We start from the raw sequence: 72,089 nt of genomic DNA, 5'->3' as shown, positions 1-72,089 counted from the left end.
GTTTATGCCTCATGCACGCCGGTGAGCGCCTAAACCTTCAACCCACTCTCTACAAATTTATTGTTCTGGGTTCGTTGGGCCTGGGGGAACCCATATCTTTTGGGCTACAACAAAAACCGACCCTACATAAATTAAATAAAATAAACACACAAATTGAGTAGATGAAAATAATTAATTAAACAAAATGCACATACATATTACTAAAATACTTGTATTATATATATTTTATTAGCAAAAGCAAAATCTATGTGTGTGTGTGTGTGTGTGTGTGTATATATTAATAGGTAAAGCTAAGAGTAAAACTAATTAGATTCTACAATTGAAGTCTAATTTTGCGTCATGTGTCCTAAAGTATTTATTTTTGGAGAGAATTTTATTTTTTAATTTTGGAGTAAAATGTGGGACTATATCATAAATATCCATCTAAGTGAGTTGTTACATACAAAAACTAATGAGTCTAGAATTAATGAACATAAAATATTTTAAAAATATTTTAAAAAAAAAAAAAATTTGACAACTTACATTTTCTACCTAAATATTCTTACAAGACTTTTTAAAGAGTTAAAAAAAAAATATAAACTATGCTTTAAGAACTCAAACAAAAAGCGGAAGGCCTTACGCAATTGCCTAGCAATTTACGAAGGACCTTTCCATACATGGTGGGATACTAACAAGATAGCTCACGTGTAGAAAACAAGTAAACAGAAAAGAATGCCAGCCAGTCAAACATGGCCCAAGTGATCAGACACAGCCTGGCACAACCTTCCAAAACTAGTGTGGAGAATCGAATCGTCCTGAGCATGAGTGCGAAGTAATCTAGTTGCATCAAAGCCCAAGTCTCTAGCAATCTCTCTAAGTCTATCATGGGAATGTCGAAGACAGACCAGCTCCCTCTCCATCGTGGAATCAGAAGTAGAGCCCTGCCCATAGAGCAATGAGCTCACTCTCCTGTGCATTGCTTATCTCCTTAGTATCCTCCATGATTGTATCAGCTAGCTCCCTGCTGTAGTCTCTATCCTTGACAGCCTCCCTCAGGCACTCCCTTAGATTCGTAAGGGCCCTCTCAACCCTAATCTCGAACTCCAGAGTATAATCTCTCAAAATATCAGCCGAAAATGGAAAATCGGCTAAAACTGGTAATGATAAGTCAAGCACAAAGACGGGATCCCTCATGTTTCGCCACACTTTAAACTCAGCAGAAAACCACTCCTGGTCATCCCTAGAACAGAGGGGGAAGTCAATGCTCAATTTACGCGCTTCCCAGAACTCAGAGGCACGCCATATCATTGCTACATCGATGTCCACGAACCCGTACTTACAGGTAACAGTAGAAAGATCACTAAGTCGGGGAATATGCTAGATAACCCCAAACTACCGCATGGCCATGCCTGGGAAATACCCAGTGCACTCCTAGATGCCCACCAAGGGAATGCCGAGTAAACTGACACAATGGGTCTGCCCCTGCCCTCTAGTGATACCCCACTTGACTCTCCAAGTCCAGTTAGTAGGACTCAGGCTGCACAAGTATCTTAGCCAACCATCAGTATCCCCGGAAAAAGGAAAAGCGAGGGATACAGTAGCCCAGACTCTATTCCTACTCACAAAGCCCATGGGCTGACCCCTGGCAATGACACTCAAGTGGATACAAAACCACAACTGTAACATGTGAATGCAGCAACCTAGCCTACCCCTACTCACCTCTCGACACGAGGACAAGGATCTAATGGTCTCAGAAAGTAAAGCATGAATGAAAGAGGTACTATGAGCTATGGCACTCACCAAAGGGGGAACGGCAAAACTGACAACTCTTGAGGGTGAAGGGAACCACTCCAAAAAAGGCCACCAAGAAGGCATGACGCCGATAAGATGCTTACCACTCCTCTAAATCCACAAAATCATCTTGGTAGCCAACAAGGCACTCTAGTAAATGGAACCAATCATGCAAGAACTTAAAGGACATGCTCCCTCCTATCCCGCTGCCATACCAAGTCAAGGCCTCCATAATGAGCCTCTTGAAGCCCATTAAATCAGTAAGCCTTTTGCGCAGGGACAGACCTAGGATTTCAAACTGGGGGGGGGGGGAGATGAGCAAAAAAAAAATTCAAATATGCATCCATATAATTTTAATAAACTGTCAACCAAGACAAATACCCAAAAATCATTGTTTCTTAACATATCAAGATCAACTTTTTGAAATTGTGTTTAAGATATATGGTTATTTTCCAGAATTGGGATATCGGCATTTTCGAATGAATATTTCTTGGGATTGGAACATCAACAATTTCCAAAATTGGGGAATGAATATTTTCTAGAATTGGAACATCCACATTTTCTAGAATTGGAATAGCAACATTAGTTGTTGGCAATCCCATGTTGACTTCGAAAGTGTAGGGTCAGTTTTTGTTGCCCAAGCCTAAAGGATATGCGTTAAAGGCCTAACGAACCCAGAACAATGAATTTGTAGAGAGTGGATCGAAGGTTTAGGCGCTCGCCGGCGTGCATGAGGCATGAACTACTTTCCTTTTATTTGAAAAATACTAAGAACAGTTTACAACTGGGGGATGCTCCTCGGCCATGGGCCGAAGAGGTCTTTTCTCCCCCTTTTACTTTTTCTTTCCTTTTTCCCCTCTACACTTTGTTGCCCTTTCTTATATATCCCTCTCTTCCTCTTCCTGTTGATCATCTATTGGCCTCCCTCCTGACCGTCCGTCCCATCAGAGGCCATATCCATGCTCCAGTGGTTCGCCCTGATCGATGTTGCTCTGTCAAGGGGTTACATCCCCATTAATGCGGCCAGAAGGGTTAGGTAAGCATATTCAATGCCGAGGTGACAGTTCGCCCAGAGCTTGCCCTTCTCCGTACGGAGTTCTTGGACGACCGAGGATAGGGTCATCCTCGGACCCATCATGCGTCCTTGGCGTGAGCCATTTGGGCCTGGGTTGAAGTGGGCCAAGGCTACCCGATTTTCTGGCCCCACAAAAAAAATTTGAATATTTTCTTTTGAAAATATCAAACATTGTAGTTGATTTTTTCATGATCTACAAATAAAATAAGAATCATATATATTATCTCACAAACGGTTGTTGTTACTAACTAAAGACAAATACTAGAATCTATGTAATTTGCATGATGCATTTAATCTATGAAGCACGGGTGCGTTTTCGAATTCGGGTGCGAGACTCAGCAATTTTTGAAAAAGTAGGGTGTGGGTGCGACGATTAAAAAATTATTAAAAATATATTTTTTTTTTCTATATTTTTACTATTAAAATATTCTTTAAAAAAATTAGATTCACAAAAAAAAAGAAAAAAAGAAAAAGAAAAAAAAAGAAGGCAAGAAACACAAAACAAAAAAGAAATGTCCTACACTCTCACCTTATCATACCAGATCATGCACTGAGAATCTGCCACGTGTACCCATCTAACCACAACATGTCACATCAAGGTAAATGACCAAAACAACCACATGACTTTGGGTGCAACTATGGGGTCCAATAGAATAAGAAGCAAAGGGCACTTTTGGGTAATCAAAGTCTTTTTATATTGTGTGTTCAGCTGGATGTTTATGGCATATCTATTGAGTTCACTTGAAGGAAGACTTAATTAATCTCAAGGAATGTCAGTCCACTCCCAAGCTAACAGAAATTCATCAATGCTTTTTTCTCTCAAATCTTCTCTTCAGCAGTCTCTAACTTTCTCTGTCTCGCTCTCGCCTCTCCCTTTCTTTTCTTTTCTTTTTTTCTTTTTACCTTCTTTTCTGGCTTTTCTATTTGGTTTTGGAGTTTTACTGACTGTTGTGTTGGGTTTTCTTCTTCTTCTTCTTCTTCTTCTTTTTTCCTTTTTTACATATATATATATATATATTTAAGGTTTTCATGGGCTCTTGAAAACTCCTAGGTTGGCCGGCTGGGATAGGTGAGGGGGGCTTGAGCTAAAACCCAAAGGGGGCTCGAGCTAAAAACCAAAGGGCCCAAGCCTTTTTTTTGAAAATTTTACATACTAAAAAAAAAATTTGGGCCCATGCCCCTACCTAGGTCCGTCCATGCTCTTGCAGTAACGTGTCCACACTGGCAAAACTAAAACATTGCTCAGAGGAGTAGAAAGAGAAAGGAAACAATCATACTCCTCCAACATAGGCACCAAGTCAACATCTCCAATGGTGACGCATCTCAAAGTAGGGTCCCAGCAAGAGATGATGATCTCCAACAAATGCCAATCTAGTATGGTGTGAAGAAGAGCAATGGCATCTCCAAGAAGCTATTGGATGAGTGCCTGGTCACCATAAGAAAAAAAGCCCCACCACCTTCTAAGCTTTCTCTCATGGCAGTCCTTCCTCTCAAGCTCAACCAAGGTGTCGTTGGAGTGAGCACCAAAAGCATCCATGAACGGATCTTGCTAAAATCTAACAATTCGATGAAGATCTACGCAAAAAATGGTGAAAAGCAGTGTTTTCTAAGTGTTTTGGGTGAAGAAAAAGGAAAAAGAAAGCCCAGAAAAATCACATGTTAGGGTTTTTTAGCTCCCCAGGCATAAACCTACACACATTTTGAGCACTCCCTCCCTATTTAGCATATTTTTTTATCACCTTAGAGCAAAGATTCCCTCATTTTAGCACTCATCGTAGTACGCAATCAACCCAGCAGTAAACTGGATTACTAGACACTCTTGCTTGTGCATCCAAAGCTACATAAATCCTACACTGGGGCAATTTATATTTGTGCGTCTTGTTTAGCACTCCCAGAAGTCTTGAACCTCATTTTCAAAGTCCATTTTAGGGGTCAATTCAGCCTCGATAGTCAAAATTTACAACAAAAAAATGCTGAGCCTAATCTCGGCCACGCGGCAACTTTTGCAGCCTATTTGGAGGATAAGGGGAGTCATTTCTCATGATGTTTCCTCAAGAGGCCTGTCCTTGGATTTTTAGCCCGCTCGGGTAATAACAGGAACGACCAGTGCATACCACCTTATGGCGTGTCTAAGGAGATCTCATTCGGAGTGTCCGCATTCGTTATCAGCATTATGGTATGGTCTACAAAGTCGAGGCTACTTTCAGCCAGTCTGCAGGCTCAGAACCTCACAAAACCCTAAACTGGGGCAGTTTATTTTGCTTAGTTCTCATCAGGGAAGAGGGATTCTAAAAGTTCTTGATCATTCAGCAACTGGTCCGCTAGGTAATCGGCTATGGTCTGGCCCTTAATGGCCTTTCTTGTCACAAACACAATGTCGAACTCAGAGAGCAACATTTTCCAACAAGTGATCTTCCTTGTAAGAGCTGGCTTTTCAAAGATGTACTTAATGGGATACATATAGGAAATGAGCCGCATGGTGTAGTAGAGCATATACTGCCGCAACTTGCATGATGCCCATGCTAGGGCGCAACACGTCTTTTCAATGGTGATGTAATTAGTCTCACAACTAGTGAACTTCCTGCTTAAGTAATAAATTGCCCTTTCTTTCTTGTTGGGGGAACCAAAATAGGAGGGTTCAACAAATACTTCTTGATCTTGTCAAAAGCCGTTTGGCACTCATCTGTCCATTCTATCTTTGTGTCTTTCTTCAAGAGCTTGAATAGTGGATCACATGTGGCGATTAACTGCACTATGAAGCGAGCTATGTAATTGACTTTGCCTAAGAAGTTGTGAATCTGTTTCTCAGTTTGTGATGTTGGCATGTCTCGGATGGCTTGGACTTTTGTTGGGTCCACTTCGATTCCTCTTTGGCTGACTATGAAGCCAAGCAATTTGCTTAAACTAGCTCCAAAGACACACTTGTTAGGGTTTAGTCTCAACCTGTACTTGATAAAGGGCTTGAACAGCTTTCTCAAATCTACCAGATGATCCCTAGCAGATTTGGCAATCATGTCGTCCATGTAAACTTCAATCTCTTTATGCATTATATCACGGAACAAGGTTACCATGGCTCGCTGATAAGTAGCCCCAGCATTCTTTAAGCCGAATGGCATGACATCATATGCATAGGTTCCCCACTTAATGGTGAATGCAATCTTAGCTTTGTCTTCCTCGACCATTTTGATCTAATTATAGCCTGAGAACCCGTCCATGAAGGAAAAGAATCTGTTGGTAGTGGTATTATTGATCAGGGTATTGATATGTGGCAATGGAAAGTTATCCTTGGGGCTGGCCTATTTCAAATTCCTGTAATCGACGCACATGCGTACTTTCCCATCTTTCTTAGGCATAAGAACAATGTTGGTGAACCAATCTGAGTAGGCTATTGATAACGCTTCAAAATGTATGCTTGTTATATATTTATGTAGGCATTATCTCCTTATTACTGTGATTAATTTTTATAATTATGCTATGATTTGCATTAGTCCCTATTATTTATCTTTACATAATTTCTTGAATAAGATGTATTCATTGTGTGTAATTTTCTACTTTGAGGAAATCATGTGAAAAAGATGGGTTTATAGGAATTTGTGAGAGAATAGAGGCCAAACTAGAATTAAAGTGGAGCTAAAGGACCATGCTTAAATGTATAAGGAGGTGCAGCTGGAGTGCTTGGATCATGTTCCATGATTGGAGCTTCAAATAAGGAAAGAAATCAAAGAGGCGGAATTTGAAAAGGAAAAATCTAATTTGAGCACTGATCAGTATTTTGGGCGTATCTCTCTCTTCAAAGATTCAATTGACACAAGGCTAGATGGGTTGGAACCGTGAATTAAATATCTACCACTTTTCAGTTTTGAGTTTTTCAAAATTCTCAATTTTTGAATGCCGAAATTAACTCACAATTTATTGCTATAAACCTAGACAGAAATTAGAATTGTAAAAGTTTTATTTTCTTTGGACACTTAGACATTAGGGTTTTAGAGGGAGGCTGTGAGAATGGATTTTGGGCAAAGAAAACCTTGTATTTTCCTTTCTCTAATGGCAGCCTAAACTCTTTGCTAGGACTAGGGGTTATGTTTCTTCTATACGGTATGAATATTCAATGTGATTCTTTCTAGGATTTTATCAATGACATATTTGATTGTTCAATTAGATTTCTTTTGATGTATTAGTTCTTCCATACTTTTAATAAGTTCAATCATATTTTTCTTATTGTTTAGATGAATATCTAATAGTTTCAAATATAAATTAGATTTTAAATTGAATGGGTTTTTCTGAAAACTTTTCTAACTGCATTATTAATCAACGTTATCATGCATTCTTGAATTATCTTAGTTTAACCGAATCATAAGTTTTTAATTATATAAGAACAATCAATTATGAAATATATATTTTCTTAGATCACAAAGAATCTCATGTTGACATAGGGAAACACCCCGATGCCCTGGTATTTACATTATTGATTTAAATTAGTTTTTATTATTATTCTTGTTAATAATCACCATTTCTTCTTTACCCAAATTTTTGTTTAATTATATTGTCTTTGAATCTATCTTGCTCCTTGTGGTTCGACCTCGGTACTCCGAGAATTATATTGCTACGATCTCTTGCACTTGGGAGTGAGCAAGCAGCTATCGCGATAAGGAAACCGGTTTTCAACTGCTTTTCTACTTCCTCCTTGATCTTCAAAATGATCTTAGATTTCATCCTTCGAAGGGCTTGCCGCACTGGATGGCATTCTAACTTAACTGGAATTCTGTGCACGAAATCTCAGTATCCAACCTTGGCATATCTTGGTAGGACCAAGCAAATATCTCTTTGAACTCTTTGAGTAGCGCTATGAGCTCAGGCTTCATGTCTTTAGGAAAGTTCACCCCAATCCTGACGGGTTTTTCATTCTCACCTTTGTCGGCAAGGTTAATCACTTCAGTTTCTTGTATGTTGGGCTTGAACCCTTCACTCTCTCTGTTTAGAGCTTCCAAAATATCATGAGGCAAACTCGGAATTTCCTCTAATCCTTCAACATCATGATCCAACTTTATTGTCTTATTCACATCATCAATATCCTCGTTATGGTAACAGGATGATGTACCTACTTGGGATTTAGAATAGATCCTATAAAATGGAACATATACAGAGAAACATAAGATAATTTGCACACACATATTCATAGGAAAGCAAATAAAGAGATAAATGCAAGAATTTCCTGAATAATACATTGGATAATTTCATTAATGGGTTATAGATAGGGGGAGAACAAAGTTCATGCCTGATAATGATAAACAGGGAAACACTCTTTCTTTTTTTCTTTTTTTTTGGGAAATAAACTGGAGAAATGCAAACAAGGAATGCAAAAAATAGGAAATAAACATGCAAAACAAACTAGATATGCTATTCCAACTCTTTCGAGCAATTGGAGGACCTAACCGCACGATGATGGAACACTCCTTACTCAGTTAGTGCAACCACAAAGCAGGGCTCGATGGTCCAATGGCCTACTGTCTCGCCTGGCATATAAGGCCTAATAGTAGAAGTCAGATCATCCCCGGGGGATATAATGGCATTTACTGAGAATTCTTCAAGGCATAAGTAGATGAGACAAGCTAGATCTGATTCCTCCTCACATGATTCCTGTGCCATTTTTGATCTGATGACCTTAGCCAGAGCCGAAAAAGTGACCCTAATATGGGGAATGGACATCTCTTGGCCAATGCACTTCCTTTTCTTTCCTTTGGAAGCCTGGAAAAGTTCTTCATCAGAGGGGTTGTACCCCAAACCGAAACCTCCTTTGTTGTCCGGGAGTTCAATCAAAGCAATCTTCCCGCGTCCTACAACACCGAGGCCTTAGCCTAACTAATAGCCAAATTTGAGCATCTCCTTGGCAGCCATTAAAGTAGTGAAGGGCCATGAAAACTCGAGTTTCGAAGCTCTGGAGATCATAGAGACTAGCTCGAAACTGTGGAAAGTTGCATCCGGAAAGGCATTAGCACCAATGTAGGGGACAAAAGTCTCCTTGAAGATAGTCAGGGGTTCTTCAACTATAATAGTGATCAATAGATCCTCGGAGGGGAACTTGAGCCTCCGGTGAAGGGTAAAAGCAACTATGCCTGCAGCATGTAGCCAAGGCCTCCCTAGGAGCATATTATATAGGGAATCCACCTTGAAGTTGACCATGAAAAACATGGGGCCAATTCCAATGGCTAATTTGATCTCGCCCTGCACCTTCTGGAGAGTGCCATCAAAGGCTCTAATGATCATGGTGGCAGGGTGGATAATAGAGGTATCCACATTCAAACGCTCTATATTAGACATCGGGCAAACATTCAGGGCTGATCCATTGTCAATTAGTACTCTGAAGATGATCATGTCTTCACACTTTACCATAATGTGCAAGGGCAAAGTATGCTCTCTACCTTCTGGTGGTAGTTCATCATCTGTAAAGGAAACCTGGTTGGTGGCTAACACCATTAAGACCATATCCTCAAAGGAAGATTTTGTGACACCTGTAGGAACACATCTCTTTCAAGACTTTCAAGAGAGCATTACGGTGGACATAAGAGGATAACAATAGCACCAAGATGGAAATCTGAGCTGGCGACTTGTTTAGCTGCTGAATCACACTGTATTCTGAGTTTCTGATAATTTTCAAGAATTCTTCGGCTTCTTTGGTTATGACCCTATTCCTAACAGGATCAGCTATACCCTTACCAATCTCTTTCCTTCTTTTTCTAGCTCCTCGGGAGTATAGCAACGGCCACTCCTAATAAGCCCAGATAGACCAGAAGAGATATTGGAGCAGACCTCCTCTTTTTCGATTCGAGTTGAAATCAAGTACACATCATATTTCCATGGGACACGATGGCTATCTTCATAAGGGAACGGCTTCAACATACAAATGATAACGCCCTCCTGAGTTTGCAAATTGGGTGTTATAGAGAACTTTTTTAGATTAATAACCACCAAACTTAGCAGAATGGCTTCAAGGGCTTTTAAGCTCGATACCCTAGAGATTCCTGAGGCAGGTTTTAGCAGAGTAAGAGGATCGAAACCTTGGACGGTAGGGACAATGGTGGTTCCTTCCTAAACTGATAATAAAGCCGGCCCTGCGATTGTAGGCAATGCAAGAACCAGATGAGTGAATCCCTCGATGACTGGCGGGGCTTGCCCTTTTTCTAAACTTGATAACCTTGAATCCGTAGGTGATTCTATGATCTCCTCAATGTCTATTGAAAAGAGAGGTGCTGAAGTAACCTTTCCAAGGCGTTTCTATAAATATTCATCCCAGTCCTTCCTTGAACCAATTGATATAGGCTAGAGGACATAGGCTGGCTACCATGCTCATCCCTTCGCACAGTTTCTCTTTCAATCCAAATAATACCACGATCGGCTAGACTCTGAACTTGTGCTCGAAGCACTCTACAATCAAACAGGGCATGCTTGTTTCCACTATCACAGAATGAGCAGATTCCCTAATCAAATCTTGGGGTTCCCATACCCTTAAGATCAAGGTGGCTCTCTTGGACCAAGGCTTAGAGCAAGGCCTTCCATGGGAATAACGGTGAGGAGCAATCTGGAACCTTTTCTTCTACTATGATGATGGCATTCACATTCCCTTCCTAATGATGAGGCAAATGATTGGTGATGATATTCGGAGCAGCTGCATTATCGAACTGTATTAACTTGTTGTCTATGAGATCCTAGACATGGTCCCTCAAATGGTAACATTCTTCTAGAGTATGCACCTCGGCCCTAAAATGGTGTTCACACTTCTTGGATGGATCAAAGCCACGTGATGGGAGGGCCTTCTCTGGGCCTAAAAACATCGGGGTCATTAGCTTCCTTTCTAGCAAGTAAGCGTAGAGATCTACCATGGGCATGGGTAACAAAGTGTACTTTCGGTTTTCCCTCCTCAGGGGACAAAGTGGGTTTGGCCTTCCTCCCTGATTAAAGGTTCAGTTAAGTGCTTGAGTAAACTGAACATATTGCTAATAAGGTCTAGCAATTGGGGTTGCATAAGCAAAAGTAATACCCCTAGGCTTTTCTAATGTATTGTCAATCATTTGCACATCGGCTTCTTTAGCCTTGCGGCTAGTCATTTTCTTAACTTGTTGTTCAACCATGGAACTCAAAGACTTGGGATCCATGATTTTCTTGCTCCTAATACCCTCGTCAATATGCTCCCCAATAAGGATGAGGCTAGCAAAATAAGTGACCTGGGTGTTGATTATCTTCTCATAGTAAAAAGGCTTGAGGTTGTCAATGAACCATTTGATCATCTCATTTTCCATCATGGGGGGTTGCACTTGAGCGGCTAGCTCACGCCACCTCTGGGCATATTTTCGGTTTGGGGACCTCCTTGACTATGACCGAAAGAGTTTTGTCCTCCTCCTACATCTAGCTATTGCACCATGCGTATCAATTTTGACATTGGCTCTTTCATCTGAGCGAACTCGGCAGGACTCACTTCGGGAGTCGAAGGCCCACTGGTAGACATCTTTCTTGCATGGGACCTAGTAACAATGGGATCATGACATAGTGGTAGCTTAGACTATTTCTTTTTAGCAATCTTTTGATCTTGAGAAAGAATAGAGGGTGAAAGAAACGAAGTGCATTCAACAATGTGGAAACACAACAGCAAAATCAAGTTAGTTTATGCCCTTGCTATTTAACATACACCTACCATTTTCAGAAAAATTTAGCTTTTGCACCCTTGATCAGGTATTTATCATGGTGAGTTTCTACTATGATGGAGATTAATGCACAGGATTGGCAAGTAACCAAAACTTTCACGACATGCTCAATAATGCGGGAAGGACCCTTCTTTTGATTACATGCTTGTACAAGATTCACTTTTACAACTCTGGGTTCATCAACTCCAACAGTGGGCCTTTTACAATACAAATAAATGCGATTACGAGGAAAAGTTCAGCTTCTGACAATGTGGACTTCTCGAGGGAAGCTCTTGGACACTTGGATCTCTTGGTAACTTGGATAGTATGGATCTCTTGGACCTTTGGATCTCTTTGAGGACTTTTTAGCAACTTGCACCTTTTGGCAATTTACACAGCATAGATCTCTTAGACCTTTGGATCTCCTTAAGGACTTTTTAGCAACTTGCACCTTTTGGCAATTTACACAGCATAGATCTCTTAAACCTTTGGATCTCCTTAAGGACTTATGTGTCCTAGCAATCTTTTTTGGATCTTTTTTAGGAAAGCTTTTGAACTCTCGTTGCTTTGGAATTCTTGACAACTCTTCGGCAGCGTTTCCTCTTGAACGGAATTTCAGCTACTTGACACAAATTTTATCTTTGCACAATTAGGTGACAGGACCATTTAGTGTATGCATGAACACCCTTGTAGGGTTGTAAACCCTTAGGGATATGGTATGATCTAGCATGTACAAGCAACAGGGTTGCTTTCCCTTTAGGTTTAATCATGGATGTTGTGCAAGCAGGATAGAATGAACCTGGAATAGAGCACAATTTCTTTAGCGCAAGTAAAAAGGGTGTACCTGTTACAAAACACTTTTTCCTGACCTCTAGACCTAGAAGGGTATCCTTTCCTAGGCTTGAATGCTCACTCTTTGGGCTTTACCTAGTCCTCATGGGGCTCTGAGCCTGATCTAATCCTCATGGGTTTGACATAACTAGGCCAATTGTATGTAAAGGCTTAACTTGTAGGTTGTTCCTATCCTAGGGGGACTCAATCGCCATACCCCTCCCTTCTTGGAAGTTGTGGGGCAGGAAGGATCGAGAGGGCCTTTCAGCTACTCCTGTCCACCCATGGACCCAGAAGTGCCTACAAAGTCAGCCCCAGATCTAACTATGGGTAACACTACCGATGTTTGTGTCTAGGCATCCGCAAATGGGGTGATGAAATCCCCAAAAAGATGTGACTATACCAGCAGTGCGGAGCCTGAGTTCAGCTAAAAAATGGTGTATATGTCATGCCATCCTTAATGAAAGGGAAAGACTTTTTCCAAACACAACAGATATACATATATATATATATACACACATATATATGTGTATATATATATATATATATATGAAAACAGGTAAAGGTGCAACGGAAATTAAGTTTTGCTACCCTATGTTTGCATGTGAAGGAAAGCTATAAAGCATGTGAGGAAAGTGATAAAACCCCATGTGAAAATACCTCAAAGCCTCCTTTTCGGAAAAGGAGTTTTTGGAAAAAGATTTTTTTTTCACTCTTTTGAAAGTAGTCTACTAAGATATAGTAGATGCCTTTTTCAAAAGAAAAGCCTTGGAGGCCAATGCCAATTTCTGTGTTTTTGAAGGCCAATGTCCAAAGATTATGGTTTTATCAAAAGCTCTAAAGGCTAAACTCTCATATATCCCCAGTGGAGTTGCCAGTCTATTGACGTCCGACCTTGATCGGAGCGAAAAATCGCCATCGTCGGGCTTTCATTCGACCACTCGCCGTGGCGACACTCTCACGCGTGCAGGGCCCGTTGAAGGCCCTTCTCGAGTGATTGGTGCATGGTGTTTTTGTGGAGCTTTAGGTGCTTACTTTCTCAATGGAGGAAGGTATTTGTCTACCTTTAGGGTTGTGGCAAGAATCTTGGCCAAATTTTAGGTGAATTACCAAGGGTAAGTGAAGTCACCACCAATCATTGGGTTTTTCTAAGGTGTGATTGGTCACCTGTTTCTAGTTGATTTTATTACTGATCCTAAGCTAAGAAAAAGGGCATTTTTCCTAATCTAATGTGGATGGCAAAAAATCTTGATTCTTGAGTCCGGAAGTTTGGTTACGTGTGGGGAAGGTGTTAGGCACCCCACAACGCCTGTCCAAGGANTAAAAAAAAAATATAAGAATAACTATCAATAATATTTAAATTATATATGTAAGAATTACACTACGCACATTGATGTATATCTTTTAAGTAACCCCATGCATTTGGGTTACAAGTTAGTCTATATATTATATATATATATATATATATATATTAATATGTAAAACTCAAAGAGTCTTCCCAAAAAGAAAAAGAAAAAAATTAAGACTCAAAGAAAGTTTAATTAGAATTTGAAATTAAAATCTAATTTTGCGCCATGTGTCTAAATGTTTGTAGAGAACATACCAAAATTATCCACTTAAGTTTATACCATGTGTCCACTTAAATCTTTTAATCTTTGTGCCAAGTAAGTTAATGAGCACAAAATACTAAGAATCTAATATTAATGAACTATGAAATTTAAAAAAATAATAATAATAATAATAATAACATATACTCAATAAAAATCATCACACAACAAAGATCACCACCCATTTCTATCTTATTAAAAATTAAAAAAAAATCATAAATAGTATTAAATTTGGGTAAGAATTTTAATATGTGACTAATTAGGTTTACTTTTTTAAAATATAATTTGACTAATTATTTATATTTTCATGATAAAAATTGTATTTAATTTTAAATGTATCCATACATATGCTTGTGTTACATGCTATTTTTTTTTTAATAATTTGGTTAATTATTTATATTTCTATAATAAAAATTGTGTTTAATTTAAAATGCATCCATGCATTTGCATAAGTTATATGCTAGTATATATTAATAGCAAAAACTGAGAGAAAATCCAATTAAATTCTAAATCGGAGTCTAATTTTGCACCACGGGTTTGTGTGTCTAATGAATTATTTAGTGCAAAAATCAAAGATCCTAAATTTAATTAGATTCTAAATTAAATTTTAATTGGAGTCCAATTTTGCACCATGTGTCCCATCTAATTTTTAAAATTTTTGTTACAAGTGAATTATTAGGTGCAAAAACCGAAGAGTTTAAATCCAATTAGATTTTAAATTATATATATATATATATATATATATATTTATAAATAATTGTGATTGTTTTTAAATGTACTCGTGCATATGCACAGAGTTACACACTAATTTATAATAAAAGAAGGTAAGTGTATTTCTTTTTCTTTTATAAAAAATCTTAGTAATTCTTAAATTCTATTAAATAGTATTTTCCATTCAATTTTATGATACCACATCTTGATTCAATTTGACAATTTGTTCAAATCGATCCATGATAAGATTATAATAGTTTTGATTTTTAAAATATATATGGGATGTGATGATGATAGAATTGATAAGATTTTAATTATGTTCAATATGGATATGATATGTCCCTAAAAAAATTATGGATATGATATGTAAAATATTTAATGGGTTTAGGTTTGAAAAAAATATTATTTAACCCCTTTTGTGTTTGTTTGTTAAATTAAAAATAAAAATAAAAAAACACCCGACACATAGTCGTTTTTTATAATATCATACACCCAACCCTGAGATAGGGCACTATAGTATACAGTATTCTTGAAAAAAGATGGGCTTATTGTTGATACCGTATTTTGTCTGCCCTCAATTTGCATGCCAGATCTCGAAAAATCCAAAAAATATCATTTTCTCTCTGTGGGGCCACAAAAACATTCAGACCGACGTGGCGCAACCCGTTTGGGCACTGGAGTACCCGAAGTGCCTTTTTAAACTAAAATGACCAAAGTGCCCCTAGTTAACTCTGGTTTGACCAAAGGTCAAACAAGGTCAGAACCCACAAAAAAAAAAAAAACATTTTTCTTAGTTTTACATCAAACTCAAGCTTTTCAAAGAATTTTGACAATTTTGACCAAGTTTGACCCGAAGTCGATCTTGGGTGGGCCCAAAAACTCTAATTTTGATCCAGCTGTTAGAACGGGTTGAAATTAGTGCCATTACGGAAATTATCAAATTCTCATTCCAACGATTATTCATGGGTCAAAATTGGAGTTAGAACAGCAAAGATATCACGAAAACCGAGATTACGCACCGATTGATGCACCACAAACTTCCGAGAGCCATAACTTTTGATCCGACAGTTGGATTTTCAAGATCCATACCTTTTGGAAATAGGAAGTCAAAATATTTCTAGGGGAGTCAAGATCAATCCAATCAAAGGCCTTTTGAGGCCGGCAGTCCTTGAAGGGCCGCTACCTCGAAAAACGCGTTGGGGCTATAAATAGCCCCAGGCACCCCTCAGACCAAAGGAACACTTTCTTTTTTAATTTCTTCTCTCTTCTTGGTTTCCTTACACGTTGGGGGGGGGGGGGAGATGAGCAAAAAAAAAATTCAAATATGCATCCATATAATTTTAATAAACTGTCAACCAAGACAAATACCCAAAAATCATTGTTTCTTAACATATCAAGATCAACTTTTTGAAATTGTGTTTAAGATATATGGTTATTTTCCAGAATTGGGATATCGGCATTTTCGAATGAATATTTCTTGGGATTGGAACATCAACAATTTCCAAAATTGGGGAATGAATATTTTCTAGAATTGGAACATCCACATTTTCTAGAATTGGAATAGCAACATTAGTTGTTGGCAATCCCATGTTGACTTCGAAAGTGTAGGGTCAGTTTTTGTTGCCCAAGCCTAAAGGATATGCGTTAAAGGCCTAACGAACCCAGAACAATGAATTTGTAGAGAGTGGATCGAAGGTTTAGGCGCTCGCCGGCGTGCATGAGGCATGAACTACTTTCCTTTTATTTGAAAAATACTAAGAACAGTTTACAACTGGGGGATGCTCCTCGGCCATGGGCCGAAGAGGTCTTTTCTCCCCCTTTTACTTTTTCTTTCCTTTTTCCCCTCTACACTTTGTTGCCCTTTCTTATATATCCCTCTCTTCCTCTTCCTGTTGATCATCTATTGGCCTCCCTCCTGACCGTCCGTCCCATCAGAGGCCATATCCATGCTCCAGTGGTTCGCCCTGATCGATGTTGCTCTGTCAAGGGGTTACATCCCCATTAATGCGGCCAGAAGGGTTAGGTAAGCATATTCAATGCCGAGGTGACAGTTCGCCCAGAGCTTGCCCTTCTCCGTACGGAGTTCTTGGACGACCGAGGATAGGGTCATCCTCGGACCCATCATGCGTCCTTGGCGTGAGCCATTTGGGCCTGGGTTGAAGTGGGCCAAGGCTACCCGATTTTCTGGCCCCACAAAAAAAATTTGAATATTTTCTTTTGAAAATATCAAACATTGTAGTTGATTTTTTCATGATCTACAAATAAAATAAGAATCATATATATTATCTCACAAACGGTTGTTGTTACTAACTAAAGACAAATACTAGAATCTATGTAATTTGCATGATGCATTTAATCTATGAAGCACGGGTGCGTTTTCGAATTCGGGTGCGAGACTCAGCAATTTTTGAAAAAGTAGGGTGTGGGTGCGACGATTAAAAAATTATTAAAAATATATTTTTTTTTTCTATATTTTTACTATTAAAATATTCTTTAAAAAAATTAGATTCACAAAAAAAAAGAAAAAAAGAAAAAGAAAAAAAAAGAAGGCAAGAAACACAAAACAAAAAAGAAATGTCCTACACTCTCACCTTATCATACCAGATCATGCACTGAGAATCTGCCACGTGTACCCATCTAACCACAACATGTCACATCAAGGTAAATGACCAAAACAACCACATGACTTTGGGTGCAACTATGGGGTCCAATAGAATAAGAAGCAAAGGGCACTTTTGGGTAATCAAAGTCTTTTTATATTGTGTGTTCAGCTGGATGTTTATGGCATATCTATTGAGTTCACTTGAAGGAAGACTTAATTAATCTCAAGGAATGTCAGTCCACTCCCAAGCTAACAGAAATTCATCAATGCTGGTATTTTCTCTCAAATCTTCTCTTCAGCAGTCTCTAACTTTCTCTGTCTCGCTCTCGCCTCTCCCTTTCTTTTCTTTTCTTTTTTTCTTTTTACCTTCTTTTCTGGCTTTTCTATTTGGTTTTGGAGTTTTACTGACTGTTGTGTTGGGTTTTCTTCTTCTTCTTCTTCTTCTTCTTTTTTCCTTTTTTACATATATATATATATATATTTAAGGTTTTCATGGGCTCTTGAAAACTCCTAGGTTGGCCGGCTGGGATAGGTGAGGGGGGCTTGAGCTAAAACCCAAAGGGGGCTCGAGCTAAAAACCAAAGGGCCCAAGCCTTTTTTTTGAAAATTTTACATACTAAAAAAAAAATTTGGGCCCATGCCCCTACCTAGGTCCGTCCATGCTCTTGCAGTAACGTGTCCACACTGGCAAAACTAAAACATTGCTCAGAGGAGTAGAAAGAGAAAGGAAACAATCATACTCCTCCAACATAGGCACCAAGTCAACATCTCCAATGGTGACGCATCTCAAAGTAGGGTCCCAGCAAGAGGTGATGATCTCCAACAAATGCCAATCTAGTATGGTGTGAAGAAGAGCAATGGCATCTCCAAGAAGCTATTGGATGAGTGCCTGGTCACCATAAGAAAAAAAGCCCCACCACCTTCTAAGCTTTCTCTCATGGCAGTCCTTCCTCTCAAGCTCAACCAAGGTGTCGTTGGAGTGAGCACCAAAAGCATCCATGAACGGATCTTGCTAAAATCTAACAATTCGATGAAGATCTACGCAAAAAATGGTGAAAAGCAGTGTTTTCTAAGTGTTTTGGGTGAAGAAAAAGGAAAAAGAAAGCCCAGAAAAATCACATGTTAGGGTTTTTTAGCTCCCCAGGCATAAACCTACACACATTTTGAGCACTCCCTCCCTATTTAGCATATTTTTTTATCACCTTAGAGCAAAGATTCCCTCATTTTAGCACTCATCGTAGTACGCAATCAACCCAGCAGTAAACTGGATTACTAGACACTCTTGCTCGTGCATCCAAAGCTACATAAATCCTACACTGGGGCAATTTATATTTGTGCGTCTTGTTTAGCACTCCCAGAAGTCTTGAACCTCATTTTCAAAGTCCATTTTAGGGGTCAATTCAGCCTCGATAGTCAAAATTTACAACAAAAAAATGCTGAGCCTAATCTCGGCCACGCGGCAACTTTTGCAGCCTATTTGGAGGATAAGGGGAGTCATTTCTCATGATGTTTCCTCAAGAGGCCTGTCCTTGGATTTTTAGCCCGCTCGGGTAATAACAGGAACGACCAGTGCATACCACCTTATGGCGTGTCTAAGGAGATCTCATTCGGAGTGTCCGCATTCGTTATCAGCATTATGGTATGGTCTACAAAGTCGAGGCTACTTTCAGCCAGTCTGCAGGCTCAGAACCTCACAAAACCCTAAACTGGGGCAGTTTATTTTGCTTAGTTCTCATCAGGGAAGAGGGATTCTAAAAGTTCTTGATCATTCAGCAACTGGTCCGCTAGGTAATCGGCTATGGTCTGGCCCTTAATGGCCTTTCTTGTCACAAACACAATGTCGAACTCAGAGAGCAACATTTTCCAACAAGTGATCTTCCTTGTAAGAGCTGGCTTTTCAAAGATGTACTTAATGGGATACATATAGGAAATGAGCCGCATGGTGTAGTAGAGCATATACTGCCGCAACTTGCATGATGCCCATGCTAGGGCGCAACACGTCTTTTCAATGGTGATGTAATTAGTCTCACAACTAGTGAACTTCCTGCTTAAGTAATAAATTGCCCTTTCTTTCTTGTTGGGGGAACCAAAATAGGAGGGTTCAACAAATACTTCTTGATCTTGTCAAAAGCCGTTTGGCACTCATCTGTCCATTCTATCTTTGTGTCTTTCTTCAAGAGCTTGAATAGTGGATCACATGTGGCGATTAACTGCACTATGAAGCGAGCTATGTAATTGACTTTGCCTAAGAAGTTGTGAATCTGTTTCTCAGTTTGTGATGTTGGCATGTCTCGGATGGCTTGGACTTTTGTTGGGTCCACTTCGATTCCTCTTTGGCTGACTATGAAGCCAAGCAATTTGCTTAAACTAGCTCCAAAGACACACTTGTTAGGGTTTAGTCTCAACCTGTACTTGATAAAGGGCTTGAACAGCTTTCTCAAATCTACCAGATGATCCCTAGCAGATTTGGCAATCATGTCGTCCATGTAAACTTCAATCTCTTTATGCATTATATCACGGAACAAGGTTACCATGGCTCGCTGATAAGTAGCCCCAGCATTCTTTAAGCCGAATGGCATGACATCATATGCATAGGTTCCCCACTTAATGGTGAATGCAATCTTAGCTTTGTCTTCCTCGACCATTTTGATCTAATTATAGCCTGAGAACCCGTCCATGAAGGAAAAGAATCTGTTGGTAGTGGTATTATTGATCAGGGTATTGATATGTGGCAATGGAAAGTTATCCTTGGGGCTGGCCTATTTCAAATTCCTGTAATCGACGCACATGCGTACTTTCCCATCTTTCTTAGGCATAAGAACAATGTTGGTGAACCAATCTGAGTAGGCTATTGATAACGCTTCAAAATGTATGCTTGTTATATATTTATGTAGGCATTATCTCCTTATTACTGTGATTAATTTTTATAATTATGCTATGATTTGCATTAGTCCCTATTATTTATCTTTACATAATTTCTTGAATAAGATGTATTCATTGTGTGTAATTTTCTACTTTGAGGAAATCATGTGAAAAAGATGGGTTTATAGGAATTTGTGAGAGAATAGAGGCCAAACTAGAATTAAAGTGGAGCTAAAGGACCATGCTTAAATGTATAAGGAGGTGCAGCTGGAGTGCTTGGATCATGTTCCATGATTGGAGCTTCAAATAAGGAAAGAAATCAAAGAGGCGGAATTTGAAAAGGAAAAATCTAATTTGAGCACTGATCAGTATTTTGGGCGTATCTCTCTCTTCAAAGATTCAATTGACACAAGGCTAGATGGGTTGGAACCGTGAATTAAATATCTACCACTTTTCAGTTTTGAGTTTTTCAAAATTCTCAATTTTTGAATGCCGAAATTAACTCACAATTTATTGCTATAAACCTAGACAGAAATTAGAATTGTAAAAGTTTTATTTTCTTTGGACACTTAGACATTAGGGTTTTAGAGGGAGGCTGTGAGAATGGATTTTGGGCAAAGAAAACCTTGTATTTTCCTTTCTCTAATGGCAGCCTAAACTCTTTGCTAGGACTAGGGGTTATGTTTCTTCTATACGGTATGAATATTCAATGTGATTCTTTCTAGGATTTTATCAATGACATATTTGATTGTTCAATTAGATTTCTTTTGATGTATTAGTTCTTCCATACTTTCAATAAGTTCAATCATATTTTTCTTATTGTTTAGATGAATATCTAATAGTTTCAAATATAAATTAGATTTTAAATTGAATGGGTTTTTCTGAAAACTTTTCTAACTGCATTATTAATCAACGTTATCATGCATTCTTGAATTATCTTAGTTTAACCGAATCATAAGTTTTTAATTATATAAGAACAATCAATTATGAAATATATATTTTCTTAGATCACAAAGAATCTCATGTTGACATAGGGAAACACCCCGATGCCCTGGTATTTACATTATTGATTTAAATTAGTTTTTATTATTATTCTTGTTAATAATCACCATTTCTTCTTTACCCAAATTTTTGTTTAATTATATTGTCTTTGAATCTATCTTGCTCCTTGTGGTTCGACCTCGGTACTCCGAGAATTATATTGCTACGATCTCTTGCACTTGGGAGTGAGCAAGCAGCTATCGCGATAAGGAAACCGGTTTTCAACTGCTTTTCTACTTCCTCCTTGATCTTCAAAATGATCTTAGATTTCATCCTTCGAAGGGCTTGCCGCACTGGATGGCATTCTAACTTAACTGGAATTCTGTGCACGAAATCTCAGTATCCAACCTTGGCATATCTTGGTAGGACCAAGCAAATATCTCTTTGAACTCTTTGAGTAGCGCTATGAGCTCAGGCTTCATGTCTTTAGGAAAGTTCACCCCAATCCTGACGGGTTTTTCATTCTCACCTTTGTCGGCAAGGTTAATCACTTCAGTTTCTTGTATGTTGGGCTTGAACCCTTCACTCTCTCTGTTTAGAGCTTCCAAAATATCATGAGGCAAACTCGGAATTTCCTCTAATCCTTCAACATCATGATCCAACTTTATTGTCTTATTCACATCATCAATATCCTCGTTATGGTAACAGGATGATGTACCTACTTGGGATTTAGAATAGATCCTATAAAATGGAACATATACAGAGAAACATAAGATAATTTGCACACACATATTCATAGGAAAGCAAATAAAGAGATAAATGCAAGAATTTCCTGAATAATACATTGGATAATTTCATTAATGGGTTATAGATAGGGGGAGAACAAAGTTCATGCCTGATAATGATAAACAGGGAAACACTCTTTCTTTTTTTCTTTTTTTTTGGGAAATAAACTGGAGAAATGCAAACAAGGAATGCAAAAAATAGGAAATAAACATGCAAAACAAACTAGATATGCTATTCCAACTCTTTCGAGCAATTGGAGGACCTAACCGCACGATGATGGAACACTCCTTACTCAGTTAGTGCAACCACAAAGCAGGGCTCGATGGTCCAATGGCCTACTGTCTCGCCTGGCATATAAGGCCTAATAGTAGAAGTCAGATCATCCCCGGGGGATATAATGGCATTTACTGAGAATTCTTCAAGGCATAAGTAGATGAGACAAGCTAGATCTGATTCCTCCTCACATGATTCCTGTGCCATTTTTGATCTGATGACCTTAGCCAGAGCCGAAAAAGTGACCCTAATATGGGGAATGGACATCTCTTGGCCAATGCACTTCCTTTTCTTTCCTTTGGAAGCCTGGAAAAGTTCTTCATCAGAGGGGTTGTACCCCAAACCGAAACCTCCTTTGTTGTCCGGGAGTTCAATCAAAGCAATCTTCCCGCGTCCTACAACACCGAGGCCTTAGCCTAACTAATAGCCAAATTTGAGCATCTCCTTGGCAGCCATTAAAGTAGTGAAGGGCCATGAAAACTCGAGTTTCGAAGCTCTGGAGATCATAGAGACTAGCTCGAAACTGTGGAAAGTTGCATCCGGAAAGGCATTAGCACCAATGTAGGGGACAAAAGTCTCCTTGAAGATAGTCAGGGGTTCTTCAACTATAATAGTGATCAATAGATCCTCGGAGGGGAACTTGAGCCTCCGGTGAAGGGTAAAAGCAACTATGCCTGCAGCATGTAGCCAAGGCCTCCCTAGGAGCATATTATATAGGGAATCCACCTTGAAGTTGACCATGAAAAACATGGGGCCAATTCCAATGGCTAATTTGATCTCGCCCTGCACCTTCTGGAGAGTGCCATCAAAGGCTCTAATGATCATGGTGGCAGGGTGGATAATAGAGGTATCCACATTCAAACGCTCTATATTAGACATCGGGCAAACATTCAGGGCTGATCCATTGTCAATTAGTACTCTGAAGATGATCATGTCTTCACACTTTACCATAATGTGCAAGGGCAAAGTATGCTCTCTACCTTCTGGTGGTAGTTCATCATCTGTAAAGGAAATCTGGTTGGTGGCTAACACCATTAAGACCATATCCTCAAAGGAAGATTTTGTGACACCTGTAGGAACACATCTCTTTCAAGACTTTCAAGAGAGCATTACGGTGGACATAAGAGGATAACAATAGCACCAAGATGGAAATCTGAGCTGGCGACTTGTTTAGCTGCTGAATCACACTGTATTCTGAGTTTCTGATAATTTTCAAGAATTCTTCGGCTTCTTTGGTTATGACCCTATTCCTAACAGGATCAGCTATACCCTTACCAATCTCTTTCCTTCTTTTTCTAGCTCCTCGGGAGTATAGCAACGGCCACTCCTAATAAGCCCAGATAGACCAGAAGAGATATTGGAGCAGACCTCCTCTTTTTCGATTCGAGTTGAAATCAAGTACACATCATATTTCCATGGGACACGATGGCTATCTTCATAAGGGAACGGCTTCAACATACAAATGATAACGCCCTCCTGAGTTTGCAAATTGGGTGTTATAGAGAACTTTTTTAGATTAATAACCACCAAACTTAGCAGAATGGCTTCAAGGGCTTTTAAGCTCGATACCCTAGAGATTCCTGAGGCAGGTTTTAGCAGAGTAAGAGGATCGAAACCTTGGACGGTAGGGACAATGGTGGTTCCTTCCTAAACTGATAATAAAGTCGGCCCTGCGATTGTAGGCAATGCAAGAACCAGATGAGTGAATCCCTCGATGACTGGCAGGGCTTGCCCTTTTTCTAAACTTGATAACCTTGAATCCGTAGGTGATTCTATGATCTCCTCAATGTCTATTGAAAAGAGAGGTGCTGAAGTAACCTTTCCAAGGCGTTTCTATAAATATTCATCCCAGTCCTTCCTTGAACCAATTGATATAGGCTAGAGGACATAGGCTGGCTACCATGCTCATCCCTTCGCACAGTTTCTCTTTCAATCCAAATAATACCACGATCGGCTAGACTCTGAACTTGTGCTCGAAGCACTCTACAATCAAACAGGGCATGCTTGTTTCCACTATCACAGAATGAGCAGATTCCCTAATCAAATCTTGGGGTTCCCATACCCTTAAGATCAAGGTGGCTCTCTTGGACCAAGGCTTAGAGCAAGGCCTTCCATGGGAATAACGGTGAGGAGCAATCTGGAACCTTTTCTTCTACTATGATGATGGCATTCACATTCCCTTCCTAATGATGAGGCAAATGATTGGTGATGATATTCGGAGCAGCTGCATTATCGAACTGTATTAACTTGTTGTCTATGAGATCCTAGACATGGTCCCTCAAATGGTAACATTCTTCTAGAGTATGCACCTCGGCCCTAAAATGGTGTTCACACTTCTTGGATGGATCAAAGCCACGTGATGGGAGGGCCTTCTCTGGGCCTAAAAACATCGGGGTCATTAGCTTCCTTTCTAGCAAGTAAGCGTAGAGATCTACCATGGGCATGGGTAACAAAGTGTACTTTCGGTTTTCCCTCCTCAGGGGACAAAGTGGGTCTGGCCTTCCTCCCTGATTAAAGGTTCAGTTAAGTGCTTGAGTAAACTGAACATATTGCTAATAAGGTCTAGCAATTGGGGTTGCATAAGCAAAAGTAATACCCCTAGGCTTTTCTAATGTATTGTCAATCATTTGCACATCGGCTTCTTTAGCCTTGCGGCTAGTCATTTTCTTAACTTGTTGTTCAACCATGGAACTCAAAGACTTGGGATCCATGATTTTCTTGCTCCTAATACCCTCGTCAATATGCTCCCCAATAAGGATGAGGCTAGCAAAATAAGTGACCTGGGTGTTGATTATCTTCTCATAGTAAAAAGGCTTGAGGTTGTCAATGAACCATTTGATCATCTCATTTTCCATCATGGGGGGTTGCACTTGAGCGGCTAGCTCACGCCACCTCTGGGCATATTTTCGGTTTGGGGACCTCCTTGACTATGACCGAAAGAGTTTTGTCCTCCTCCTACATCTAGCTATTGCACCATGCGTATCAATTTTGACATTGGCTCTTTCATCTGAGCGAACTCGGCAGGACTCACTTCGGGAGTCGAAGGCCCACTGGTAGACATCTTTCTTGCATGGGACCTAGTAACAATGGGATCATGACATAGTGGTAGCTTAGACTATTTCTTTTTAGCAATCTTTTGATCTTGAGAAAGAATAGAGGGTGAAAGAAACGAAGTGCATTCAACAATGTGGAAACACAACAGCAAAATCAAGTTAGTTTATGCCCTTGCTATTTAACATACACCTACCATTTTCAGAAAAATTTAGCTTTTGCACCCTTGATCAGGTATTTATCATGGTGAGTTTCTACTATGATGGAGATTAATGCACAGGATTGGCAAGTAACCAAAACTTTCACGACATGCTCAATAATGCGGGAAGGACCCTTCTTTTGATTACATGCTTGTACAAGATTCACTTTTACAACTCTGGGTTCATCAACTCCAACAGTGGGCCTTTTACAATACAAATAAATGCGATTACGAGGAAAAGTTCAGCTTCTGACAATGTGGACTTCTCGAGGGAAGCTCTTGGACACTTGGATCTCTTGGTAACTTGGATAGTATGGATCTCTTGGACCTTTGGATCTCTTTGAGGACTTTTTAGCAACTTGCACCTTTTGGCAATTTACACAGCATAGATCTCTTAGACCTTTGGATCTCCTTAAGGACTTTTTAGCAACTTGCACCTTTTGGCAATTTACACAGCATAGATCTCTTAAACCTTTGGATCTCCTTAAGGACTTATGTGTCCTAGCAATCTTTTTTGGATCTTTTTTAGGAAAGCTTTTGAACTCTCGTTGCTTTGGAATTCTTGACAACTCTTCGGCAGCGTTTCCTCTTGAACGGAATTTCAGCTACTTGACACAAATTTTATCTTTGCACAATTAGGTGACAGGACCATTTAGTGTATGCATGAACACCCTTGTAGGGTTGTAAACCCTTAGGGATATGGTATGATCTAGCATGTACAAGCAACAGGGTTGCTTTCCCTTTAGGTTTAATCATGGATGTTGTGCAAGCAGGATAGAATGAACCTGGAATAGAGCACAATTTCTTTAGCGCAAGTAAAAAGGGTGTACCTGTTACAAAACACTTTTTCCTGACCTCTAGACCTAGAAGGGTATCCTTTCCTAGGCTTGAATGCTCACTCTTTGGGCTTTACCTAGTCCTCATGGGGCTCTGAGCCTGATCTAATCCTCATGGGTTTGACATAACTAGGCCAATTGTATGTAAAGGCTTAACTTGTAGGTTGTTCCTATCCTAGGGGGACTCAATCGCCATACCCCTCCCTTCTTGGAAGTTGTGGGGCAGGAAGGATCGAGAGGGCCTTTCAGCTACTCCTGTCCACCCATGGACCCAGAAGTGCCTACAAAGTCAGCCCCAGATCTAACTATGGGTAACACTACCGATGTTTGTGTCTAGGCATCCGCAAATGGGGTGATGAAATCCCCAAAAAGATGTGACTATACCAGCAGTGCGGAGCCTGAGTTCAGCTAAAAAATGGTGTATATGTCATGCCATCCTTAATGAAAGGGAAAGACTTTTTCCAAACACAACAGATATACATATATATATATATACACACATATATATGTGTATATATATATATATATATATGAAAACAGGTAAAGGTGCAACGGAAATTAAGTTTTGCTACCCTATGTTTGCATGTGAAGGAAAGCTATAAAGCATGTGAGGAAAGTGATAAAACCCCATGTGAAAATACCTCAAAGCCTCCTTTTCGGAAAAGGAGTTTTTGGAAAAAGATTTTTTTTTCACTCTTTTGAAAGGAGTCTACTAAGATATAGTAGATGCCTTTTTCAAAAGAAAAGCCTTGGAGGCCAATGCCAATTTCTGTGTTTTTGAAGGCCAATGTCCAAAGATTATGGTTTTATCAAAAGCTCTAAAGGCTAAACTCTCATATATCCCCAGTGGAGTTGCCAGTCTATTGACGTCCGACCTTGATCGGAGCGAAAAATCGCCATCGTCGGGCTTTCATTCGACCACTCGCCGTGGCGACACTCTCACGCGTGCAGGGCCCGTTGAAGGCCCTTCTCGAGTGATTGGTGCATGGTGTTTTTGTGGAGCTTTAGGTGCTTACTTTCTCAATGGAGGAAGGTATTTGTCTACCTTTAGGGTTGTGGCAAGAATCTTGGCCAAATTTTAGGTGAATTACCAAGGGTAAGTGAAGTCACCACCAATCATTGGGTTTTTCTAAGGTGTGATTGGTCACCTGTTTCTAGTTGATTTTATTACTGATCCTAAGCTAAGAAAAAGGGCATTTTTCCTAATCTAATGTGGATGGCAAAAAATCTTGATTCTTGAGTCCGGAAGTTTGGTTACGTGTGGGGAAGGTGTTAGGCACCCCACAACGCCTGTCCAAGGATAGTCATTTGTTTTGATAAAATCTTAATTTTCGGAGATTGGCAGTAAAAACATGGTTTTGGCATTAGCTTTCGAGGCTTTGCATGCATGGGGGCATTGAGGTTCGGCTTTTGAATGGGTGTGGTCCCAATCTATGCTTTCCAAAGGCATTCGGGCAAAGTACCAAATTTCCACGTTGAAAATCCGACGACACGTCACCTTACTTTCGCGACAGAAATTAGGCATCACTTTGCCTTAGATGACATGAACTATGACAATCACACTGGGAAGGGCGAGCAAGTACATATATACATACATCATGCACAATGCAAGCACACAGAGCAAGAAAGTAAATGCCTACATCCCTAGAGCATGGCCCAAAATATATGTGCATGAAAGTAAATAAGGGTTGCCATACTCTAGAGATGAGGATGAATGGTACATGGCATGATATACCTAATACATCCCATCTAAAAGAGAAAGGAAGGTGGAAGGGAGGGGGTTTAAAAGAATACATAACCAAATGGGAGAAGCTAGACCCCTAAATCTACTGAACATAGCTGCTTGGCTTATATCCACATGCTCGCATCCTCGCTGTTTTTGCTTACGCCTAAAAGATAGTGCCCTAGCTCCATGCGCCCTCGCTTCATGTGCCTACATGCAAAGGCAAAGACAAAAAACTAGCAGATAAGCAACGGAAGGAAAAAGATGCAAAAAGCATATGAAAAAGGCATAAAGCAACTAAGCATGATAGACATGGCAAGCAAAGAAACAAGAAAGCAAGCAAACAAGCGAGAACGCAAACAAGCAAGAAAGCAAACAAAAGGTGGTGTCTGTGAGGGACAAATATAGGTTTGGATCGGATGTCCATGACTTCATTGTATTAAAGCATAAACGACACACTAGCAAGCAAGACTCATGCATAGACATGTAAGCAAGCATGTAAAGATGCATAGAAAGCCAACGGGTGGCACCAACAAGCATGGTAAGCATATCATTGCATGGAGCGGAAAAGGGGAAAGGTATGCACGAAGCAACCAGCATCATGGTGATGCATCCCAAATGGTTACATCCGACTGAGGCCTCACGGGCATCAGATGTAACCAAACAAGATCAAGCCCGCGGAGGGCGCCAAACATGGCAAAGCCTAAAACTAGAAAGGCTAACACAAGCATAAAACATGGAAGCAAGCAAGCATAGACATGCAAAATAGAAATGATCCAAACCCTTCGATATGGGCCAAGGTGTATGGACGATGACAAAGACCATAAGGTCTAGATCAAGTCTGGACCAATAGGTTGAAAAACAAGAAAATGCGAAGAAAAAAAAAAGCAAAAAAAAAAGAAAACAAAAAACAAAAGGGCTACAATAGCACATGGCATAGCGAACAAGGTCTAGGCCTAAGCACATAAATAAGGTGTGAAGCATGCAAGCACATAGATGATGGCATAAAACATGTAGAAAACATCAATCTAAACATGTAAACACACCGATCTACACATATAAGCATGGAAATATGCATGTAGACATGTAAAAGTAAATCTAAGCATGTGGATGTAAGCATAAAAGCATGGAAGAACACAAGCATGGAAGAACACAAATCCAAGCATACAATACAGAAGGCATAAACATAGGCATAGGAGCATAGAACATGCATAGAACATGTAGATCTAAGCAAGGCATAGTCGGAGACATAATATCAAGCATGTGAACATGTAGACCCAAACATCAACACATGGGAGAGAGAAGATCTAAGCATCTAAAGCATGACATAAAGCATAAAACATGTAGATCAAAACAAAACAAAACTTTTTTTTTTTTTTTTTTTTTTTTTTTTTTTTTTTTTTTTTTTTTTAAAAAAAACATGTAAACAAGCATGGAAGAACATGGATCTAAACTAAGAACATGCTAGGAGCAATAAAGCAAGAATCATGCTAAGGAAAGCAATAGATCATATTAATAAGGCAAAAAATAGCAAGATAAAAGCTAGATGAAACTTTAAAGAAAAAGGGATATGGATAGTAGCTAAAAAGCTACATCCATACCCTTAAACCTCAAATTCAAGGTATGGAACCAAGGAGAGAAAGATGGAGGGTATGAACACTACCTTATATTTTTGGTGAAGAGAAGAATCAAGAAGTTTTGATGTGTTTTTTGTGTTTAGAAGAGAGGAGAAAAGCTCAAAATTCGTCCAACCAGAGAGCAGGCAGCTAGGAAGTCATTGGACTGAGAATTTGATAATCTTCATAATGGCATTGGTTTCAACTCGTTCTAATAGCCGAATCAAAATTAGGGTTTTTGGGGGCCATTCGGGGTCAACTCTAGGTCAAAATTGCCAAAATCTCTAAAAAGCTCAGGTTTGATGTAAAACTATGAAAATTGTTATTTTGTGAGGATTTTGACCTTATTTGACGTTCGGTCAACCCTAAGTTGACTAGAAGCATTTTGGTCATTTTGGCTGAAAGAGGCACGTTAAGTACTTCGATGTTCAAACAGGTTGCATCACATCATTTTAGATGTTCTCACGGCCCTATGGAAAGAAAATAATATTTTTGGATTTTTCGAGTCCGGCACGCAAATCGAGGGCGGACAAAATACGGTATCAACACTCTCTCCTCTCCTCTTTAAAAAATATTTTTTTCTCTCTTTTTTTCTTTTCTCTCTTTCTTCTCGGACCAAACCGTTTCTCTCTCTTTTTTCTCTTTTTCTTCTCCAAGCTTCTCATTTCTTCTTCTCCAAATCTCTACCTCTTTCTTCTTCATTTTTTTTATTTAAATTTCTTAAGTTATGGCCGAAAATATGTCTCTCTCTTTTTCTTTTTCTTTTTCTTTTTTTCTTTTTTTCAATTTTTTTTCTCTCTTTTATGGTGGTGATGGGTTTTGTGTCGGTTGTGGGTGGAGTGGTAATGGGTTTTGTGGGTGTTGTTGTGATGAGTTTTGTGGCCACTTGTGGGTGTGATGGTGATGGGTTTTGTTGGCTTTGGTGTGGTGGGTTTTGTGGCCGGTTGTGGGTGTGGTAGTGATGGGTTTTGTGCTTTTTTTTTTTCCCGGTGGAGGTGATGATAATGGCTGGCAGTGGGTTGCAGGTTGTGGTGGTGGTGGTTTTTTTTTCTCTCTCTCTTTTGTGGTGGTGATGGGTTTTGTGTTGGTTATGGGTATGGTGGTAATGAGTTTTGTGGCCAGTTGTGGGTATTGTTATGATAGGTTTTGTGGGTTTTTTTTTTTTTTTTTTTTTAAATTTTGGTGGTGGTGATGGTGGTGGCTGGCAGTGGTTGCAAGCTATGGGTTCTTGTCTATGGTTGTGGCTAGTGGGGCGACGGTCGTGGTGGTGGAGGTGGTTGTTACTGTTGGTTTGGATTTTGTGGTGGTTGTTGGTCATTATTTTAATGAATTCTTTATATTACTTTAAATGAGTTGCTAAAAATATAGATGTTTTGGGGTCCGGCTCCCCTCCCGTTTCAGACTCTTATGTTTTCTCCGGTTTTAATACAAATGAAAGACATCTGGCAGACCAAAATCTCAAGGCTAAAAAAAACCCACGTCATTCTCTCTATCTCATTCTATCTCAATTACAGACCAAGCAAACCCACCGTCATACTCACATACCCAACACGTTAAATACAATTTTTTCTTCTTTATAATTTGTCTTTCTTTCCTTTTCCTTGCTCCAATCTCTCTCCAATATCATCATTGTCAACCGGTATTAGAGCTAAGACCAGATCTCGCTAGAGAAGAAAGCATCACCCAAATGGAAACAAAATTTTTTGGACAAATTCAAAGAACCCATAAGAGGTAAAGCAAGAACTCTCTCAAAATTTGTCTCTCTGTATCCCTCAAAAAGAAACCCCAAGAATAACCTTGCAAAACCCATAACAGTAAAATCAAAGAAATTTAAGCTACATACCAGTACCCATAATCAATCACCCATCGATCAAATATATCACAAAATGAAGTGCTAGAAACAAAAAGAGAGAAGAGTAATCATGCAACAGTGATGAAATCAGTAGCAAGAGGGAGAGGCATAGACGTTGGAAATCAGGAATATAAAATCAAAGAAAAATTTGTTGAGCTTCTAAGTAATTTGCAGCAGCGATCTTGATGTGCTGGCCACGCATCTCAGATGGCGTCTCCGGCATTATTTTCGACAACTCCTTGCTGTCCTTCGCCAATGGTGTTGGGTGTATGTATGATAGTGCCTAGTGGGTTCGCTTGGGCTGTGAAAACTTCTGAGTAATTGAGAGAGAAAGAGAGACAAAATTGAGAGAGAATGACGTGGGGGTTTTTTTAGCCTTTGGATTGTTGGTCTGCCAAGTGTCCTTCATCTATGTTTAAACAGGAGAAAACATGAGAGTTTGAAACGGGAGGGGAGCCGGACCCCAACTTTTATATACTTTTATTATATCAAAGTTACAAACTTCTATTAAAAAAAATACTAAATTTACAGATTAACATGATAATTTTATTTTATTTTATTTTTTTAAAATAGATATGGCAGTAAATATGATCAGTGAAATTCAATCACCTAATAAATAAATGTTTTATACTCCATTTGCTTTGAAGTAAGATATTTTCAAATGTGAATTATTTTACATGTAAAATATTCTAGTAAAATATTTTCAAGTGTTTTATGTGACATTTAAAATTTTTCAAGTATAAACTATCAAAATCAACAGCTCAACCATTGGAGCCTCCAATGTCGGAGGTTTAGTGATTGGACCACCATTCCAGCAACTCTGACAATAGGATCGTTGGTAGCTAACTGCCTCTTGTCATTCTTGGCAACCGAACTGCTTGTATAGGCGGTCAAACTAGCATCTTTGACGATCAGACCATTGACCTAGCTACTAGATTGAGTAGAGGGTCATTATGTGTTTTTGTAAAATATTCAACTAGGTTTTTAAAAGGTAAAATGTTTTACAATTTTTTACTTTTACTTTAGCAAAAATTATTTTACAAGTTTAACCACATTTTACATGTAAATAAACACCTTAAAATATGAAAACATTTTACAACAAATATTTTATTTCAAAACAAGCTTAGCGTAAATTGCTTTTAAAAAAAATATTGGTAACCCATCATTTTTGTAAGCTTTGTGTAGTAGTTCTATCATCACTTTATCATCATATACTATACTAGCCTCATCACACGCACTTTGTGCGTACAATAAATCTTTTTTTTTTTTTTTTTTGTTGGTCTAATGTCATAATTTTCCTTTCTTTTTTTTGATAAGTTTTTTTTTGAAGACATGGATTAGTAGGAGAGTGTCCTATTTTGTAAGCATTTTAAGTGGAGTTCGAGACATATTTTTACCGGGTTGTCCTTAAGTTTTTCCCCTGTTAAATGTTAGGTTTAATGATACTTCTAGACCACATAAAAGTTCAGTCCAAATTGGAAAATCCTCTTATAAATAGTACTAGCCTCTGATCACGCGCTTACGCACATGCTCAAAGACTTTTCTATTTTTTTAGGTAAAGGTTAATAATTTACATCTATTATAATTTAGAAAATTTTTTTTCCAAAGAAATAAAAAGGATAAACATTAGAGATTAGCAACAATTATAATTTCTTTTTTGAACGGAAAAAAAAAATCATAAATTTTAAGAATTCTCTTTTTGAATTCAAAATGAAATTTGTTATTTGACATTTATGAACCTATTTCTAAATAAAGTAATCCTTCATTAATGAGGATATTTTTAAACCATATAAAAGTCCAGTTAAAATATGAGAATCCTCTAATATATAATATAGAGAGATATAGATTAGATAAATATAAATAATGGGTCTTAGAATTTTATTTTATTTTTTTTTTTTAAGGAAGGTCTTAGAAATTGTGATTGGCAAAGTAAAAACCCTACTTATTCTTTCTAAAAAAAAATCTACCTATTTGTCACCTATATTGCTTTTAATAATAGTTTTATTATTAACATTTGAGAAATATTATGTCCACAACATTTTCACAGTACTTTTACAACAAATCACAAATGACATGTTGTTACTTGCTGTTACAGGTGGACAAAAAAATAATTTAAGTTGTGAATTCAAATAATAACCAATAACAATTTACCACCTAGTATTTGTTATAAAAATGTTGTTGATGTAGCACTTCTCTTAACTTTTTTATTACCCTAATAAAATTGAAATGAACTAGATAGAATGCTATAAATTAGGAGATCATCTTGTGTGTTTGTCATTTTATCTCATTATTTTTGTTTTTCTCAATTTAGATATAAATTAATGTAATAATTTGTTATTTTCTTTTTTGTTGTTAACACTCAAATATCAAATTGTCAACACGGTCATATGATATTATTTATTATACATTATTATACATATAATTTGTTTTTATCACCTTTTTCTTTTTGAGAAACAATTTGTACTTATCACTTAATTGCACAATTTGTACTTCTCACTCAATTATTATAAGTATTGAAATATAAAAAATAAAAATAAAAAAACTTATAAAGACTGACATTTATACCATGCAATTATCCTATGATCTAATGAATAACAATCCGTTCACAATTATATATAACTAGCTTGTAACTTCATGCATATGCATGGATACACTTAAAGATATACAATAATATGTATAATATAATTCCCATATATATAATTGAAATACTATTGATAGTCATTTTTTTTTTTTGTTAACTCTTTAAAAAAAAATTGTAAAGATATTATTAGGTATAAAATGTAAATTGTCCATATATATATATATATTTTTTTTTTATTGTGAAACACTTTTTTTTTTTACGATTCATTTATTCTAAACTCTTTGGGTTTTGTACTTAATATCACTTGGATGAGTATTTATGATGTGATCCCACATTTGATTCTAAAATTAAAAAATAAAACTCTTTGAGAATAAATAATTTAGACACATGGTGCTAAATTGGAACTCTAATTTGGAATTCTAATTTGAATTTCTCTCAGTTTCACCTATTATTATATATATAAATAGATTCCCCCACTCTTGTCAAAACAATTTCAACACTTTTATATACAAGTTCTTCATTCAATTGATGTGAGTCATTTATCAATGATTGTCAATTCGGATCTTCTACAAGACTCCTTTTGTTAATTTCCGCTTTCTTATTATTTCGCTTGCTTTCATTTTCTATCAATATACTATATGATGGAAAATCACTTAAAATATTTATTCATATATTTGTAATTTATAACTTATATACTATATATCTTTCTCAAAAAAAAAAAAACTTTTATACTATAAATAATAAAAAAAAGTTAAGTCTTAGAAATCATGATTGTATCAAGTAAATATCCCACACAATTGCACATGTACCACTTTTAATAACTATTAACTTTTTTTTAATACACGACTTTTGTTCAATCTGTGTAATATTTAGTTATTGTCTCTTCATATATATATATATATATATATATTGAGAGAGAGAGAGAGAGAGAGAGAGAGAGAAACTTATAGATATTCAACTAGTTATTGATAAAACAAAAGTTATTAGAACCTTAACTAGCCTCATCACACACGCTTCGCATATGCGATGAGGCTTTGTTGGGTTTAGTGTTATAATTTTCCATTTATCTTAATTTTAGTCGTTTCTCTCTTCTATCCAATTAAACCAAATGCATAGTGATTTTTATTTTGGACATAGAAAATACATTCATTAAAATGAAGAAAAAAAAAATGCAGTACAAATAGATGTGTAGAGAAAACAATTCAAATACCAACATAAATAAATATATATATATATATATATATATATCTATAATTTTTTTTATTATGAGAATCTAATTTATAAGTGGATAAAGAAATTTGAAAATTAAGAGGAGAGTGACCCTATTTTTTAAGCAATATTTTTGTGAGAGTTAGAGTTGTATTTTTACCATATTGTCTTTTAGTTTTGTCTCTACTAATACATAGGGGTATAGAAACATTTTTGAACAAAAAAAATGAGGATCTCAAACAAGGGAAGTCTCTTAAATAGTAGTATAGATTATAATAGTCTATATTGTCCAATTTTTTTTTTTTTTATAAGAAGTATTTTTTTAGAGACAAAGTATTTAACCCTCACTATTATTTAGCATTTGAATTCTTTAGATAAGACATGATTTAAACCTATAGTACCTATTTATGATGATAAACATAGGGATGAACTTGGGTGGGGGGGCGGACAAAAAAAATTGTTAGGTATTTTTAGACTTTTTTAGGATTGGGTACCTCTTTTCCAAAACCTTAACCCCCCCCTCCCCCAAAACAGCTTAGACATCCGGGCTAGCCCAATTCAAACCCAAGATTACAACTTAACTTAATTCATACGAGAGAGAGAGAGAGAGAGAGAGAGAGAGAGAGAGAGAGAGAGTAAAGAAGAGAGTGATGTGAGTAAATGACTCTGCCAACCACGCCTTCGCCATCCAAGCCACTACCACCATAGTCGTTGTCCACCCATGCAAGACTCGCCGCACTGCCATTGACCCACACCCATTGACCAGCTAATCAACCTAGTGAGGTAGAGACTGACCTAGAGTTCATGCACCTCCAGTCGCCACAATTGCCCTACTTGATCTGCCCACCCAACCTCTGATGTTGGCCGCTACAGTCTCCAACCTCCATTTTGCTTCAAGTTTTTTTTTTCCTTCAACTTCAAAACCTAACATTGATTTTTAATCTTGATACAATTTTTCTCTCTCCATTCTATACAATTATAACATTTGTGAATCTGTCATTTATGATTATGGTGTTTGTTTTTTTAGTTTTTTTTGTTGAGGATGATTGTGAATTGAAATTGAATATGTGAATTTGTGATTGTATTTGAGAGTTGTTGATGCCCATTTTTGACAAAGGGCCCAACAGCAGAAGAAGCCCAACAATAGAGAAGGTGAGAAGGAGAAAACGGTACAGGAATAAGAAAATAAGCCTAATAGGCTAAAATGGCAAGATTGATTGCTAGCAGGCCCACAAAAATAAAAATAAAAAAGGTAAAGAAGAACTTGGGAATAATAAGAAGTAAAGAGGAAGTAAATGGGCCGGGAAACCCAGGAAATGAATTAGTAAACTCAATAGGTTGGCTTAAAGGCCAATAAGCCCGAATAGTAACAAGAGGTAAAGATGTGGTAATTGGCTCAAGGAAGCCCAAAGAATCTAGCAAAAAGCCCATGAGAGTAAAAGAGGTAGAGAAGAAGTAAATGGACCGAGGAAGCTTGAGGAATGAAGCAGTGAAATAGGCTGGCACAGTAGGAGTGTTGGTCAACCAAGCTTAAAAGAGGTAAAGATGTGAAAAGTGGGCCAAGAAAGCCTTAAGTAAAAGATTGATGAAGAGGTGGGCTAGCACAGTAGGAGCATCAGCCCGCAAGCTCACGGGGAAACAAGAAATAAAAATAAAGGTAAAGTTATAACAGGCACGATGAAGTGATATGGCAAGATCAGTAGCCAAAAGGCCCACGAACATAGAAAAGGAAGGCATGGGTTCGGCAGGAAAATGAAGACTTTTGTCCAAGCAACACCCAATCCAAGAAGGAGTGAAAGACAGAGAATATGAGCCCAAAAGCCCACACATCCTTCACGCCACAAAGGATAAACACCAACTAGCACGTACGGCAGAATCAAACAAACACGGAAACAGCAGAAATGGTGTGAAGGCCAGAAAGAAACAAATTCAGACGGAGTGGAGATATGGGCTGGGACCACTTGATGCATGCCATAGAGATAGGTGATAAGAAAACTTAATCCTTATCTGGATGAGTGAAATGAAAACAAAGAGAGGTAAAAAACATGACAAGCAATTTTGTCTGGGAATGGAGAGTGGTGTAGCCAACACATTCTGATCAGAGGTAGTAGCTGGGCAGCCGGCAGGCCAATGGGCAGTCTTGGAAGGACACCCATAAGGAGCCAAAAGTAGTTGAGGGGCAAAAATGGTAAATCCCACCATGGCAGATGGTATAAAAAGGGGTAGTTGTGAACAGTGAAAGGGGGGAGGAACAAAAGGAAGAAGAGTTAGAAAGAAAGAAAAGAAAGAATAGAGAAAAAGAGAGAACATACAAAAAACCAGAAAGATATAAGTGATAGGAATAGAGGCGTGCATCAATGGATCACTCTTTCTCTCCCTCTTGACAGACCCACTCTCTTAGGGATTAGGAATTGAAGTTTAAACCATCTAGGTCATTTTTCCAAAGTGTGTAACTTCTATGCTAGAAGCCTTCCTTGAGGTTACTCACGTTGGGGATTGGCTTCCTTCTTGGACTTGCTTTTGCTAAAAAGCTAAGCCTACTTTTCTGGCAGACAAGTTTTCTTTTTGCTATTTATGCCTATTGGGTGATTAGTTTACCATTCAGTTATTAAGTTGTTTGTCGTAACATTATTTCCATTTGTTGTATAATTTTGCTGTAACTTTATTAGCTACCTTCCTTATTGGCGTTAGTATTATTCATTCCTTTTAGTATTTTAGTTATTTTGCCGTACTGTGTTCCTGCTATAACATCTGTAACAGTTGTTCTTGCCGTGGCCATAACATACACCCAGCCTGTGATGTTCTTGCCAGAATGCGTCTATAATGGGATGGCTCGACTTACGCATAAGTTGGCCTAAAATGTAGTCCCATTTAGGCCAATCTAAGCTCTCTTACCTTAGATCTACGGGCCGAAGTGCAGCAGGAGAGATCAAAGCCCAACAACACAAAAAGGCCACCATAAGATTATGTGTTATTTGTTTTGCCAGCTGCTGAGTGTCCAAGATAGTGAGAAGTGAGTTGTGATTTGTGAATAAAGTTATAATAGAGAGAGAGAGTCTGTTGAGAATAGTGTTTAAGACTTTGACTGTTTGTTGGTAGTGGGCCAACAAGATAACTAAAACATTTCTAGTAATAACAATAATACATGAATAACACAACAAGGGAGAATAGAGTAATACAATCACAAATAATAAGATTACAGCAAATAGTTTAGCAGTAAGATAATGAGTTAGTCATTTATCAACTGGAAAAAAAAAAAAGGATTCATCTGCTAAAGAAATGGGTTTAGCTCTTCAGCAAACACAAGCCCAAAAAGGGAGCCAATTTCCAATATGGGTAACCTTAGAGGGAACTCCTATTATAGAGATTACACACTTTGAAAAAAAAGACCTAGATGGCTTAAACTTGAATTCTTAGCTTATCAGATAATGGGTTTATTGAGAAAGAGAGAAGTGGGTAGCTTATTGATGCATGCCTCTATTCCTACCCTTCATGTTTCTTTCTTTCTTTGGGATTTCTGTATCTTTCCTTTCTTTTTTTTTCTTTTTTTACTCTACTTTCTTTTCTTTCTTTTTACCCCTGTTTCTTGCCATTGTTTTTCTTCCCATTTTTTCACTGTTCACGCTTATGGCCTTTTATATTGTTTGCTGTGACAAAATTTACCATTTTTACCCCTTAACCGCTTTTGGCTTATTGTGGACGTCCTTCCAAGATTGCCCACTGGTCTGCGGGCTACCCAACCACTACCATTACACTGTGTTGGCTACACCACGCCTCATTCCCAGATAAAAAAGGTTTTTGTTTTGTCTTTTATTTCAATACTCTCATCCAGATAATGGTTAAACATCTCCCTTACCTACCTCTATGGCATGCATCTACTAATTTCAGCTCATGTTTACTTCTTTTGGGTGAGATGTCATTCCAACAGAACATTTCTCCCCAAAAGAGTTTGAGCAAGAACCCCAAAATAGGTTCCCCCATCTCCTCACTGCTAAACCACACCCTCTTATACTTTTGACTCATGCCCCACTTCCCCTGTATTGGCTGGGTACAGGTAAGTGGTGCTCGAGCCCTGTGTGCATGCTCCACTTTCGTCTGAATCCATTACTTTTTTGTCCTTCACGCATTTGTCATTGCCTTTGCGTTTGTTTGATTTTGTTGTACGTTTTGGTATCTACTTAACTCTTGAGGCGTGAAAGATTCATGGGCTTTTGGGCTTTCGTTCTCTACATTCCATCTCCTTTTTGAACTGGGCATTGCTTGAGTGTAGACCCTCTCCCCCTTACCTAGCCCATGTCCTCTTCTTTTCCATGTTTGTCGACTGGTTGATAATCCTGCCAAGCCACTTCACTGTTTCTGCTATGATATCACTCATCTTTTTACTTTGTTGTTACCTTTGGCTTTACGAACTGAGGCTCTTGCCAGTCCATTTCTTACATTTTTCCTTCTCTTGGGTTTTACTGGCCAATGCCCTTGCTGGGCCAGCCCATTCCATTCCTTAGGCTTCCTCAGCCCATTTCATTCATCGGGCTTCCTCGGCTCGTTTCATTCCCCGGGCTTCTTCAGCCAATTTTCTTCTTCTTTACCTCTTTCACTCCTATGGGATTTTGCAAAATCCTTTGGGCTTCCCCGGCCCAATTACTACATTTTTACCTCTTATTACCATTCAGGTTTATTGGCCTTTATGCCAACCCTATGAATTTACTAATTCATTTCTTGGGCTTCCTCGACCTATTTTACTTTTTCTCCATCTCTTATTATTCCTATGGGTTTACTATTTCATTCCTTGGCCCATTTGCTTCTTCTAGACCACTTATTATTTTTGTAGGCCTGTTGACCATTATTCCAACCATTCTGGCTTGCTGATCTTTATTTTACTATTTTCTCTCTCCATTTTCTTCATATTGTTGGGCTTCTTCTACCATTGGGTCCTTTTGTCAAAAGTGGGCATCAAAAGAAGGAAAAGACAACTTTTATAAGTATTTTTTTCAAGGAACTTTTGTCTTTTTAATTCATTGTATATGACCATGATGTGGGGTTTATTTACAACCACCATAGTGGTAGTCCAATGGTAAATATATAATTTTATGGTGGCTAATGTTTGTGATAGCCTCTCATTCTCCTTATCTTCTACTATGTACTTATTAAAAGGAAATTCAATATATATATATATATAGGGCAAATTACAACTTACATACTTGTGGTTTGGTAGAAATTTTAATTGTCTACCTGTGGTTTGAAATTTGACATTTTACCCACTTAAGGTTAGCTTAATTAGATTTCCATAACTCATATCTGTAAAAAAAAAAAAATAAAAAAAAAAAAATTATAATAAATACAAGATCAAATAAGATAAAAAAGAATCCAAAGGAACATTTGTATCATGGGATTTCAAATCACAAATAGGTAACTTAAATTTCAGTCAAACCTCAGATGAGTAAAGTATCAAATTTCAAACAAAATGTAGACAATTTAAATTTTAATCAAACCACAGATAGGTAAGTTGTAATTTGTCTATATATATATATATGCAAAATTTGGAGAAAATTTAGAGAAAATGCAATTAGAATTTGAAATTAGAATCCAATTTTGCACATTGTATCTAAATTTATGTGTGGACCACTCCATAATTATCCACTTAAGTTTTAATATGTGTCTACTTAAGTTTTTTAATCTTTGTGTCAAGTGAGTTAATGAAAACAAATTAGTAAGAATCTAATATTAATGAAGTATTTTTTTTTTTTTAAACCAATAACATATACTCAATTAAAATCACCGCACAGTAAAGATCACCACACATTCTATCTTATTAAACATTAGAAGAATAAAAAATGCTCATAAGTAGTATTAAATTTAGGTAAGAATTTTAATATGTGACTAATTATGTTTACTTAAAAAAATTTGACTAATTATTTATATTTTTATGATAAAATTTGTGTTTAATTTTAAATGTATCTTACGGTATGCACGTGTTACATACTTTTTTTTTTAATAATTTGACTAATTATTTATATTTTTATAATAAAAATTGTGTTTAATTTTAAATAAATTCATGCGTTTGTATGAGCTAGGATTAGTAGTTATATAAAAAGAAAAAAGAAAATCTGAAAATGAAAAAGAAGAAAATCAACGATATTGTTCAACGACAAGTAGTTAAACTCGTCGAGCCAACGAGACACTCAACGACATCGTTTCAGTGTACCGTATCTCTCCCAAAGTCCCCACCGATCATCTTCGTTTCATGATCATCTCCAATAGTCCAAAACTCAGAAGAGTCTCAGTTCAGAGCAAACGAATCCGAAGAGATCGAACCGGCGAAAATGGGAGTCGACGATCTCCCAATGGACGACAAGGCGAAGCGAATGAGAGATCTGCTCTCAAGTTTCTACTCTCCCGATCCTTCAATATCTCCCTCTCCCGACTCGCCGTCGTCTAGATCTCAACAAATCACCCTCGACGACATCAACTCCACCTCCTTCGATCCTGATCACTACATGAATTTCCTGGTACGCCGCCCTAACTTCTTCAATTTTGATTCAATTTGATCAAAACCTTTAAAATCTCATTGCGATTTAGCAGCATACTTGGAATTCTATATAGATTGGAGTTGATGTGAGAATTAAAATTAAAATTTTTGGTTCTTTGTATGTTTTTGTTGGTTTGGAATGTTCAGGTGGAAAATTCGAATTTAGAAGGGCTGCTGCAAAGGCATGTAGAAATGGCAGCCGAGATTAAGAATCTCGATACTGACTTGCAAATGTTGGTTTATGAAAATTATAACAAGTTTATTAGTGCTACCGATACAATTAAGAGGTAATTATTTAACACATTTGAAGAACTTTCTTTTCGCGGTTGTTGTGGATCTTTCTAGTGCATTTTGTTGTCTGTTTCTGAATGCTTTCGAGAATAGAATCATGGCGTATAATGTTGTTGTTGCTTTTTGGTACAGGATGAAAACTAACATTGTAGGCATGGAGTCAAATATGGAAGGGCTTCTTGAGAAGGTATGTGGGATTTTGCTTTATTTGTATCTCGTTGGAAAAGAAGAGTGGAGTAGAGATTATATTCATGTTGCCTTTGGATGCAGATAATGTCTGTGCAATCTAGAAGTGATGGGGTGAACAATTCGCTATTTGAAAAGAGAGAACACATAGAGAAATTGCATCGCACGTATAACCTTCTTCGTAAAGTTCAGGTATTAAATTACCTATCAAATAATTTTTTTTTTTAAAGTTCAGGTATTGAAGCATTATTAACAATGGAATCTTAAGGTCTGTTGCTCCCAGTTTTTTCTCAACGAGAGTTGAGTCTGTCACTTAAGGTGAACCTAAGCTTCCACAGCATCTAGTGCCAAGTAAATGTAGATATAAGTTATTATACTCCTTGTACCAGCATCATACAAGCTTTTTGAGTAGTGAACTTGTGGGCTCTCCAGTGATGAAGTGCAATAAACCTTATTGATTGATGTTAGTGCATTTAGAGTAGATGCTCCTACTGATTTTGTAGTAATAATTGTGTGTATATATATATAATTTTCCTTCTTTTTTTTTTTTTTTTTTTTGTGGGGGGGGGGGGGTTTTTTTTTTTTTTTTTTTTTTTTTGTGGGGGGAGGGGGGTAACTATTTACTACTCAGAGATCAAGTTGCAGTTCTTCTACTCATTTATGGGGTTTGTGCCAAAATTTATTTGGTAAAAGGGTAAAAATTGTTTTCTCTATGTTCACAGGACGGCCATGATTCATTTCTGATAAATGTATGATACTTATGTGTAAATTTTGGAGTTTTGCCATTTATGAGCTACACAGATTTCATCTTTTTTATTAAGAGCAGTTCATTTTTGATCTACCCGTGAGACTTGGAAAGTGTATCAAATCAGAGGCCTATGCTGATGCAGTCAGGTTCTACATTGGAGCTATGCCAATTTTTAAGGTTATTTGTTTCTTTATTACGGTGTTCTGATTTCTGGGTCAATTTTTCTACCAACTCTGTTGTTTATTTTGTTATTGGGGCATTTATTTATTGTCACTTTGAAATATCTACATTATTAGTGAATTGTTTTTCCATTTTTCCTGTATTAGGCATATGGAGACTCATCATTCCAGGACTGTAAGCAAGCTTCTGAAGAAGCAATGGCTATAATTATAAAGAACTTGCAGGTATATTTCCTTTCATTTTACACAAGTCAAGTTGGCTTGGTGGAGATGCCAAGTCAAAGTGTGAAACTAAACTCTATAAAAGGAGACCAGTCACCGGTGGCATTATCTTCTTTACATGCCATTGCAACATCACCTTGGTGCCATGATTTCTGTATCAGAAATAAAATATCTGGATTTAAACTCACCAGTGACTATCAAAATGGATTACTGTTCAAACTTGCATTAATTGTTATTTTATTTTACCGGTAATTAAATAATTCACTATTTAGCGTCTAATTTAACAGTTTTACGATGATACTCTGCTGTCCCATTTTTAGTAATGGATTGTCATAAAATTATTTTCAATTGTGTTTATGCACTCTATATATGGATTGTATCATATACTTGTGAGTTTTCGATTTTTTTTTTTTTTTTTTTGATAAGTACAAAAGATGTATATTCAAAAAACTGCTTTATGTAAAGAAGCACAAAGCATGTCAAAGATTACAAGAAAGAGAGAAAAGCAAAAACGGATAAGAGAAACTAATTACAAAGAAAAAGAGACCTAAGGAACAAAGGGAGAGATAAACTAGATGTGAGTCCCCAAGCTCTAGACCAATCAAAAAGAGAACCAGTAAAAGAAGCAAGCAACTGGTCATCAGATCTATCCAAGTCCTCAAAAGTCCGCCAGTTTTGTTCCTTCCAAATACACCACATCAAACACAACAAAACTAAATTCCAAAGGTTAGATGAGTGCTTCCCCAACCAATTCCACCAACCAAAAAGGAAATCTACAACCGATCTTGATAGAGCCCACGGAATCCCAAAAGTTCTAAAGACAAAACTCCACAAACGATGAGTCTTCCCACAATGTAGTAACAAATGATCTACTGTCTCCTCACAACAACGACACATGATGCACCAGTCAACAAAATCAAAACCCCTACTCTGCAAATTATCACTCGTGAGAATCCTATCCCAGGCGACTGTCCAAACAAAAAAAGAGACACGCCTAGATGCCTTGACCTTCCAAATACCTTTCCAAGAAAAAACAATGGAAGAGGAACCACGTAACTTATGATAAAACGAGCGGATATTAAAATTCCCATTGTTCGTCAATTTCCATCTCATACGATCACCACTTTCTATTTCTACTGTTTATGAAACATACATGCATCTGTTAGTCCATACACTGATCTATAATATCAGTAAGAGTATATAAAAAAAAAATGTTTTAGCATAAAGTGACTATGATGGGGAAACGAGTCTTAGCTTTTTACGCTGGATATTGATAATGATGCCTGTACTTCAAACATGGAATGAGTATTTATTCCACATGTACATTTTAACATTCAAATTTGAGCCTTAATGTTGAGAATCTCTTCATGATTAAGTAGCATCAAACTCATGTAGGGCTCTTGGAATCTGTTGAAAGTGAACCTCCAAGGAATTTCACATTTTGTCATGTTTACTCCCCACAACTTGTACTTTAGGACCTATGGACAAATTTCAAAGAATTTGGAGTCTGCAATATCTGAGAATTGACATTTATGAATACTTGTGTACTACAGGACCACACAGATAACCATTTAATTCTGTTGGGAGCCATAGAATGCGCATAAAATGATGATGGTTGTGTCCCCCGCAATTACCTAGCAAAAATATTATAAAAAAAAAAAAAAAAAGCGAGAATTGACATTTATGAATACTTGTGTACTACAGGACCACACAAAACCATTTCATTCTGTTGGGAGCCATAGAATGCTCAAAAAATGATGATGGATGAATAGAAGTCTATTTCATGTTGTATAACTTTCTGACAGTCATTGCTATATCCAAAACTTGTCTCCTAATTTATTTATTTATTTTTCAAATTAGGGAAAGCTATTCTCAGATTCTGAATCCATACAAGCAAGAGCTGAGGCTGCAGTGCTTCTTAAGCAGTTAGATTTTCCGGTTTGTACTGCACTTGTTCACAGTTTTTTTTGGGTTCATATTATGCATAACAGGGTTAACATGTTACACTTCTATGTAAAGGAACAGTACTGAATATATCATTGAAAATATTTGAGTGTTATGTGTAAAGGGAGTGGGGAATCGGTAAATCTTCTTCTTCTTCATTGTCCCATTGCTTTTGAGCTATGGTCTATGGTTTTTTTGGTGTAATTTGGGTTATTCCACAAAGTGTTACGAATTTATTTAGAGCTTGGCAAGACCCTTTTGGTAGACATTGTAACATAGATTTGTCGAGGGCTGCCCCGCATTGTGTTTTATGGTGTATTTGGTGAGAAAGGAACACTAGATGTTTTGAGGGAAAGGAATGGTTGATTCTCAAGATTAAATCTTTCCTCCTCTACTCTTTACTGGACTGGAGTTCTGTTTTTAATTCTTTTTCATGTTCTAATCTTTTAGATATGCTTGATCATTGTAATTTACGAGCTACACTTCTAGTGTACCTGGGTATTTAGATTAATGAACTTTCGTTATTTATCCAAAAAAAAAAAAAATCATTGAAAATATTTGATGCATGGATATTTGCTAGGGAAAAAAAATAGTACGCATTGCACAAAGATTCCACTTATGCGGGATCTGGGAGAAGTGATTGGTATGCAGCCTTACCTCCAATTTTGGAGGGCTAATTCCTGGATTTGAACCTAGGGCACATATTTTCTAATTATATTGGTGAAAAAATGAGGACTCTTCTCTTCGATATGATTGACCATTGTACTTTGAGATTTTGATTGCCCATATTTTACTTCTTCTGTACTTGGGCTTCTTTTTTCCTTTGTAAAGCTATGGTACTTATCAAAGAAAAAATGACGACTCTCCTCATTTGTTATTACTGTTATTCTCATAATGCCTACATTTTGTAGCATGTGCTGCATAAATGTGAAATTTTATTTGCTCTAGTGGATTCTACTTCAAGCAAATATCTTATCATGATTCTTCTGATATATTAATGTCATATGATAAATTTTCCCTATACTGGCAGGTGGAAAGCTTAAAGGCTAGACTACTGGAAAAATTGGCACAATCTCTTACAGATCTTCAGCTTAAGACTAAAGAACTAAGCAATGCTTCAGTAGATTCTAAGGATTCTTCTAAAGAAGAAAGCATTCCTTGTTCAGAACCTGCTGCTGCTCATGAGGTAAGTTGTGAAAAAGTAGAATCGTTTTTGTCTCTTAATTTTGGCAGGTGGGATGAGAAGATTCATATTCCTCCTTCCCTTCCCTCTTGCCAAACAAAAAAGGAAAAGAGCTTACTTTATGGGCATTGAATAGGAACTCTTACCTTTGTTTAATTGAAGCATCTAGGGGTGTGTGTTTGTTTGTGTGTATATAATTTTTGATATATTATTTTTCAGGTTTTCTTCTTTGTTTAATGCAGGTTATGATGACTCTTTGCTTGTAGTTACGTCTTAATTTTCCTAGCTGCCTGTATTATTGGACTAATGAGGCCACACTTGTATTAATTTTCTAAATGTAGGCATCTGTTCGTGAGTTTGCAGAGGCTCTCCGTGCTTATTGTGTGATATTTCCTGATTCAGAAAACCAACTAGTTAAACTTGCACAAGATCTGGTTACCAAGTAAGTGAGTATCTTCATCAAATTTTCCAATTAGTTTATGTTATCTGCTTATTATTTCTTTTGGTTTATTGAAATACATAGAAGCATGCAGAATTTTGCTCACGGACTTTAATGGGGTTTTGTTTCATAGGCATTTTGAAACAACTGGAGAATACATAAAGGAGCGGATTTGTTCTGCTGAGCTATTGCGTGTTCTTCGTAAGTAGAATAATTGTTCTTTCACATCGTCTTTTACCCTACATAACTCTGGTGCCCTTATACTAGAACAATTTTTAAAGCCTGCCCATGCAATCCATCCTTCTAATAAACTTGCTGCACTAGTTCTTTAATTATACAGTCAATTCTCTTCTGATTCTTTTTTATCTGTAACAATGTAGTCAAGGCTAAGTTACATCAAATGCCCATTGTTGCGGTATGTGTAAGACTGCCTTACCAGGGAACAACCATTGAAAGTCCTTGCTGATGCACAATAGCTGCCAGCATAGCTCTAGAGAAGAGCACTATTGCAAAATATTTACCTAGAAGCTCCATTTGTGTTAGCATTACAACATCTTTGGGCAAATTTGCTATACCTACCAACTGGAGTTTGGGTTTGTGTCATTCCCTTTTGATGTTAGGTGTAGCTTTTTCCTATTGGCTTTTGTAGTCCACTAGGGATATAAGAGAGTTTCTTTAGTTTCCTCCTAATAATGGTCCATGAAAAATAGGATGATGCTTTAGAACATTACTTATTAAAAAATAGTATCAAAAGAATTCAACCCAGCCTTTCTTATCAATTTTATTGAAGCTTTAATGAAAATGATTTGATATTGAGTTTGATTTTGAAGTCATTTCCTTCTCATTTTGCAACCTGAATGCAACTTCTTGCAATACCTACCAATGCATGCAGGAGTTATTTGGAAAGATGTGCTTCTGATGGATGAAGTGTTGCATGAGGCTGCACTCCCTGATTATTCTTTGGAGGTTTTTCTTTGACAAGTATTTGAATATTGATTTATTTTAATACATAGCTGCTTTTCATCTACATCCCTAATTACCATATTTTCTTTATAATTTCATGTTGAGGATTGATTTTAGTACACTGACTTCCCCTACATGGTTTCAGGCTGCCATGGTTGCTGTCAAACAGTATGTTGCCAGCAGATTTTCCTATCTTCTACGTGATATCTCAGGTTATTTATACTGTCATTTTCCAACAATTTCTTACTTTATAGTTTCATTTTAACCCAAAAAGGAAGTAAATTGGAAAACATAGAATATAGATTGATTTGTGTTCAACAAGTTATGCTTTTTTTTTTTTTTTTTTTTTTAAACTGTTTCCAATGAGTTGGCAGCTGGTTTATAATATGGGATTGTACACCAAAAGAAACACCTTGGAGTGGCAAAGATTCTCATACATAAGAAATTGATGGTTGGCATATTTCATGTTAGGCATATTTCATGTTATGTTGAACATCAGATGTTACTTGACTTCAATCTTATCCTCAGAGAGGCTCAAAGTTCTTAGATAAATTCTGTTCAATCTAGCAGATGCCCTTACAAAAGTACATGTTAGACAAAAGGATGGAGGAAAAGAGTATTCCTTGCAAGTTGTTCTGGAGACCAGCAAGAAGGCAGTGCTTCAAGGCAGCATGGATGTCTTACTGGTAATACATATGCTTTTAAAAATGTATCTGTTTATGTAAGCAGCTGTCATTGGTACTTCTATTCCACTTGTGAAGGATATCATTTCAAATTAATGTCCATGTACCTTAGATTTTTTCCTATTAGATGTACTTCTTTAAAATGTAGTCTGTGCTTGGTTGTGTGTGTGTCTCTCTCTCTTCCTAAATTATTTTGGCAAGTGTTTCTTCAACATTTGTGGATTTGAAGTGCATGATGTACCTTATGGTTTTTTAACATTGATTTTAAGTTTTAACTATTTGGTGATTAGAAAATTTCCCCCGTTTTTGGTTCATGTTAACTTTGTGAGGCTTATTATTGAGTACCTTCACTTTTTTATACATTATCATTATTAAGCTCATCTTTTATTGCAAATGCGTACTCCATTTAGGTGTAGTACTCTTATCTGTTTGTTTTTGTCCAGGACTTCCGCCAAATTCTTGAAGACAACTTGGAGCTACTAGTCAACCTGAAAGACTTGATTATCGATTTGGTTCAAGAAGGATTTCAAGATTTCTTCAGGGCACTTGATGATCACTTCCTTCTGCTTTCAGGAAGAAATATTTCACCCAGTCAAGATCAAGGTTTGATAGAGGGAACACAAGGTGACAAAGCTTTTGCTGGCCTTGTCCTGGTGCTTGCTCAACTTTCTGTTTTCATCGAACAAACTGCCATCCCAAGAATCACTGAGGCAAGGAGCCAACTGATTGTTTTATATAAATTTTTTTTTAGAAGCATCAATTACTGCAATTATATTTCTCTCTTTATCCTCAGGGGCTTGTGTTGAAGTTTCATCTTCTACTTTTCAGGAAATAGCAGCTTCTTTTTCTGGCGGTGGTGTTAGAGGCTATGAAAATGGGCCTGCCTTTGTTCCTGGAGAAATTTGTCGAATTTTTCGTTCAGCTGGAGAGAAGTTTCTGAACCTTGTATGAATTAAAGACTTCTGCAGTTGTTACTATTTTCATTTAGACTAGTAGATTAGGGAACAAAGAAATAGGTTTTGGCCATGTGGTAGATGACATCTTATTCTTTTTCGTCATGTTTCTGTGTTCCTCAATTTATTTTGTTAAGTAGGAATAACAAGCCTCTTTTTGGAAACTTAGATTTTAATTACCTTTTGTTGCTCTTTGAAAATAAGAGACAGTTCCCAGATGGTGGATTGCAAAATGGCTTTATGTTAGCCTGCCTCTGTGCAAATCCACTTTGGAACTGTAAATGTGTCTTTATCTCCAATTGGATTGATAAGAGTTTGCAAAGAATGTTTCCCTTGTGATGTCATTTTTTGGTTTGTTTTGAATATTATATCCAGTTGCCCAAAATTTTTGCGCAATATAATAATCTTATTTTCTCTTTTCAGTATATAAAAATGAGAACTCAGAGGATATCGCTTCTCCTGAAAAAGAGGTTTACAACACCAAATTGGATCAAGGTGTGTTTGTTTTTTGCTATGTATTTATTTTATAGAAAATAAACAGCATAAGAACTATCTGATATTTGTATGATTTGCACAGCATAAGGAGCCCAGAGAGGTTCATATGTTTGTTGATTTACTTCTCCAAGAGGTCAGTACATTGGTAGACTTTTATCATCTATTCATCTGTGGTCCATATCTTTCCAATTAAATGTTAAGATATCTGAGCATGTATTGGTAGACTTTTATCGCCTGTTTCTGTTAAATGTTACTATCCTACAAATACTAATTATTTCCACTTGTATTTGAATTGCGTGAACCTGTTCATACCAATTAATTGAGAGCAAAATAAAGACACCTTTAACTTTGATTCCTTTACTAGCTTGGAGCAATAGGACGTGAAGTAAAGCAGATTTTGCCTCAAGGGCTGCGAAGGCATCGACGCAATGACAGCAATGGAAGCACTGCCTCATCAAGGAGCAATCCATTACGAGAGGACAAGTTGACTCAGTCCAATACCCAAAGGGCCAGGAGCCAGCTTTTGGAAACCCATCTAGCAAAGTTGTTCAAGCAAAAAGTTGAAATTTTCACGAAAGTTGAATACACACAGGTTATGAATTCTCTTAGGGTTGGTGGGAAAAAGTTTTCGCTGTGGTATATGAACAACATGAACTGAGCTTGCTTGTAAACTGCAGGAGTCCGTGGTATCAACAATAGTAAAACTGTCCCTTAAAAGTTTGCAAGAATTTGTCCGACTCCAGACTTTCAATCGGAGTGGATTCCAGCAAATTCAGTTGGATATTCAGTTCCTAAGGACTCCTTTGAAGGAAACTGTTGAAGATGAAGCTGCTGTTGACTTTCTGCTTGATGAGGTACAAGAAAAATAGCCTTGAATCTGGATTCTGATCATTTTACCTCCCATAACTTTTTCTTTCTTAATATGATTTTTTTTTTTTGTTTGAATATCTTTCAAGAGAGATGAAAGAAGGCATTGCTCTGTGTGTGTGTGTGAGTTCAGAGCTTAAGTTAGACAATTCATAGGCTTGGGCTTGATTTGTTGTGCAGGTGATTGTTGGTGCTTCGGAGCGTTGTCTTGACCCAATTCCTTTGGAGCCCCCAATTTTGGACAAACTAATACAGGCAAAGTTGGCAAAAACCAGGGATCAGATTCCTAGCGCTTCATAAACATCTGATGGTGGTGAGATTGGTGATCACGGTGACCTTTCATTCTCAGTTGCTCGAGGGATGTTCCTTCTTTAATCCTGCACCAGCATATCTAAATATGAGTCTCCCTAGTTTCTACCCACATCCTTTCTTTCAGAGGGGTTAGTTGAATTCATGTTCAAGGCGTATATTGGATGCTTTTTGATTGTATTGCTTCAGAATGTCTTCTGGAAAAGTGTTTCAACTTTCCAAGTCTTCCAGTTGAGGGCTAATAGTCTTTGGTCAGCAGACTTGCACCCTATAAAGCCAATAATTTTTTTGATCCTATTATAGTTTGTGACGGGGGAACCACATGATTACTTAGTTCCCATTTCCCTGTTGTAATTTAGTATTTGTGAAGATTACGGCAATCTTCCTATCATCCATTACTACAAAGCCCTCTAGCAGTTGTATTTGTACATTATAACGATATACCGAATGTGGCAGTTTTTCTTTCCGTGAGTCATCAATTTAATTTTTTTTACTGTCTTCATTGGTTCAGATATTATGAATGTCTCCAGGATATTTGGCAAAATGTCATTTCAGATACATATACAATCTTTATTGACGGAAGTGACCTGCTAAATATGAGGTAGCAATATTTATCACCAAGATTTAAGAGGTTGTTTGCAACTTCGCCCTCCATATTCGCTGATCTGGTCTGATATTTTTTTGTTTTGGCTAAAATGTAGATTGCACCCTCTAAGTTGGGTTAAAGTTCATTTAAGTCCTCTAGCTTTGTTTTCATTCCATTCAGTCTCTAAGTTTCAAATTTATTCCATTCAGGTCTTCTGTCCAGTTCTGTTAAAAAATGGCCCTTAAAAAATATTATTTCACATAAAAAAATTATATAAAATTAATAAAAATATATTATAGACATTTTATGCAAGAATTTTACCCTTTTTTTTTCATTAGTTAATTGCATACTAAACAGAAATTATTTTATTGAAATTGGACAAAAGACCTGGATTGAATAACTTTGAGACTTAAATGGCTTAATTGAATAAGAGTAAAGTTAAAGGACTCAATTTAACGAAAGTAAAGTTAATTGCATACTTAACGGAAATTATTTTAACGAAATTGGACAAAAGACCCGAATTGAATAACTTCGAAACTTAAGAGTACTCAATTCAACAAAAGTAAAGTTAGAAGATTGAAATGAATTTTAGTTAAACTTAGAGGATGCACTTTGCATTTTATCTCTTAATTTTTTATTTTTGAGAATCCTGGTGATCTAATATTGATGACTTGTTTTGGAGCAAAATGAGTTTTTTCTTTTTGGTAGTCAAAAGTTCAAAAGTAAGTCAATGTTTGGGATATAAATGGGGACTTGAGAAATCTCAATCAAAGGGAATTTTAATGATGTGTTTGAACTGTCTATCAAAGGGAGTGATCTAATAAATGTAGTTAATGTAATCATATTCTTTTTCTTTTTGTTTAGAGAGATTTTCAACCTATGGCCAATGACATCTGCTCTTAATGATAGCTCTTTATCATCATATCAAGACACCAATCAGTTTTTGGTGTAGGTCTTAGATCTCTTATACAACTATTAGAAACTTTACCAATTAAACTAACTGGAACCAACGTAATCATATGCATTTGATATGAATAATCGTGTAGTCAAATTAGAGAGTTTTGTTGGTCAACTGATACCCCTAATATTTTCAACAAAACCATACAAAGTTTAAATCTCCCCTCTTCAGCTATTGATTTTTATTTTTTTATTTAATTTATTTTTTGTTTGTAAAAGAGAGTCTTATTCATTAGGTGAAAAGTTGAATCATCACTTATGTTTTAATAGATTAGCTCATTGAAATATTCTTATTTTTTCCCGTCTTCTAAAATCTCTCTCGAGTGTTTACCTTGATCTCATTCTATCCTTTATGACTTCAACAAAGCTAAGGGTATGTTTTAAAATTGAATGAGGGGAGATGACAATAAAGAGAAAGGTGACCAAAACATACCCAAGTTTAGTATATTCTGATTACCGTTCCTCTCTCTTTATCTCTCTTTATCCAAATAAAGGATTTGGAGAGCTTATTTTCAGACTATTTTACATATGCACAACTTTTTTTTATAATATTACTTGTTTAGGTGTAATTTTTACTCAACTTATTTTTTTAAAGCGGAATAGAATCAAAACGTAGACAAGCTCTCACGATAAAACACAGTAAAATTAGTCTTATATATGAATACATTGTCTTTGTTACTACAAGACAACAAAGTGGCTGTAGTTTAGTGGTAAGAATTCCACGTTGTGGCCGTGGAGACCTGGGCTCGAATCCCAGCAGCCACACTTTATTACTTTTCATATTTTATACTGCTAATATTAATTTACCTCTGTTCGTTCCCTGACCCTGACCCGTTTTATATAATTCGGGGCCCCATGTCCTCCGATTCAATCAGGAGCGCAAATCATAGCTCGAATCCCACCATAATTTAATATGCCACGTTTCAGCGCATCAATGACTCTAGCGTAGCCTGTACCATACTTTTTCCCGCCAAATTCTTCTTCATCCTCTTATTTTGCCGCCAGATCCCCCACTCACTCTCTCATTTTCACAGCCACTCTTCTCTCTCTCTCTCTCTCTCTCTCTCTCACTCTCAAGCTAAACCATGAACACGAAGGACCTCGATTTCAAGGCAGACAAAGGTAACCAGCCCCCTACCATCTCTCTCTCTCTCTCTCTCTCGCACTCTGCAATGGATATTTCCTAATAATTTTAAATTTATATTTCACAGTTCTGGCGAAGGAGTTCCTTTCGAACTTCGCAGATGCAAATGGCGAAGCCAAGTATATGAACATCCTTGTAAGTCTCCCTCTTTTTTCTTCTTCCCTCCCAAAATGCGAATCGAAATTTGAAAACCCTAGATCTCCGTTTGGCTGCTATGGAAGTGAAGTGAATAAACCAACCTTAAATTTTCACTCTTAGATTTGTCTTTATCTCGAACTATATTTAGCTCTAAATCACACACATATTATCTGATAAATAATAGATTATGATAAATCACACTAATCGAGCTTTGTTAATGGGAAAAAACTAAAATTTTAAACTTAAGAATGAGTAGCAGCTTGTTTTACACGAAGATTAGCCCTGATTTTTCTTTTCATTGCAGCAAGAGGTTGCCAACCGCAAATTCCGAGCAATCCAGATTGATCTCGAGGACTTATTTAATGTAAGATTCTCTCCCTCTTTTTTCATTTTGAAATTCATCCATTGATTTTCGTTTTATTTTTTTGTTTTAAAAAAAAAAATTTAAAACCCCTAATTTTTGTTAAAAAAAAAAAATAGTACAAGGACTTCGATGAAGAGTTTCTCAGGCGTGTTACTGAGAATACGCGGCGGTATATTGGGATTTTTGCTGATGCGATTGATGGTCTCTTGCCGGAGCCCACGGAGGCCTTTACAGATGATGATCATGACATCTTGATGACACAAAGGTCTGATGAAGGGACGGAGAATATGGACGGTTCTGATCCACATCAGAAGATGCCTCCAGAAATCAAGCGCTACTTGTGAGTTGAAATGCAATTGTCCCATCTTTTTCAATTTGATCATAACTTCAATTCTTTAGCATAGGTATAATCTATTGTTTGAAAGTGGAGAAGTTGTATAGTTTGAGTATCATAGGATAGAATTCGAAGTAAGGATTTAGAAAATCCATTTTAGTCTATTAGTTGTTTGGCTTACATGTGTAACATTAGGTTAGTTGGGGTGAAAATTTTCATAATAGGAGTATATTTAGTCTTCTTTGATTAACATAAGTCGGTAAGCCTAATTCTAATATGGGTTTGTGAAATATGTTTGTAATTTGAGTAGGATGAGTAAATGTTATTAGTATCATAATGCTGATTGCATATCTACCATTCACTCATTTCTAAATGTAATGCAGTTCGTTGTTTAGTTGTGATTTATTGATTAGATGCTCTATGCATCATATTTGATTCAGTAGAAACTTCTGTGAGATAATAGCAGCTATAGTTAATTGATCATTCGTTTGTGATGCAGTGAAGTTTATATAAGAGCATCTTCGAAGGGACGGCCATTTACAATCAGGGAGGTCAAGGCTTCATACATTGGCCAACTTGTAAAGATATCTGGTATTGTCACGCGTTGTTCAGATGTTAAACCATTGATGCAGGTGGCTGTGTATACCTGTGAAGATTGTGGTTTTGAAATTTACCAGGTAATTGTGCATCAATTTTAGTAGACAATATCATATTAGAATGACATCATGAGTCTCTCACATGTCTATATAATTACCCTTCCATCAATATTATTTTTGTTCTATTTGAAATTTTACTACTGCCACATCTAGCCCAAGCATTTTTAAAAATTGTTCTTTAGTTTTCATTCCCTTTTGGGGGTATAGAGTATTGTGGACTTTAGATGCTACTTGTGTCTTTCTTTTGTACCTTTAGTTGGTTCATTTTTCTTTTTTGTGCCATACAGGAAGTAACTGCTCGAGTTTTCATGCCTCTGTTTGAGTGTCCATCCAAACGCTGTTATACAAATAGAGCAAAGGGGAACCTTATTCTGCAACTTAGGGCGTCGAAGTTTTTGAAGTTTCAAGAGGTTTTTAATTTATACTAATTTAGCCATTAAGAAAAGAAAATTCATGTTCATAGCAAGTAGGAATTCTCTGTGCATTTTTTTTTTTATTTTTAAATTATGCCACGGCTACACCGTCTTCTTCTTCTTCTGCCTCTTCTTTTTTGTGTTTGTTCTTATTCAATAATGTTTATTTACCTTTGGGGTGGTACTGTTTTGACATGGTTGAATTGCAGGCCAAAATTCAAGAGTTAGCGGAACATGTTCCAAAAGGCCATATTCCACGGACAATGACCGTCCATTTTAGGGGGGAACTCACAAGAAAGGTTGGTTGTCTTTTATGTCAATTTTTGCTAGATCCTTCAAGGGTGAAAATTCTTGGTTCTTAAAGCTAAGAAATCAACATTCAACTCAGAAGCTGATATTGATGTGGATTAAAATATCATTTACCTTTTAGCAATGGTGTGAACAATGAAACAAGTTTTTGTTACTTCCCATGTAAGGAAAGATAGATATTTATTATAAATGATATATTGGAGATGATAGCGGAGAGAGAAATCTTAGAGTCTGTTTGGGAACAACTTATTTAACTTTTTGCTGAAATTTTTTTGCTGAAAGTATGCTAAAAAGTATATTTGCATCTTGAAAAAATTTGAAAAAGTGAGAAAATGCAGGAAAAAAATGAGATTTTAAAAAACTGTACATAAAAGTTTAAAAAAGCTAAAAGCTAAAAGTTGAGCTTATAAGCTGATGCCAAACACACTTAGTTTCCATTTTTGCTTTCTTTGGTTGGAGTGGAATATTTTTGTTTGTTCCTTTCAGGAAATGCATGGTTGCATATAGTGATTACCCACTAATAGGTTTTATGCTGATGATTTCTTTACATCTTTACCTGTGTCTTTTTGAACATTATCAGGTGGCTCCCGGTGATGTTGTTGAATTGTCTGGGATTTTTCTTCCTATTCCATACACTGGTTTTAAAGCAATGCGTGCTGGCTTAGTTGCAGATACTTACTTAGAGGCCATGTCTGTCACACATTTCAAGAAAAAATATGAGGAGTAAGCCATTACTTAGTTCTCAGTAATTACCAGAAGGTTCTTGATTTGACCAAGTTATCCTTTTCTCATCCATTTGTACTATCTCCAACTGAAGTTCTTTCCCTTACCTTTGTCTACCACCTCCAATTATGGATGGGTTCTTTACGGCAGTTCTTGCTAAACTTAAACTATTTTCTACCTGCTAAGATAACTTTGTCAATGGTTAGAGAATTATGGAACTGCTGTGTACTTAGTTTTACTCCACTGCAGGTATGAACTTAGAGGAGATGAGGAAGAACAAATTGCACGTTTAGCTGAGGATGGCGATATCTATAATAAATTGTCTCGATCGTTGGCACCTGAAATTTTTGGACATGAAGATATCAAAAAAGCTCTACTTCTTCTCCTTGTTGGTGCTCCTCATCGGAAGTTGAAAGATGGGATGAAGGTAAATGAATCATGTTACAGCCTGATTAAAACAGACAAGGTGGCTTGGCAGGCTAAATTTTTCTTATCAATTTCTGAAACCTTCATTAGGATATAATGGAAAATTCCCTGGCAATTTGTAGTTGCAAGCAAAATGAAAGATAACCTTTCTTCCATCCTCTCCCCAACCCTGGCCCTCTGTGACCTGGCTATTATGGTCCCTCTCTGTGGTTATTCAAATCAAGTATATTCTGTTATGGACATGTTACAAACTAATATAACTAAGCTTTATCATCATATAATTAAACTAAAAAGAGTTTGATATTCTTCCCTTCATCGCAGATTAGAGGAGATTTACACATATGTTTGATGGGTGATCCTGGGGTTGCAAAGAGTCAACTTCTTAAGCACATTATTAATGTAGCTCCCAGGGGAGTATATACTACTGGCAAAGGAAGCAGTGGAGTTGGTTTAACTGCTGCTGTTCAGAAAGATCCAGTAACAAATGAGATGGTCCTGGAAGGAGGAGCATTGGTGAGACAAACTTATTTTTTACTTCCATCTTAGTTGACACTCATATTTCACTTATACTAGTGGGAGATAGGCAGGTAGCATATAAAGCTCTGAATACTTGTGGCCCATTTGCATGGTGTCTGAGTTATATGTATGGTATCCAAAAATGGTACCTGTATCTGTTACCACTTTTTGATCTGAGACAGGAAGCATATGGTGGTTTCATTAAATAACTGAACCACTGAGATATCATCACAAATTTTTGCCCTCCTATCTGGTTGTTATTCAAGGATTTATGGGATTCAATGCAGAAGTGTTGACTACATTTCAGGTGCTAGCAGATATGGGTATATGTGCTATTGATGAGTTTGACAAGATGGATGAATCAGATCGAACAGCAATACATGAAGTTATGGAGCAGCAGACTGTCAGCATTGCCAAGGCTGGAATTACTACATCTCTGAATGCAAGAACTGCTGTTCTTGCTGCAGCTAATCCAGCGTGGTACAAATCTTTCTTCTATTTCTCAGTAAATTTTTACTGTCTCTTCTTTTACTACACACTGCTCTTATAGGTGGCTTTTCTACTGAAAATAGAATCATCTAATTCTCTTTATATAAATAAGCTGGTATGTATTAGGGGGAAAAAAACTTGTCTGTATGCAAACGCTTAATGGTGACTTTATTTGTGTGTGTGTAGGGGAAGATATGATCTCCGTAGAACTCCAGCTGAAAACATTAATCTTCCCCCAGCCCTTCTATCAAGGTTTGACCTTCTGTGGTTGATCCTGGATCGAGCAGATATGGACAGCGATCTTGAAATGGCTAGGCATATTGTCTATGTGCACCAGAATAAAGAATCTCCTGCTCTTGGGTTCACTCCACTTGACCCATCTGTTCTTCGGTACATCTCACTATTGCTTTTATTATGAAAACAAAATAATGACTGAATCTTAGGAGTGCTTTGCTTTAAATGTATATACCTAATCAAATAACTTTTACATTATTGCAAGTCTTATTCTAGCATATAATGTTGCTGAAAAAGTCATCTAATGTATCTGTCCATCAACTTTTAGGGCCGCTCTATCAATATTGTTTGTGTAGGTGTGATGCTTATAATGCTGTGTGTATTTTGTCCCAGTGTTTGATAAGCTGCTTTCATTGTAGATTGTAGCAAAGTTTGTCTTATGATTGACAAGAATTTGTGTGTAAAGGCATATGATGAGTAAATATGCTTTTTATTATTACTTCTCCTTGTGCCAATACATAGATTTGTATTTCCAAATTTAGCCGCAGCAATATTCTGCTTCCAAGTTCTTCAGGTTCACCACCAAGAGAGGCCTTGACTTTTTCTGCAATTTTTAAAATATTTTTACCTTCCTTAGCAAAATTCGTGTGTTTAATTTAGAGTACAAGCTGACTGCCCTGTGTGTGGATCTAAGACACATGTTTACTCTAATAGTTTAGTTCATCTACTTGTTAGTATAACTCTTACCATACTTAAAAAAAAAAAATGTTTTCTCCTGTAGTGCTTATATTTCGGCAGCAAGAAGACTGTCTCCCTGTGTCCCAAGGGAATTGGAGGAATATATTGCTAGTGCCTATTCCGGCATTAGACAAGAAGAAGCTAAATCTAGTAGTCCCCACTCCTATACAACTGTGAGAACTCTGCTCAGCATTCTCCGAATATCAGCTGTAAGTCCTGATTTCACTCATATTAAATGGATGTCTAGAAAATGTTGTTTATCTGTCAAAATGGTGTAATGCTTGCAGGTTATTAGGTCCAGGGAAAATCAGACTTTAGGTATAGATCTTAGCATGTTGAACTTTTTATTTTTATTTTTTCTGAATACAGACTATGCCAGATTTTAGTTACAAAGATTATTATAAATTGGATTTGTATATATTGTTTGAAGCAACTAAATTGGTTGGACTGTTCATCTGAAAGCGTTGTCGCTCAGGTGGAGCTATAGATATATGTAAGGTTTAGAAGTTTTTTTGACAAACTTGTTTGATTACATTGGTTGAACAAGCTTTACATTATTAGTCGGATGTGTTCAATGTCACCCATAGGTTAGAGCCATTGAACAAGCATTGACCTGAGTGGTTAAAGGGGTTATATGTTGCCCATATATTGGAGTAGTAGATAACTGTATTGTATGTTCATCGCCTGAATTAGTACAGTAACATGAAAAACTGATTTAACTTGTTTTCAGGCACTAGCAAGACTCCGATTTGCTGATACTGTGGCTCAGAGTGATGTGGATGAGGCACTTAGGTTAATGCAGATGTCAAAGTTCTCTTTGTACTCAGATGAGCGTCAGAAATCTGGACTGGATGCTATCTCTGATATCTATTCAATATTGCGAGACGAAGCTGCTAGGACTAACAAGATGGATGTGAGCTATGCCCATGCACTCAATTGGATTTCTAGAAAGGTTTGTCTTCACAATTCCAGGGTTGAATCCTGTCTGCAATTGTGTATTCTCTTAGAAAGTGAAGTAGTATCAGACTGCAACAAGAATCAGTGCATGGACCAACCCAGCATTATCATGTCAAAATAAATTAGAACATAAATTAAAAAGGAAGAAATATGAACTCAATGAAAAATTCAATGCCTGTTTTTCATTCCATCCAACGAAAGACAGAATGGTTTCAAAGACAATTTTTTAAAAGTAATTATGGGAAATATTTTGAGGGTTGAATTAGGTGGAATAAGGGCTTCACCTGGTTTTCTGTTGCTGGCTCTGGCAGGTCAGGTGTGTACAAAAAACTACAATTCTGATGACTCATTCTTCCTAACATTTTGCAAATCACACACGCACATGCATACATATCTGAGTGGACACTAGTTAAAAAAAATTTACTTTCAATCTAAATGTTTATGAAATAAAGGGATTTTGGAAATGTAATATTCTAAAGTGATTCTTTTATTTTGGGAATCTTAATATTTTAAAGTGAGATTCCTCTATTTCTTAGAGCATTCTCATCAAGAGTTTTAAAATTTTTAGCATTTAGCATCTAAAAACCTAACTTTATAGCATTTAACACATCACTTTACAATACTCCTAATATCAAAACTTCTATTTTTTTTACCATTTCATTTAAATATTATTTTTTTAATTATTTTTTATTCTTCCTCTCTCTCTCTCTCTCTCTCACAGCAGAAAAAGAAAAAAAGAAAAAAAGAAAAAAGAAAAAAAAAACCTTCCATCCTCAACCACCAGCCACATCCACCCACCACTACCACAAACCTCCATCCTCAACCACGACAGCCAAATCCACCTGCAACCACCACAAACAACAGCCAGATCCATCACCCCCTCGACCCACAACCCCATCAGACCCACGACCCCATCGGACCCACTACCCAACCGCCCAAATCGGACCAACAAACCATCGCACTATGACCCAGGAACAAATCAGTCCACAAGAGAGAGGGAGAGTGAGAAAGAGGGCAGAGAACAAGAGGGAGAGTCTGAGAAAGAGAACAAGAGTGATGAGGGTGAGCATGAGTCTGAGTCTGAGGAGAGAATTAAAAACATTAAAAAATTATGACATCTTGCTACAGTGCACTCATTTTTGAGAGCTCACTGTAGCAAGATGTCAAATTTTTTAGCATATGGCGTCTTTGATGGAGTAGGTTTTTGTGGTTTCAGTTGCTAAAAATAGCATTTTAGCATTTATAACACTCTTGAAGAGAATGCTCAGTAGCTATCTTGGGTCACAGTAATGCTTCTGTCCCTTGAAAACCTACCAGTACTTGTCCTCCTGAAACAACAGGGTGCCTGACTGCAAATGTTTTCATTTGAACAGGGATACAGTGAAGCTCAATTGAAAGAATGTTTGGAGGAATATGCAGCCTTAAATGTGTGGCAGATACACCCCCACACCTTTGACATCCGATTTATTGATGCCTGATGCGGCCTTTTGCTTGTTTGTAAAATCACTTAGTGGTGGCACTCACTTTCCAGAACATAGGAATGGTCTTTGATCATCATCATTTGAAGATTAGTTGGCGGGAAGCTTAGAAGATATATTTGGCATATGTTGTAATTGAATTTAACAGAACATTTAAAGGTACCTTTGATTATTAGAGTGACATAGAGTTTCGTATTTAAGCATTGGTGGCTAGATTTAGTATTGTATCCAAATCTGAAGTTGGAAGCAGTTGTTAGTTTGCTTTGTTTATTAGGCATTAGGAAAAAAGGAATCAAATTTTTATTTGTATGTGACTTTACTCTTTCTGTGGTGCAACTTAGGGAAATGTGTTTTATCAATGAGTTTGTGATTGCAGCAAGTGAATCAGTAGAGTTGTAATCTATAATTATGATGTGCACACATGAAATATGTGCGCCACCCAGGATGAATGGGATTGTGGAACCAATTCTTTGGGGAAAATGGGCTTTTGCCCTTAACTAAAAAAAAAAAAAATCTAGCATAATGTTTCTATTTTGAAACTATTAAGTATCGTGATGTCCTTGTTTTTTAAACTCAATTTTAACAAAGTCGAGCTTTGTATGAAACTCGATATCATCAAAATCGAGTTAAATGTAAATTTTTAATTGAAACTCGACTTTTAGCAAAGTTGAGTTTCACTTAAATTTTTTTTAAGAATTAAGTGGCAAAATATTCCACCTGTAACACTGTTTTTTTTTTTTTTTTTTTTTTTTTTTTTTTTTTAAATCTCCCCCCCCGGTGTTACAGTTTCATGTGGTGTCCGTGTTTTTGTTAGATGTCCTAGAAAATTTGAGATTTGAATTTTGCCATGCTTCTTACGGCTATTCTTTTCTCTATGTGCTATAGTAAGTTGTGAAATGGCTTAAAGTTTTTATTTTGTATTTTATTTATCATTGTTGTTTGAAATTAATGTTGCCTGAAGCATGGATCTTCCTAATTTCCTTTCAACTTACAATTAAAATGAGAGATAGAAGCAAAGACTAGAGAGAGGTCATAGTAGAAATCCAAATAAAAGGGGCATGCAAATTTTGTAATTTTAATGTTTGGCACGATGTTTGGCACGATAAAGTGTACATTTATTGCATCTTATTTAACAAGCTAAAAACACACATTAGTGACCACACCTTGTGGTGAGAGGAGGGAGGACTTCTATTGGACGAGTGAATAATTTCTTCACATATTATATCTTTATTTTTGGATGACCAAAGAAGGAGATTTATATCAAATGCAAACCAATCTTATAACAAGAGTTTGACTCTATTATAGCTCAACAAAGGTTCCACCACAAATAGTGAGTTATTAAAAGAGCCTCCTCTCCAATCTTTGGCCACCATTAGTTGACCAGCCCAACCCTTTCGGGCCTTGTTGGTCAATTGGCACTTTGTAATGTTTTCAACACGTTCAAGATTTAGATTCTCCACTTTCAATAATTGAATTATAAAAAAATAAAAATAAAAAGTTTGTTGAGTCCCTCTTTTAGTTAGAGCATCAATACATTTGTTGGCTTCACAATAAATATGCTCAACAATTCTATTGGGGAAAGTCCTCAAGAGGCTCATTAGTAAGGGTTCCGTTACTTGATTACTTCAAAATTCAAGGTATATTCTTCATAAGTTGAATAGTCTGCATCTAGCTTAACATAGATAAAGGTGATACTAATCTCTAAAGCTAGTACAAGGCCACCTTTGAAGGCCCTAAAAGGCTCAACCATCACACTCTTTTGTCCAATTAATCTGGCAAACCTTTTATTCGGTTTCTTTCATTGTTCCTGAGGAACCCGCCACACTGACCAACCTTTTACCATTTTAATAGTGAAATTATGAAAAAAAAAAATTTGTTTTTAATATAAATTACAAAAAACTTTTTTTTACCAAAATGAATAACAAAATTTCAATGAAACAACAAAGTATTCAAAGATGTAAATGATGCAAAACTTTAAAAGATGTACAAGTGCAAAATTTATAATAAGAAGTGAAATTGAGAAAAAAAAAAAGAAAAAAAAATACTATCTCTAAAACTACTTGATGATGCCGAAAAATCACCAGTGAGTTACGTGATACTTGCACACTCGGAACAGCACCTGCACAGCAAGAAAAAGGACCTTCACAGAGAGCACCGGTGTGGTGCCGGCCAAGTACCCTTCGAAGGTCAAGTTAGAATATCTTACAATTCCAGAGTGCTAGAGAGGGTCAATTGTGCATACCTTGATTTGTGAGGGTATTGAGACTTTTATAGTAGTCGAAAATTGACCGGTCAATTATGCGTACCTTGATTTGTGAGAGTATTGGGGTTTTTATAGTAGTCGAAGATTGACCTCATTCCCTTGGAGTCGAAGTCCTTTCCTTATAGGAATCCTCTTGAGAAGTCCTAAACGTGATGGACAAGTCTTTTCCTTATAGAGAAGATCTTCATTAATGCGCGCAGCTTCTAGAATCCTCTTTGCGCTAGGATTCTATTTACTTTAAGATTTTATGGTGTGCGCTGTAAGTATTCCCATCTAGGGTTTCTGTCTGACATGTGGCCAATTGATCCGTCTAGGTTGTGTCCGTTCATGATGAAACCGTCCTCAATTGGTCTTGCACATAATGGGCCCGTCCTTCATCGGCCTATGGATGAGGAATCACCCCGCCCACTTCACTGGGATCCGTCAACTTATATTTTTCCTCTTCAATTGCCCCCTCACCTCGTGGGTCCTTAAAATCAAGACGGACTCATGGGGTGACGGTTCGATAGGGTCTCTGTGAATCGTGTATGATCCTGACAGTCTTGCCTGAAAATCATCAGGTTGTACGACACGTGTTATCTCTCCACTGGTTCTTTTCTTGGATCGAAGCGTCGCTTTGTCTTTCGTGCACTCCCCCTATATATATCACCCATCTCCCTTTCATTTTTACACTTTACGCTAAGAACACATTGTCAGAGTGCATCCATCACCTTTGTCAGAGATTACTCCGTCCTACTACTGCTTCCATTACCAACGTCCTTCCGTCATCTTACTGACTCGGTAAGTATTCCCCTTTTCCTTTTTGCATATGTTTCCTTATCCGTCAGATGTATTCTTTATTTTCCTAGATTTTATACCCCCGTCACCTATTCTAGACTCGTCATAGTCTTAGGTTTTGTCATCCCGTGTAGGCAATGTCTAGTGCGTCAAGTAATCAATCCATTGTCCGTGACGGGGCAAATTACGAGGAGGTATACCCATCAAGTGACAAAGACCAAGACAGTACGGGGGAAGAGAGGAGTCCATTTGCCTTTACCCAGTCCTCAACAAATGAGGATATGGAGATGGCTGATTTAGAGGAGAGTTCTAATGATAGCGGGGAAGAACCAATAAAGCCCGTCATAGATGCTGATGGACCTAAGGAGTTCATCATGCTACCAGAGTGAACGGTGAATGTTTTTGTGTCTACCATCAAGGAGAAGCATTTCAACACCCTTAGAGCCAATTACCAGATTCCAGACAATATCCCCATCCGTCTTCCCTATGTGTCAAAGAAATGCTACTATGAAGGGGTGGTAGGTCTCGGAGTATACAAACAGATGCTAAAGGCAGGACTCAGGTTTCCATTAAGTTCCCTTCATCGTGAGCTTCTCAAATATCTAGGCTTGTCCGTCAACCAAGTATCCCCAAATGCCTGAAGGGTCTTCATAGCCATGAAGGTCCTTTGTGGTGCCACGTCAAATGGCACTAGAAGGTTGACGGTGCGAGAATTCCTCCACTGCTACCGTCTAGATGAAATTGACAAATCAAGGGGGATGTATAGTTTTGTGGCTAGGAGTTCGTTGTTGAAAGTCATATATGATACCCCATACTCCAATAAGGACTAGAAAAGTCGTTATTTCTTCCTAGAGGGTGACGAGTGGATGTGTCGTCCAGGGGACACGAAACACATGCCTGTTGACACAACTTGGGGCGTGTTGCATTCGTCTGGTATGCGCCCGTCCTAGCGTTTAAACTCATAACCCGTTCAGTTATAGTATTTTAAGTCATTTTTTCAACACTTTTTTAACCGTCTTCTTTTCTGCAGTTAGACGACGTCCACAGGTTGAACTTGAGGAGTTTAATTTTCTTGAAAGAATTTTTAATAAGACTACGCCAGAGGAAAGGACTTAGGCTAAACTGGTCACACTTGATACCATCTACTGGTATTGTGACGGACCTGAACCTTTGCCAGCAGCCAAGAAGTACGACGCTAGAATTCGCCAACGTAAGTTTGTCATTCACATTCTGCTTCTTTTTTTTTTTTTTTTGAACTAAGCTCCTCTGTCTACCTCCACAGAGATGGACAACGCTAAGAGGAGGGCTCTGATCAAGGCAAATACTACCAAGAAAAAGGAGACCGGCGACGGGGATCCTACAAAACCGGGCTCAAGCAACTAGGCCCAAAAAGGAAGTATCTGCCAAAAGGGGACCGTCTTCCCAAAAAGCCAAAAATCCCCTTGGAGCTTGTCGTAGGGTTAATGGCTACGGGTTCGAAGATGGTCACCCCAGCCAAGCCTGGGGCAAGGAAAGGTTTAATGAAGGGTCCGTCCTCCCAATAGGAGAATCCACCCGTCCCCCTCCTACGAGAGGATTCTAAATATGCTTTGGAGAAGTTATCGTCCATCATAACTTCTGAGGATTATAAAGATTTGAGCAATCACTCGATGGAGGCAATGGGTGAGATGGGGCTGTTTAGCATTGCTTAGGTAGTCCTCCGTCCATTTTTCATCCGTCATATTTTCCAAGTTTAAAACTAATTATTCCTTCCCATTTCTCAGGCCATGATCATGATGATGGGGCTGATGGGACGGTGTCTGAACCACGAGACCACATTGGACCGTTTACGAGATAAGATGAGGTTGACGGAGGAGGAGTTGGATGAACTGAAGGCCTAGAAGGTTGTCCAGCTATAGAAGCTTTCGACGGCAGAGAAAGTAAGGGATGAATTTTACCAGAGGACAGAGGAGCTAAAAAAGGTTCTTGAGGAGAAGGAAAATGAGATCCGTCTGGCGAATGAGGTTGCGGTATGAGAGCACTGTGACTCTGATGACATTCTAACTGAGCTGGGAGTCTCTTATGGGGATTGTACAGTCCCGAGATGACCAAGCCCATTTGGGCCTTGAGTTCAAGCACAAATGATGCGGCCCATTATTCCCATCCCCCTTTACCCGATATCCCATCCTAAGCCCACAAGGGGTGTAGGCCCAGGTTTTACCACTTAGTATTTGCTCGGGAGACCATTACTGGACAATATGGGAAGAATAACTCCGAGCATCCCATCATGAATGTGACCGGCAATACCCTGAAGCATCTCTGCCGGGCATAATCGCTGAAGTGGGAACCAAGTTCCACAGCCACCTTCGCCCCACCCCCACTTTCACCTAACCAACCACTTATAACTGATGACATTGGACCTCTCATTACCCTAACTGCAAAAGCAATCATAGCACCCCACTGATCAGAGTGCTATAAATAATAAAGGTGGGGAAAGTGGAAAGGGGGTTGAAGAATTTTGAGAGGAAGAGGGAGAGAGGGTGAAAGAAAAATGGTAGCCACATAGAAGGAGAAAAGTGATCTCATTGAGTCTCTGTGCCATGGACCACCCATTGTGGGAAATCCTATACCCACTCTTCAAATAAGTTGTGAGCCCAAGTGAGGCCCAGTCCATCAACCTCTCCTTTGGTTCGCACAATTGGTGTCGTCTGTGGGGATCTCCTACACAACCGTGGTTCCGTCGAGACTCCTACGCGAGAGAATGTCCGGGAGACGTTCCGGGAGTGATGCTAAAAGTGGTTCGATAGGATCTTCTTGGGGATCCTCCTGGCGAGAACGAAGGCAAAAAAGGCGTGAAGATAGGGATCGCGAGAGCGAGGAAGAAAGGTCCGGCCTCAGTGAAGGGTCATTCCAAACGCAACGAACAGTATCCATCGCTTTAGGGCATAGACAACCTGACGAAAGGGATGAGGAACTTGAGCGGTTGCGCAGATTGGTGAGAGATCTAAAGTTGGAAGCAGAGAATCAGCACCGTAGAAGGAACTAAGACGACCGAGAAAGAAGGTCCAATACCAAGGAAAATCGTCAGGAGGCGGGATCCAATCAATCGAGATCCAATCACCGCTGAGAACGATCCCACTCACGGGAATCTCGTCGGCGAAGGGAACATTCGCATTCACAGGAATCCCACCACCACCGAGACCGTTCGCGGTAATGAGAGTACGCAGACCGAGGCTCAGATTCCCTAGAAAAGCAACGACCACACAATGTAGCCATGGACATGATGAGTCGTGTGTTATGAAGAGCTGCAAGGCTGCCATTTTCGGCTGGTATAGAGTAGGCCCCAATGCTGGATAGATTCGTGCGGCCTCCGTTCAACTCTTACGATGGGAAGACTGACCCAGTAGAGCACTCAGTCATTATATCCAGATGATGTCCCTGTATACCCACAATGACGCGCAGATGTGTAAGGTTTTTCCCTCGAGTCTTGGCCCTACCACTCTGAGATGGTTTAATGGGTTACGAAAAGGCTCCATCCACAACTTCGCTGAGTTAATACAGGAGTTCGGGATCCGGTTCGTAACTTGTAGCCGGGAACCACAACCGGTAGACGCATTGCTGTCCATGAAAATGAGGGTAATGGAAACCCTTCGTAGCTATGCTGGCCGGTATTGGGAGCTTTATAACGAGATCGGCGAAGGAAACGAGAAGATTGCTGCAAGCACTTTCAGAATGGGGTTGCTCGAGGACTCCAGACTAAGGGAATCATTAACTAAGAAACCCCCCGAGGACATGAGACAGCTGATGAGGCGCATCGAAGAATACAAACAGCTGGAAGACGACTGGCTACAAAGCAAAGGAAAAGCACCGGCGATAAATCATCCTTGGCAGAGCGTCTACCCATCCAGGATCCAGGGGAATTTGAGAATTCAAGAACCAGATGCACAGGTAGGGGAGGTGAATCTGACCTTTAAAGAGCCAGTGCATTGGATTGTTGACAAGATTAAGCATGAGTCGTACTTCAGGTGGCTGAACAAGATGGGAGGCGACCCATCTAAGAGGAACCAGAATTTGTACTGTACTTACCATAAGAATAAGGGCCATACAACCGAGCAATGCCGAGTGTTAAGGGATCATCTCGGGCAGCTGGCCAAGGTTGGGCATTTAAAGGAGTTTATGACCTCTTGGGATAATTGAGGTTATCCACGTCGCCCCGAGGGGCCTCACTACGACAGGGAGGAAAGAGGTGTTGACTATGGTGTCAGTGGAAGGAAATTCGGGTGTGCTGCCTCTGGGAAAGAAGATGAAACCTACTCGAGAGCCAATCGCTTTCAACGATAACGATTTGGAAGGAACGGTCCAACCGCACAATGACGCATTAATGGTCACGGCTCCGGTAGGCGGCTTTGTAGTGAAGAGAATAATGATAGACTAGGGAAGCAGGGTTGAAGTTATGTATCCGGGCCTATTCAAGGGGCTCGGATTAAAGAATGAGGATCTTTCAAAGTATAGTACGCCCTTGGTTAGATTCGATGGTAAAGTGGTAGTTCCCAAGGGGCAGATCTCTTTGCCCGTGAATATGGAAGGCAAGGAGGTAGTGGTAACGTTCATAGTAGTTGCTTCGTTCTCCCCATACATGACAATACTAGGAAGGCTATGGATCTATGTAATGGGGGCTGTCCCATCCACTCTACATGTAAAAGTCAAGCACCCGGGCCGTGTTGGATGGACCCAATCATTGAGTTCCTCTACGAGGATCGAGTCCCGAGTGACGAAAAAGAAGCCAGCAAGGTTCGCCGCGTAGCACCCCGATACTGGTTATTGGTAAATCGCAAGCTATATCGAAGATCTTTTGGGGGGCTATATCTTTTGTGCTTGCACCCAGAGAAGGTGGGTGAGATTCTGGCTGAATTGCACGAAGGGGTTTGTGGCAGCCATATGAGGGGGCATTCATTAGCCCACCGAGCAATGACTCTGGGATTTTGGTGGCCACAGATGCAGAAGGATGCCATTAAGTACGTAAGAAAGTGCGAATAGTGTCAAAAACATGCCCCATTAATCCATCAGCCAGTAAGGCATCTAAACCCAGTCAGCAATCCATAGCCCTTTGCGCAGTGGGGGCTCGATATTCTCGGCCTTTTTCCCTGAGCAACGAGTAACTGAAAGTTTGTATTAGTGGCCGTTGATTACTTCACAAAATGGACGGAAGCAGAGGCTTTGGCCAATATCTGGGACGTGGACGTCAAGAAGTTCGTGTGGAGAAACATAGTTACGAGGTTTAGGGTTCCAGACTCGCTAATATCCAACAACGGACTGCAGTTTGATAGTAAAGCTATTCGTGCTTTTTGTAGTGATCTCAGCATCAAAAACAGGTATTTGACACCAGCCTATCCGCAAAGCAACGGTCAAGCTGAAGCCACCAACAAAGCGATCATAAGTGGGCTAAAGAAGAGATTAGACAATGCGAAAGGCAGATGGGTCAAGGAGCTACCAAGCGTTTTGTGGGCATACCGAACAACTCCAAGAAGATCAACCAGTGAAACTCCATTTTCCTTGACGTACGGAGCGGAAGCAGTGATACCGGCCGAGGTAAATCTTTGCAGTGCACAAGTAGAAGGTTTTGACCCCACCTAAAATAGTGAGCTGATGACGGAATGCTTGGACTGGATAGAAGAATGCCGAGAATCGGCTACCATACGATTGGCCGAATATTAGCAAAAGCTTGCTCGGCCTTATAACCGAGGTATAAAAACAAGGGAGTTTAGCGCTGGAGACTTGGTGCTGAGGAAAGCAGTGGGGAACATGCAAGATACGAACTCTGGGAAGCTAGCCCAAACATGGGAAGGGCCCTATCGAGTTACTACAATCACTGGTGCTGGGGCATATTACTTAGAGGACCTAGATGAGAGACCATTACCTTGGCCGTGGAATATCCATAATCTTAAGAAATTTTACCACTGATCCGTTGTAAGCTATGTTGTAAGTTAAAGGCAGTGCCTTGCCCATGTATCACTAATGACGATGGAAAAATTACCCGTGCACAAATGCTTGATTCTATCAGTTGGTCCCAGTTCGATCATCACTACAGAGCAACCGAAAACTTTGGAATAAAAAAAACTTCAAAGGACAGAAACCTGTCCCCGGTTCGATATCCATCACTGGGCAGGAGGAAACCTTAGCCTAAATTTCCTAAGGATAGAAACCTGTCCCTGGTTCGATATCCATCACCGGGCAGGAAGAAACCTTAGCCTAAAAATTCCTAAGGACAGAAAGCTTAGTCTAAATTCCCTAAGGACAGGAACCTATCCCCGATCCAATGCTCATCGTCAGACAAAGAAAAACCTTGGTCTAAGCTCTCGGTTTTCTGCATCCCATAAGTTACTGGGCATTCAGAAAATTGTTTATGCAAGGAAAACAAAGAAACACGACGAGAAAGATATCATAAAAAATAAACCTCTATGAAAATATTTAAAGCAAACGTTCAGCAAACGAAAGACACAAAAACCACATAAACGCATAAGAAATAAAACCGTTGTCCTGTCACCAAAACTGGGTGACCATACGAAAGGTAAAACAAAGCAAAGTAATAATTGTTCAGTCACCGCAGCCCGGTGACATAGGCAAATTAAGAAAATAAAGTAAAACCTAGTAAAAACTTTAGCTGGAATGAAACAGCAGCAAGCTTGTACGGCTTCCTGGTCAATCTGATCTCGCTTGGTCAACATAGTCGGTTGATTGCTGGTCGGCGAGGTTCTGGGCTAAGTCCTTACCACGCTGGTCAGTCGGGCAGGGAACACTGGTGACTTCCGCATCATCCATTTCTGCATGGGCGGTTATTTGTTCCACCAATTCCCTAAAGCTAGTTGTATCCTCTGCGTCAATAGGTGCGGGGGGTTCTGCACGACTGGAGCAAGATTTGGGAAAGGTATTTGGCCGGGGTCCCTAAGGGGAGAATCCTCAGGAATCCCCATAGCCTGCAGTGCTGCCAACCAGCCTGCCTCAAAACCTAACTTCCGAGCTTGGTTCACCACTGGCTCCATCGAGTTTTCCGCATCGGCAAACCCTTCTTGGTACCACTTCTCCTCGGCAACCCTCAACGCCGCTCTTATATCGGCTAGTTCCTCAGTTTGGGCGGTGTTCAGATTTTCTGCCTCAGCCAATTTGACATTTGTCTCGTTTTGCTTTTCGAGAAGTTCCGTGCACCTACTCTCTGCCAGTGCCCTGGCCTTCTCGGCAGCATCGACGGTCCTCGCTTTTTCTTTTGCTACCTTAGTGACCGTCTCCTTAGCTGCCTTCTCCCGGTCGGCATCCTCGAAAAGTTCCACCACGTGGGCTAGCTGGGCTACCTGATAAAATTTCGAGTGTTAGTGCGCATACCAT

General features: G+C 38.1%; 3 protein-coding genes and 1 non-coding gene across 4 annotated transcripts; all 4 read left to right on the top strand.

The window, feature by feature from the left end:
• Nucleotides 1-41,408: 41,408 nt before the first annotated feature.
• LOC112007738 (vacuolar protein sorting-associated protein 51 homolog) lies at nt 41,409-51,726 on the top strand. The gene is made up of 20 exons (XM_024040097.2): nt 41,409-41,746; nt 41,914-42,053; nt 42,190-42,244; nt 42,328-42,435; nt 43,070-43,168; nt 43,318-43,395; nt 45,253-45,330; nt 46,367-46,522; nt 46,861-46,961; nt 47,092-47,159; nt 47,851-47,924; nt 48,067-48,133; nt 48,492-48,607; nt 49,048-49,314; nt 49,433-49,549; nt 49,981-50,052; nt 50,135-50,185; nt 50,417-50,644; nt 50,730-50,906; nt 51,100-51,726. Exons 1-20 carry the CDS (start codon nt 41,561-41,563, stop codon nt 51,217-51,219), a joined length of 2,358 nt encoding a protein of 785 aa, XP_023895865.1. The 5' UTR covers nt 41,409-41,560; the 3' UTR covers nt 51,220-51,726.
• Nucleotides 51,727-53,464: 1,738 nt separating this feature from the next.
• On the top strand, nt 53,465-53,536 carry TRNAH-GUG (transfer RNA histidin (anticodon GUG)). Its single transcript has one exon. It is a non-coding gene; the product is annotated as a tRNA-His (tRNA).
• A 201-nt stretch (nt 53,537-53,737) lies between these two features.
• LOC112007744 (DNA replication licensing factor MCM7) lies at nt 53,738-62,049 on the top strand. Its single transcript, XM_024040106.2, has 15 exons — nt 53,738-53,893; nt 53,983-54,050; nt 54,358-54,417; nt 54,534-54,757; nt 55,251-55,428; nt 55,695-55,817; nt 56,030-56,119; nt 56,710-56,852; nt 57,102-57,279; nt 57,600-57,791; nt 58,102-58,274; nt 58,470-58,673; nt 59,299-59,464; nt 59,986-60,207; nt 61,586-62,049. Exons 1-15 carry the CDS (start codon nt 53,857-53,859, stop codon nt 61,688-61,690), a joined length of 2,163 nt encoding a protein of 720 aa, XP_023895874.1. The 5' UTR covers nt 53,738-53,856; the 3' UTR covers nt 61,691-62,049.
• Nucleotides 62,050-68,171: 6,122 nt separating this feature from the next.
• On the top strand, nt 68,172-68,906 carry LOC112007729 (uncharacterized). The gene has a single exon (XM_024040089.1). The coding sequence runs from the start codon at nt 68,172-68,174 to the stop codon at nt 68,904-68,906; it is 735 nt and encodes a 244-aa protein (XP_023895857.1).
• Nucleotides 68,907-72,089: the final 3,183 nt, after the last annotated feature.

The sequence above is a fragment of the Quercus suber genome, unplaced genomic scaffold (assembly GCF_002906115.3).
Source record: "Quercus suber isolate HL8 unplaced genomic scaffold, Cork oak 2.0 scaffold_7, whole genome shotgun sequence".
Classification (NCBI taxonomy): Eukaryota; Viridiplantae; Streptophyta; class Magnoliopsida; order Fagales; family Fagaceae; genus Quercus; species Quercus suber.
The sequence above is the reverse complement of the archived record's forward strand: the minus strand, read 5'-3'. Positions and strand labels throughout refer to the sequence as shown.

Coding starts and splice junctions, on each gene's coding strand:
- LOC112007738 (XM_024040097.2), top strand. CDS start 41,561: ATGGGAGTCGACGATCTCCCAATGGACGACAAGGCGAAGCGAATGAGA. Junction 47,160..47,850: donor TGAGCTATTGCGTGTTCTTC/GTAAGTAGAATA, acceptor CAATGCATGCAG/GAGTTATTTGGAAAGATGTG. Junction 50,645..50,729: donor CGAAAGTTGAATACACACAG/GTTATGAATTCT, acceptor TGTAAACTGCAG/GAGTCCGTGGTATCAACAAT.
- LOC112007744 (XM_024040106.2), top strand. CDS start 53,857: ATGAACACGAAGGACCTCGATTTCAAGGCAGACAAAG. Junction 57,280..57,599: donor AGTTGAAAGATGGGATGAAG/GTAAATGAATCA, acceptor CCTTCATCGCAG/ATTAGAGGAGATTTACACAT. Junction 60,208..61,585: donor TCAATTGGATTTCTAGAAAG/GTTTGTCTTCAC, acceptor TCATTTGAACAG/GGATACAGTGAAGCTCAATT.
- LOC112007729 (XM_024040089.1), top strand. CDS start 68,172: ATGTGTAAGGTTTTTCCCTCGAGTCTTGGCCCTACCACTCTGAGATGG.